This window comes from Salvelinus namaycush, chromosome 28, assembly GCF_016432855.1.
Source record: "Salvelinus namaycush isolate Seneca chromosome 28, SaNama_1.0, whole genome shotgun sequence".
Classification (NCBI taxonomy): Eukaryota; Metazoa; Chordata; class Actinopteri; order Salmoniformes; family Salmonidae; genus Salvelinus; species Salvelinus namaycush.
Genome location: NC_052334.1, coordinates 28,729,732 through 28,801,820, shown reverse-complemented (window position 1 = coordinate 28,801,820; position 72,089 = coordinate 28,729,732). Strand labels below are relative to the sequence as shown.

General features: G+C 43.1%; 1 protein-coding gene across 1 annotated transcript; it reads left to right on the top strand.

Annotated features, from left to right (window-relative positions):
• The first annotated feature begins 48,341 nt into the window (after positions 1-48,341).
• Positions 48,342-70,929, top strand: plcb2 (phospholipase C, beta 2). The gene is made up of 32 exons (XM_038967334.1): positions 48,342-48,425; positions 48,724-48,801; positions 49,990-50,058; positions 51,209-51,349; positions 51,878-51,957; positions 52,042-52,095; positions 52,353-52,428; positions 52,580-52,680; positions 52,878-53,044; positions 53,252-53,398; positions 53,693-53,850; positions 54,618-54,700; positions 54,905-54,989; positions 57,407-57,608; positions 57,732-57,838; positions 57,924-58,020; positions 58,232-58,316; positions 58,438-58,562; positions 58,891-59,042; positions 59,704-59,868; positions 59,961-60,060; positions 60,344-60,448; positions 60,653-60,714; positions 60,910-60,954; positions 61,089-61,629; positions 62,968-63,151; positions 64,148-64,289; positions 65,488-65,552; positions 67,015-67,074; positions 68,352-68,417; positions 69,707-69,785; positions 70,759-70,929. Exons 1-32 carry the CDS (start codon positions 48,342-48,344, stop codon positions 70,927-70,929), a joined length of 3,876 nt encoding a protein of 1,291 aa, XP_038823262.1.
• Positions 70,930-72,089: the final 1,160 nt, after the last annotated feature.

Here is a 72,089-nt window from a genome sequence, read left to right as displayed (position 1 = left end):
ACTCTGTGCATTTGTTAGATGTCTTGGCTGTCCGCCCAACTTGGTTCATTGTAATCAAGGCATGATCGCGGACTCTGCCGCTTCGGCTGCTGCTTCGCGTTTGGACCCAGCCCAGGTTTCAATGCTGACATGGAGAGACCTGTGAGTGCATTCTCTCTCTCTCTCTCCTTACTCTCCTTACTCTCGTTGTATCCTGCTACAGGCTAGTCTCTACTTCCTCCCTGCTCTCTCCAGCTAGAGGTTGTAGCTGTAAGGAAATGCAGTGCTTCAGTCAGATGTGCTGTCTCTATTCTCCACCCTGGTCCTCCAGTAGATGCTGGGGTCGCTGGATGGGTAGGGATTAAGGCGAAAAGCTCTGCCAGCTTCAGTTCCGCAGGCCTCCCTGCCTGGGCATGGGTGCCATCAGCTGGCAGTCCCACAGCCTGTGTGTGTGTGTTTACATGTGTGGGGCTGAGCCAGCTACCGTATGCTAAGGACCCGTCCCCTTCACAGGCGATCACAGTGACAGGGACTCCGAGAGAGAGAAGAGGTACCTCAAACCCTGAAGGGTAAATCCACGTCCCACTCACGTTTTCAACGTGTGGTGTCTCTCTCGCTCACTTTGATACTTTAGCTGGCTATTCTCATGAGCCGCCATTTGCCTGCGTGAGAGCTGGTGGTGTTCTTTTCCCTCGCTGTTCTATTCCTGGTGTGTGATCATGGCCTGTTGTGTTTGGATACCCTGACAACTAGAAGCTCTAAAGCAGTTGGCACTTCCCACCGCCTCTCTGTGAGTCCCAACTTCTATCTCACTGTTTTCAAAAGCTTTAGATTGGATTTTATGCTATCTTGTCCCGTTAAGCTGCAGTATGTCATTTTTTTGGGGGCGGCCTGACCAAATTCACATCACAATTTGATTTATAGATATATCATTCTCATTGAAAGAAAGTCTAAGAAGCGGTAGATCTGTTCTATGTGTGCTATTTCTATGCTTTCCATTCTTAAGTTTCGTTTTTGCATCTTTTACTTTCGGTTTTGTACACCAGCTGAAAATACAATGTATTTGGTTATGGAAAATATTTTTCACAGAGGTTTAGATGGTGCAATGATTCTCTACACAATGACTGCTTGTTTTGTCACATTTAGGTAAACTATTAGACTTTTAGCAACCAGGAAGTGGCAGAGCGATTTCTGCATATTGCACCTTTTTAAAGCTATTTTGCTAATGTTCCTATTGGGCTGTCTGTGAATCATTGCTATTGGCTATGCTGCACTGGAAGCAAACTGATTTAAAAATTGTCAGTATGTCCATAAAAAAAATGCCATGGCTGATGAATGTGCCATATTCAACCTGCATTTTTTTAGGTTCATGATTAATGTGAATGTTGGTCATTTTTAACATGGAGCTTCAAATAATACGATATTCTTTTCTTCAGTCAATTTTAAAAACAGGACGTCTGACCAACGCCCCTCCTCCAAAATCTACCATCTGCGCCAGGAGTCTGGCAGCCATTATTTGCGGCCAGGCCAGTGACAGTGCAATGGCAGTGGAACGACATGGAATGATCCTGTACAAATGCTGTGTTGTGTAGGCTACGCTGTGACTCATTGTTCTGCACTGAGCGGAATGTCACATTGAGCAGCCAGGATTCTCTTTTGTCGTCACTGTGGCGACGGCGGGTGACTGGCAGGCAGCTTTGCAGTGAATGCCACCTCCTGCCTTTCTCTGTCTGACAGTCAGGCTGTCTGCAAGGTATGCAGTAGCCCCTTTTTATAGGGGGAATTGTACAGCACAGGGTTTAAAGATGTAAATGTTTGTTATGGTTTCGGGTTAGGATTGTTGTCATACTGCCTCTGATGTCAAGTAAGTGTATGAATAGATTTGAGAAGGCCTGGGTCTAGTTTTGTTATGGCCACTTCACTTGTTGGTTGTATTATTTTTTTAGACTCACCATTAGCATTATTTGCCCAGATGACAGGGAAATGACAAAGTGGAATTCCATTTATTTCATGCTGGCAAGTTGAATTGTAAGCATCCTTAATTGACAGCACACATGGTGCTTGTTTGAGTGTGTGCATGTGCCTTTGTGTATGTATTGTTGGAGCTCAAGGTTTAGTCACCTCATGAGTGCTCGGCTTATATGAAAGGATCTAGTGAACTTTGGGAGTTGCATCTCACAGTGCTGAGTACAGAGCCAATGCGATCTGATATTTTCCTCTGAGAACTGTGAAGGGCTGTTGAGTGGTGTGGGCGTTCACTACGCCTGGAGAGGAAACAAGTGTTATTCAATGCTACATCACTAGCTCTGCTCAGGGCATCCATTTGCCTTTGAAAACGTGTTCCAAAGTCTAAGTTTTACTCATCATACACAGGTGTCCGTACAGCGCAGACACCGCTGGAGTTACATCTAAAGGACCCACATGGAATCACCATGCTGCAATCTTAACAGATAAAATAATCATAAGATGAGATCAACTCTGCTGTTTTGTACAGTTGGCCGGAAGCACGTCTGCTCTCTGTTTGCGGCTCCCAAATGGGATCTTTCATTGAGCGTAGTGATCGTAGGCTACTTCTCTTTCCATCGTATCATATAGTCAGATAGTCTTTAATGTATAGTAAAACAGAAGGAGTCCTGCGTTACTTTACATGTACTCTGCTCCCTCTGGCCTGTCATACATGTGCCCTTTAGCCCACGCTGCAGCCATTTAAAGTAACGCCATTAGAGACTGCTACAAGAATTCTTATGATCAGAAGGGGAAGAACCAAAGTTTAATCAGATTGTATTTTAGATTAGATTCCCCATCACTGGGTTTTGTGCCCTGGATACATAAAAAAAATGTGTTTGTCAACACACCAGCTGTTAGGCCTAGCTGCCTTCTGTAATGCAGGGGTCTCCAACATATTGCGAGCTTATTTTTTTTAGCTCTAAAATAGGCACATTCTTGTCTTCTCCTCTACCATGTAACTCTTCACGGGGTCTTTTTCTATTGTAAGAGATGTGTTTATTGGTAATGGTTAATGAACAGCAATGGGCATGACAGGCCCCATAATATTATATTTAGTATTTTCCAGAAATCTGTTTTCTCTGTTTTTCTTTTTCCTGAGTTGGGAGTTTTTTACTCTCAATATTACAATTATTCATAGAGAAACAACTAAAATTATGTTCTGAGTCCATATCAATGGACAAATCTTGATTTATGAGTCTAATTCCCCTATTTGCGCACCTAGTAAGAGAGGAATGTGTCGGTTTAGCAATGTTTCTGCAGTAAGGCTTACTGCTGCAAAACAATGTCCAAATTAATCATGAAATAGTTCTGTCTGGGAAGCCAACTTTGCAGTTTACATTTAATTGACAAGGTTTTTGGGGAAAAACAGTCTACCCACAAGATGCCGGGTATCATTAACATCGCTAATTGGCTACATACTGACTGATGATAGACAACTGTACGCACCAAACAGAGGGGCAATATTGCTGGAAATGAATTGGCAGATATTGTGTTACGTTGGACTTTTTAAGCCAATAGTGGCTAACCAGGGGTGGGATAATGTCAATATGGCTTTGATTGGATAGTAGCTGGGTGCTTTATGTCTATGGACAGTTTGCGATGGAACACATAGAAAAATGCATGTACTTTCAGAATTGATTGTTGAGCTACTCCTAGGTGGGCTGCGAGCTACTGGTAGTTTGCGATCTACCTGTTGGACACACCTGCTGTAATGCCTATTGCTCAATAAATTCCAGTGTCACAGTGGTATGACGTATGAAATGCCTTCGGGCTTTAAAAGCAGTGTAACACACCCTGTTACAGTCCCATAAGAAGTCATCGAGGCTTTAACCATATGCCTCTTGTCACGTGAGGAGGCATGCTGCTCTGTGCTCTAGTGCTAACATGCGCATGCATTTTTGTCTGTACTACTGTTGCTGTGTTGACCGCAACAGGCACAGTGGTGTAGAACGACTGGAATAAGATTTGATACTCGTGATCCTTCTGTTAATCATGGCCAGTCGTCAGTCATCAGTACTTGCTACATATTGTTCAAATCAAATTGTATTAGTCACATGCGCCGAATACAACCTTACAGTGAAACGCTTACTTACGAGCCCAAACCAACAATGCAGTTTAAAAAAAATAAGAAATAAAAGTAACAAGTAATTAAAGAACAGCAGTAAAATAACAATGTACTGGTACAATGATCTGGGGCACCGGTTAGTTGAGGTAATACATATAGGTAGAGTTATTAAAGTTACTATGCATAGATGATAAGAACAGAGAGTAGCAGCGGTGTAAAAGAGGGGGGGCAGGCAATGCAAATATTCTGGGTAGCCATTTGATTAGGTGTTCAGGAGTCTTATGGCTTGGGGGTAGAAGCTGTTTTAGAAGCCTCTTGGACCTAGACTTGGCGCTCCAGTACCGCTTTCCATGTGGTAGCAGAGAACAGTTTAACTTGTTGGCCTGCTTTTGTTGCGAGTTCATCATTCTGAATGCCCATCATGCATAGCATGTCCAGGATAGTTTACTGTAGGAACTGTAGCCACTGACAAGTAGCACAAGATTCTACAGTTCTGATTAGCTGAGTGTTGTGCGTCTCTCTCCTCTCCAGACCTCCAGTGACGTCATGCTGAAGAAGGAGCAGAAGGACGTGGAGCTGGATAAAAAGATTGAGGCTCTCCGCAGGAAGAATGAAGCCCTCATGAAGAGGTACCAGGTGAGTTTGGTATTCTACTGTTCTTACTCTGAAAACAGAAGGACACCATTTTTAAAACTAGGAGGGATTGAGCTTGACAAAGACCTGGCGTCTTTCTGGAATGGTTTAATCATCATCATATCCCTAACAAAATGGCAAGTGGCATTGGAAACCTTAGATAATGTAAGTCTCTCTAACAACTAGCCTTGTATGGAGTGAAGACTGCATTTGAACAAATCTTTTAGGTCTTTTACAGGGTTCGCTGAGGACTAATATCAGGATCATTTGGTTGTTCTAGGTTTCATGTTCTGTTTCATTCCATGTAGGAGGTAGAGGAGGACAAAAAGAGAGCGGAGGAGGAAGGAATGGCACTGCAGAGCCCCAAGGGCAACGCAGGGGACTTAACCATCACCATCAACAAGTCTACCACCGTGAGTGGCCCTATCCCCCTACAGAGATGTACACAGAGATGCTTTTACATGTCAGAACAGTTCTGAAATATGAATATTCTTACCAATAGAATTACCTGTCCATCTTGATGTAAGACCCACCTTATCCATAAATATACACTGAGTGTACAAAACGCAATGATCTTCCCATGACATGGACTGACCAGGTGAATCCAGGTGAAAGGTATGATCCCTTATTGATGTCACTTGTTAAATCCACTTGAATCAGTGTAGATGATGAGGAGGAGACAGGTTTAATAAGGATTTTGAGACATGGATTGTGTATGTGTGCCATTCAGTGGATGAATGGGTAAGACAAAATATTTAAGTGCCTTTGAACGGGGTATGGTAGTAGATACCAGGCGCACGGGTTTGAGTGTGTCAAGAACGGCAACGCATGTATCAAGATTGGTCCACCGCTTAAAGACCATCCAGCCAACATGACAAAACTGTGGGAAGCATTGGCGTAAACAAAGACCAGAATCCCTGTGGAATGCTTTCGACACCTTGTAGAGTCCGATGAATTGAGGCTGTTCTGAAGGCAAAAGGGGGTGCAACTCAATAAGAGGAAGGTGTTCCTAATGTTTAGTACACTCGGTGTATGTTATCAGCAAGAGAGACGTATTATAGCAATTCAGTGATTTACACTGTCATGTTCACTTTGCTATTGAGCAGGAGCCTCGTGTTGTGATGACCAAACCAGGCACGTGTGGTTCTCCCACCCCAAAGGGGGTCCAGGACCTTGGGGAGAGGGAGGCGGAGGGGAACCTGCTGGGCTCAGGACGGGGCAGGAGGAAGCAGCTACTGGTCACCATGGCTGGCAACACAAAGGTAAACAACACAAAGGTAAACAACATGACAGGTGTCTATGAGAGACGGTAGGGGAATTATTAAGTTGTGTGGTCAAATATTGCCATTGAACGATATGAATGATGTTTAGGACCAGGAGTTTTTCCTGATCAAGTCATTTGGTCAGGAGAAACTCCTAACCCCATGTAAATGATCCATATTGATGTGAAGGATGATCCCTGTTTGTTTGATCCCAGGGTAAGAGGGTGGTGAGTGAGAGGCTGGAGAGAAGGCCAGGTCCAGGTCCCGCCAGTCTGCTGAATGTGAAGAGCCCTACAGAGGATGGCTTGCACCAGCACCTTGTGGAATCAGCAGGCAGAGGAAAACACCAGCACACTAACACAGCAAAGAAGGACACAGGACCACAGGTCAGTAGTGCATACACATGTTGGGCCGAATCCTAACTTGAGACATTGTAGTATAAGCGTAGTGCTGCTCCACACACTAAACAGAGAGTCCTGGAGGAAACCAGCCTGCTTTTTATTAGAAAATATAGCGGTGACTATGCACTTTTTACACTATTAAGACTTTGGCTAGTTTTTATATTGCCTCCACGTCCTCCCCTGCTCTGTACCTTGTTGTTAATTAAGCCACCCTCCCCTCTCTCGTGTCTGTTCTCTCATACAATGCTGTCTTGTTTTACAGTTGTCAGACATGTCAGCAGGCCCCTCCCCTCCTGTGAAGAAGCACAAAGGCTGTTGGACAGGGGGAGGGCCCCAGGGGTGGTGATTGATTAGGGGGTGGGACTGGGAACTGTTCTGTCACACTGGTCTGGCCTGGAGCTAGTCAGGCCTGCTGGGGTGTAGCTAGTAAATCAAATCAAATTGTATTTGTCACATGCGCCGAATACAACAGGTGTAGTCCTTACAGTGAAACGCTTACTTACAAGTCCTTAACCAACAATGCAGTTTTAAGAAAAAATATAAATAAAAGTAACAAGTAATTAAAGAGCAGCAGTAAAATAACAATAGCGAGACTATATACAGGGGGTACCGGTACGGGGGCACCGGTTAGTCGAGGTAACTGAGGTAATATGTACATGTAGGTAGAGTTATTAAAGTGACTATACATAGATAATAACAGAGAGTAGCAGCATTGTAATAGAGGGGGGGGGGCAATGCAAATAGCCTGGGTAGCCATTTGATTAGATGTTCAGGAGTCTTATGGCTTGGGGGTAGAAGCTGTTTAGAAGCCTCTTGGACCTAGACTTGGTGCTCCGGTACCGCTTGCTGTGCGGTAGCAGAGAGAACAGTCTATGACCAGGGTGGCTGGAGTAGCTAATATAGTCACGTCTGAGAGCCCTCAGTTCACATACAGGTGTTAAAACATGTAAATATCCCATTCGATGGTATATGGCGTCTTTTTTTCACAGAGGTCTGATCTGGAGGGCCGTAGCAGAGACCCTCAAGCTGCCCAGGTGGGATGTAGCTGCTGTATTCAGACAGAGCTGAGAGCGCTCAGCAGACATACAGCTTGTTAGTCCCTCTGTCTCTACAGTGGCCTGGCTGTTATGGTCATAATGAGACTGTAGGGAGAAGTATTTATCTAGCTGATCCAGGGCTTTCATTACGCTCACTCACACTGGACTGGCCGTTGGGAATGACTGCAGTGAATAACTTGGAAAATAGATCAGAAATGGTTTGCGTGTGTATTTCCTCCAAGGTCTTTTAATGTTTTTCTTTATTTTATTTAGCTTTTAGGAGCCATTGTTTAATTATAGCTTGCTTATTTTAAGGAAAATGTTAGGATAATTACGATGCTCCTTGTTGAGTCACTGTATTTCAAATCCCTAACATCCTGCCTTGTATTGCTACCTTTAGCTTTATTACTTAATGAGTTATGAGGCCGTGATATGGGTGTTTATAAATACTTATAGATGTAGGAGTTTTAATTTACTGCCTGATGCAGGTTGTTTCATACAAGATGTGTGGACACTCACACACACACAGTACTGCCGGCTGCTGCCATACGGTTTCTGATTTAGAGCCCTTGGGCACACAGAGTCTCTGGAACAGCTGCTAGTGCTCTGGCTGTGGTCTGGCACTCACATCAACACACACGCACATTGGCCCAATCAACGCGCTGATGCACATCACAGACAGTTGATCCTCCAACACTAAAATGTGAAACTCAGTCAGGCTCTGTGAACAGAGATCAGTGCTGCAGGAGGAGAGGATAGATGCACAACGTTGTAGCGTGGTGTGGGACAGGACAGACAGAGGCTCTAGAATGATCTAGAACCATACCCTGTGTTTACAGGCTCCTGCTGCTGCTGCTACAGCCAGGTCCAGCAATTTAACGTGACACATTTACAGGGTGAACAGGATGTTCCCTGGCTGTGTTTCTGGCCTGTATCTATCTGGTCAGACGCTCCTAGTCATGTCATGCTCACTGAATTATAGTTTGAACTATGGCCAGTGTTTGAGCCACCTCAGCTGTGGAAGACTAGGCCTTTCTCCCAGGTCCACTTCTGTTTGGACCCTACTTATATAATGTTGTTCACCTCTTGTTCTGCAGAGCCTCCCCCCCCCCCCCCCCCTATGCTCTCCTCAGACAGCCAACACTCTTACTGCAGCAGCATAGCCCCTACTGATCCACAGCTGACTCTATGGTCCACTGTGCCCTGCCCAGTCTTCCTCTGGTCTTCTGTGTGTGTCCAGACCAGATAGTCTCTCCATTGTGGAGGGTGGGGTAGCTACTGTACCCGAGAGACAGAACAGGAGGAGGGATGGGAGTGTCCCTGAGACAGGATGAGAAAGGGGGAGGATGGGAAGACAGGAAGCATTCCTGGTGGAGGGTGAGGAGGACTGAGACTGGGAGTCTCTGGAAAGGATGACGGCTGGAGTATCAGTAGGAAAATATGAGGGTGATAGGTAGTGCCTCACGGTACTATCACTACAGGCCCTGGGGATAGGGAGGGGTAAGGGGGGGAGAAGAGAACCTGGCGTGCAGACATGCTGCTTCCAGTCTCTTTCTCCCCTGAGCCACGGAGAGTCTGCTCTCCTCCTCCAAATTGTTTCCTCATTCCCACCATCATGAAAGAATGATTTAATCCAATTAACATTTGGCTGCTTTTTGTTCTGAATGGGCTCATTATGCCGCTGACAGGACCGAGTGGGCAGCATGCCAAGGAAGGGTGAAGGAGATGAAAGAGTGTGAGAGAGGGATGACGAGTGTGAGATGGGGAGGAAAGAGAGAGAGTTGTAAGAGAGTGAGAGCGAGGGATCCTTTGTGTGTGTGCGCACAGGGGAACAAAATCCCAGGCTCCGTGGTGTGACTCTGAAGGTATTCTAAATCACTCCTCAGACAGTCTCCCTGACTCCTTCCAGAATTCCCAGTACCTCTATCACACAGTGTCTCTCACTGTTCTGGAGATGTTTGCTAGTAGAACCAGCAGTCTCGGGCACGGTTCTCCAACTGGCAGTGTTTTTTATTGTTGGATGTAAATCTGTAAAAACACCAGAAAATCAGCTCTAAGTGATTGTAATCTTGGAAATCTGTTCCAAAGTATTCCCACGCATAAAAGATAGATATGTGATTGTATACAAATGTAAGCAAGGTTTGAAATGATTATGTTTTAGTCAGCTATTATATCTGTTTGGGCTTCTTGCGGTCAATTTGCAGTCTACAAATTATTTGTAATTATGTTACGGCTCCCTGACTTTCCGCTCAAGAAAAAATTGGCCCGAGGCTGAATTTAGTTGATGATCCCTGGTCTAGGGCCTTATTCAGTCGTGGAAGGTTGGCAATAGAAACGTTGTAGGGAATGGATACTGGGAAGAAAATGGTGCTGTGTTAAGACTATAAATAGCATATATGAAAAGTCATAGAAAAAAGATTGGGTAAGATAGGTTTGAGGTGTATGTACTGCTGTTGCTGTACTCCTGTTGCTGCTCAGGAGGGATCTGACTATTCATAGGGTATTGGCTGTGAAAAATACTTTGATACTGTGTGTCCACTTGGGGGCAGTGTAGCTCTCTGAAAGTCTGCATGAATTGTTGTCCTGCTGAGGACAGGAATACATCATTTGTTGTCATTTGATAACTTTCTTTCTTTCGCTCTTTCTCGTTCTCTTTTTCTTTCTCTCTCAGGATGAAGGGGGGCAGGGAAAGTGTGTGACAGAGGAGCGTCACTGGCTGTCAGAGTGTGAGCCTTACTACCAGGTAAGAGACCAGACCCCTTCCTATTGGCCCTCGGGGGGCCAATTCCTCTGTGACCACACTCCCTGTCTTCTGAGGTGACGATAGACTGCCTCTTTTCCAAAACACAAGTACCCTCCACCCCCCCCACTCCCTCTGGTAAGCTGTCCCCATGTGCCTTCTGTGTGTTAGTGTTGCCAGTGAAATATAGGGCATAAACACTCTGATGCAGGCAGAGAGAGAGGGAGGTAGGCAAGGAGGGAGGGCACAGAGCTGCCAGAGCAGGAGGGAAGGAGCCACATGACAAGTGATGCTGTTCATGTCCACTCTGTTATACTACCTTGGTGTGTTCTCAGCCTGATTGTGGAGAATGCAATGAGTTAGTCAACCTCTTCCATCTGGACTGGTTTTTGGAAGCCAGTGTTGCATAAGAAGAACATGATCAGAGACCCACCCCAGTAAAGCTTTGTTAGCGGCTTTGTTTTGTTAAAGCCTAGATATGACGTTTTTCTGATAGGGCCCTAAAAAATGTAGGGCCTGATTCAATTCAGTTTTTCCCTAAATTCATTTTTTCCAGGTTTCTATTTTTCCCAGTTTAAAAAAATGGATGTTGTAAGTCCACAACAATGCTTAAACCACATCAGGAGAACACTTTGAGGGTTGGGAAAAATATAAGAAATTTAGATTTTTGGTGTAGGTACCCTTTAGTGCAAGTGTGCACCAGCAAGACTGTTGTTTGGTTAGTGATGTTTCTGTAACCCTCATGATTGCAGAATTTGCTAAACAAATGGCCACTGGATTGATGCAAATAATCATGATATCATTCTGCTAGGTAGGCATGGGTTACTTTGTAGTTAACATTTAATTGAGAAGGTTTTTGGGAAAGCCTTTCCATCTACCAGACGAAGGTTATCATTAGCATCATCGGATAAAGGCGCACACACAGAGTGGCAGTCCTGTGCCGTTTCAGAAAATTGCAGGAAAATACGAATCGCTGATGCCTTTAGTTCATGTCTTATGAATAACTTTGGCAAATTAATGAATTTTCTAATATGTTCAATGCATTTAGTTGATTTCCTACTAAGTTCAATCATTTTTTTAAATATTGTTGAATTCTGTTTTAATGTCTGGATTCCGTTATTCCGTCCTCGTTCTCTGCAAGCGGATTTCATAGGGCCCTATTCTGATATTTGGGAAGTATCCAACACCGCTTCAAAGTAAGTATGGTCATAGAGTTCAGGACAAGACAGCCCAGAGTTGTAGTCAATGGACACCAAATGGAGGAAAACAGATTAAATTTATTGTACTTGTCCAATAAGAAACGTATGTTTTTCATTTTCTGTTGCAAAACGTTTTCCTACATTTTGCTACGATGCCCTAATGAATATGACCCAGGTCCTTTCTGTTGGCCAGTGTGCGGCTCCTCCAATGACTGTATATGAATGGAGAAAGACGTCGATGACGTCACACCATGCATTCCTAAGAATCATTGGCGCATTTGAAGCTCAGGAAGTTGGTTTTAGCTTGGTAAGATGGCCTCTCATGGGAGAGATTTATGTAGACTTAACCAGAGATACAGTGTATAATGTGAGTCATTGTACTGAAGGCAGATGGTCTGCTAATAAAGCAGACTGATAAGCAGAATCGCTGTATTCCCGCATGGACAGATTTTGATGGGAGCGTACCCTCTCGCTTCGCCTCTTCCTCTCTGACTGCTCAGTGCTGCCCCCTCTCATTGAGTATCTCGTTGAAGGCCGACTGGGGTACTGCAGGATGTCATTAGCAACTGAATTATCCATAATTTATTCGTGATTTTTAAATAAGTGGTTCAGGGACATAAATCTGGTGTAATAGAAGCAATTATTGGTACCATGATTGTCTTTTGATTTTTAAAATGTTATTTACACGAAGATTGACATTTTCCCATTCACAATAAAGAGGGATCCTGTTTTCTGAAAACAATGACTGCAGTACCGCGGTTGGCCTTGACCTTTGTGGCTTCAATGAGAGGGGCGGTCATTCTCCCCTGGGCTCCTCCCTGGCCCCTGTAACCCTGGGAGAGAGCGCCTGCAGAGGCAGGAAATTGAAAGTGCTAATTAGTGGTGTGGCTGGTGGAGCCAGCGGGGGCCGGCCTGTTAGAACATGTGAGACGTGCTGTCCCCTGTGGACCCCGTGTCCTCCAGGACTGGTGGAGAAAAGACAGAGAGGAGAGGATGATCACGGATGCCACGTTCCCGATACCACCTGCAGGAGAGCCACATGTTTATCTGTCTCTGATTGGTCCATACCTTTGAGGAAAACATCACCTCTGTCTGCCCCTAGTTTATCCCTCTGTGCCCTGTCACTGCCTCCCTCCCTGTCTCGCTCTCCCTCCCTGTCTCTGTCTGTCTCCTGGTTTGGTCGTAAAAACCCTCCACAGACCACACATTGGTTTGTACAGTGGTAGCTATGTTATTGTGTCTCTACACCGATCATCATGATGTCCTCTGGCCTGCACACACTCTTAGCAATGACAACTTCCAGCCTTGTTCTTCCCCCTTCTTTTGCCAAGCATCTAACCTCCCTTAAGGCAGAGTTCATTGATATTTGAGATGCATCTTTGGGGCCATGTGGATGTTGTGAAGGGCATTTCTCAGAGCTTAATGTAATTCATTACTTTCCACTTCTGGAGCTCATAGTAGTGGTGTGGGTAAAATCACTGGGGAAGCCAAGCCAAAAACAACTATGTATTCCAACCTATGTGTTGTGATAATTGCGTTGTTTGCTCTATAACCTGTTAGTTCATATACCTCGCCACCGTGATCTATAGGCCTAAGGCTGAGACGAAAATAAGAAAACAGTGGGAGAATAAATTCAACCACCTTTGTTTCAACACAAAACCGGAGCGCAACATCAGTCCGGTGAAGTCCACAAAGCATATTGCATGTAACAAACAGTCAAGCAAGTTAATATTTTCAGACCATTAAACAACTATTGATTTGGAACCACGGAGAGTTACTGCAAGTCGCAAAGAAAACAGGAGCTGCCTCCAATGTTCCAGCACCACCAACTTCAACATGATTGAATCACCTCTGCTTAGTCTACTACAGTGACAACTAAAAGATACCAAAAACGATTTAGTCCAGTCAACGTAAGCTAAATATGATGTGGATGTCCATACTTTTGTGAGTGCGTGTGTTCGTGCAAGTAGAAAAAACATGTTGACTCACCCTCACCCTAGAGAAATGCCATCCTCCTTTCTTTCATGTTGATGAAAGTCAATCACTCTGTCATATAGTACACACTTTCATTTTTTGTTGTCCTAGGCTACCTAGTTAAAATGCTTGCTCGCTAGCCTAATTTCCTTTCATGGGCAACGTTAGCTAGTTAACATTAGCCTTCTACATCTAGCTACATATTGAACTTCCATCCTCTCAGGCCAAGAGTATGTATGAATGAATTAATGGTTGGATCAGAATCGCCGTTATAATCATTGGCCAGTACGCAGAATTAAGTAAAGTCCAAATCCCTATCTCCACCCATGGCTAATTTAGGAAAGGGACAATTTTAGCTAGCTAGCCACCGGAGGACAACACAATGGGATGTACAACGAGTTTCTGTCAATGCTGTACTGTGTGCTCTCAATGCGATGTGGTTGGAGTGAAGCCAAATCCAAACGTGCTTCCCTTGAATGTTTTTTTTTTGGTGCGCCAGGACCATTCACAGTTGAGCTCACTCAGTTTAGCTCAACACTGATTGGCTATTTTATTTTTTATCAAGGGAGGCCAAATGCTCACTGGCTTTCCTTGCATTAAATGCTAGCGGCGGCAACAATGTCATACTCTTTTTGAGCAGACAACATCAGATAGATGGCCTACACATACAGAGACAGAGGGCTGCTGTTTCGCTCGCTCGGATGCTTTCTCCAGTGAGATACATTCAGCCTCTTGCGAATGGAAGGAATATTATGAAACGCAGAGAGAAGGAAGATATAAAATATATGTTTCTTATTTTCTGGGGAAGCCTGGCCTCCCTTGGCAACTATGAATACTGCATATTAGTAGCAGTCCAGTGGTTTGGTCATCCATGGAAACATTATCACTATCATCCACTACAGAATTCCATAACCAACACTGGGCAGAGAGGATGAATCTCAATGGGAATGATAATGAGTGAAACAAGATAATAACTTGGATGAAAGCCTGCAGACAGTGTAGTTATCTGGGACACCAGGTGACTAGTCCCAGTGATGCGATAAAAGCCCATCCAGTCTACAGACATGTTCATGTAAGAACCAGGAGCACTTGTTCAGTTCTACCCCAGACCCCTGTTGTTCCTCTGATCTTCTGGACTGCACAGAGGCTTCACCAACCCAAGGCCAGCTGATTGTTGGCTGTTATTTTGACCTTTTATTGCTATTGTCTCCCATAGTTTGTTGAAAGCTACCTCTCACACCCAAAATACAGCTTTGATATCTGACTATGGTAAGCCTTTCACAGTTTTCACCACTGGCACTAAACTATGACTGGTACTTGTGTTCTCCTTGCAGAAGTCTGAGGGGCCAGGCTTGGCAGGCGACACAGACCTCACCATCCCCACGTCCAAAGAGGTGCAGCAGGAGTACCTGCACTGGAAGAAGGAGCGTGAGCAGATCGACCGGGAGCGCGTGGCCCGCCACAGAAATGCCAATGGCCAGTGGAGGCGGGCATGGGACATGGACAAAACAGAGAATATGTAAGCCCACTCCTCCCATTCCTGGCTGCTTTGCACTTCGCTTTAGTTTGCATTGTCAATAATTTCAGTTTCTGCATGTTTGGCTGTTCCATTTGCTTGATGCATGTTTAAGTGCTCATTTTTCATTTGATTATAAAGTCATGTTACAATTAAAAATGAGTGTACTCTTCTGTATGTGCTCGTCTTCTGGTCTTTTTGTTTTCACATATCAACTTCAGCGTGCAGCTAACTACCACACATGTCATGTCTTACCATGCAATATAGACCATGCTTTTGTCATTGTAACTAAACTAACACATTAACTCACTCACTCATCAAGCAGATCACCTGCTCTGTTACCTCGTTGTTCAATAGAGGAAGTAGCCCGGTCGCTCTCTTTTCTCTACTTTTTGTCTACTTCTATACATAGCCATTGACTGTTTTCTAAGGAAGCGCAGAATGATGTCTGTGGAGAAGACAGTGGTAAAAACAGGGAGAGCAATACTGTGATGTTTTTATTCTCATGGTTATGGTCCTTTATCAAATTACTGGTAATGAACTAATAGGCTTGTTCCTGTTCTGACTCTCTAAGGTACTTTCAGTATGTTGAATTAGGCTGATGGAAGATGTCAATTGTTTGTAGGTATTAACACAACCCACATTTTGTGTCCTGGGGCCCCAGCCTCCAACCCAAAATAATTATATATTTTTGGTTGGGGAGGGGGGCCCCCCCAGACAGCATATGAACATGTCATAAGGTATGGCAAAATGTTTATAATTGCAGGAAATTTGCTTTAAAACTGCCATTTCCTCTCAGCCTCATGGCAGAATGTGTAGAATAGCAGTGAATTGGCTTTTAAACTGCAACATTTTCTCTCAGCCTCTTGGAAACATTTTTAGAATACTGAACAGCATGAGATTACTATAAAACTAATCCTGGAGGTCGGTGCCCTGTGGCCCCAGATGTGGTGGTCCGGCCCTGCCCGTGCCTCATCCCATGATACTGATTTCACACTGTCACAAGACTTAATCCAAACAAGTCACAAGACCGTAATAACAATTCACAGCAAATTGGAGACTGGCATATAATGCTATTAGAGGGATGACCTGGCAAAAATTTGTTTGTTTTCTGAGGTAACATCTTTATTGGATCACCTTAGTTTGTGAGCCATTCTTAGAAAAAGGCTTTGTTAGACCTTGAAGGGGGAAAGATGCCCTCTTAAAATATTTATCATGGAGTACTCAAACTACCTTCTCCTTAGTACTCTAACCTCCATCTCCCTTGGTTAGCTATTTTAGACATTGGGCGCTTCCACTAGAAGAAGTTGACCTGTGGTTTGTGATAAGCTGAAAGGCAACGTGATGGAACTAGGGAGAAGTAGAGTTGACCTTACTGACTCAACTTTGGTACACATCTTGATAAACCTAGGCCAGTTTAGGCTTACTAGGGAGTTTGTCCACCCTTTGCTGCAATAACAGCTTCCACTCTTCTGGGAAGACTTTCCACTAGATATTGGAACATTGCTGCGGGGACTTGCTTCCATTCAGCCACAAGCGCATTAGTGAGGTCGGGTACTGGGCGATTAGGCCTGGCTCGCAGTCAGTGTTCCAATTCATCCCAAAGGTGTTCGATGGGGTTGAGGTCAGGGCTCTGTGCAGACTGGTCAAGTTCTTCCACACCGATCTCTATAAACCATTTCTGTATGGTCCTCGCTTTGTGCATGCGGACATTTTCATGCTGAAACAGGAAAGGGCCTTCCCCAAACTGTTGCCACAAAGTTGGAAGCACAGAATCATCTAGAATGTCATTGTATGCTGTAGCATTAAGATTTCCCTTCACTGGAACTAAGGGGCCTAGCCCGAACCATTATTCCTCCTCCACCAAACGTTACAATTGGCACTATGCATTCGGGCAGGTAGCGTTCTCCTGGCATCCGCCAAACCCAGATTTGTCTGTCGGACTGCCAGATGGTGAAGTGTGATTCATCACTCCAGAGAACGAGTTTCCACTGCTCCAGAGTCCAATGGCGGTGAGCTTTACACCACTCCAGCCGACGCTTAGCACTGCGTATGGTGATCATAGGCTTGTGTGCTGCTGCTTGGCCATGGAAACCCATTTCATGAAGCTCCCAACGAAGTTCTTGTGCTGACGTTGCTTCCAGAGGCAGTTTGGAACTCGGTGGTGAGTGTTGCAACTGAGGACAGATGTTTTTTTACGAGCTTCAGCACTCGGCATCCCGTTCTGTGAGCTTGTGTGGCCTATCACTTTGCCGCTGAGCCTTTGTTGTTCCTAGACATTTCCACTTCACAATAACAGCACTTACAGTTGACCAGGGCAGCTCTAGCAGGGCGGAAATTTGACAAACTGACTTGTTGGAAAGGTGGCATCCTTTGAGGGTGCCACGTTGAAAGTCACTGAGCTCTTCAGTAAGGCCATTCTACTGCCAATGTTTGTCTATGGAGATTGCATGGCTGTGTGCTCAATTTTATACACCTGTCAGCAACGTGTAGCTGAAATAGCCGAATCGACTAATTTCAAGGCGTGTCCACATACTTTTGTATATAGTGTTTAACCTACATTATTTGATTTTGAAACCCACTATTTGGCTATGTATTGAGGCACTATCCTTTCAGACAGTGTCATCCTTACTACCAGGAAAAGAAAAATGAACACCCGCTTCTTTTTCTGTTGTTAGGTTTCTAACACAGCTGATGTGCTGTGAGTGGCCCAGTGGCTGGATAAATAAAAGTACTGTTTAGAAGAAAGAAGCATCTAACTTTAAAGAGAGGAGAGAACAGGAGACTATTTTTAGCTGGGGTTGGGATGCCTTTCCTTTTTTGGCATGGTTTAAAAAAGGCCCCAGAGACTAAATAGAGCAAGAAAAGTATTTTTTTGATTCAGCAGCTTAGATGTTCTCAATGAATGAGGAGTGTAGAAGCATGACTTCAAGATACCATACTCATCTTTGTACAATGTGTCATTCTATCTTTGAGCTCAGAACATAATGATACAGGGAAATGAATATGGCTGTAAATTGTTAGGTTAGTGGAACAATACAGATATTTAAGAATGTCCAAATGCATGGGATCCTTCATGAACCCTGGCATGAAAGAGTTTGCCTGTTTACTTTTTAACACCAAAACCATGGCTTCATTATCTGGTAGTTATTCTGTTGATGGAACATCCTGGCTGTGTATTTGGTTTTAGTTCTTTCACTGTAAACGAAATGTCTCTATTTAGGTTTTCAGATAAATCTGAGGAGAGAGTACAGGGGCCTCCAGATAGAGGTGAGAAATTCACTCTGTAATAAATTGGAAACATTCTTGTCAACTCAAACACTGAGGAATAGTCAGACCATAATCAAGTGATACCCAATAATTGTTGAACTTGTTTCATTTCAAGGAGGAAGAAATGCAAGGAGAGGTTACCCCAAATCAAATGCTGAGTCACGGGGTGAGTTGGAATGCTGTAAACTGTGCACCAGCAGCTGAATCAGTTCAACATCAGTGTTGAAGTTCTAAGTACATGCTACTTACTGATAGAGGAACCATTCTGATGTTTCTCTTGTTTGTATTGACAGTTCAGCAACCACGGGGAAGAGACAAGGGGGTTAAAAAAGTGCCAGCGGTCAGCAGTAAAGCCAAGGGCAAGGATCGGCTGACTGGGAGGGCCAGGAGGTGAGTAGCAGCAGATTTTAAATTGTAGTAGCAGCCCGTGTTGAGAGAAGGAAACCACACACATACAGTAGCATGGCTGTATGCAAAACACACTGGGACTTACTCTAAAGCTGCACATTTGTCAAATGATAAAAAAACATTCACTTTTTCACACTTATTTTAAAAAGCCAACTGTTCCAGCGTTTTATACTGTAGCCATTCGTGAGGCTAGAATGCTTTTAGTCTGTTAGCAGTGCTTGAGAGGCAGGTGTTGGTGGCTGTGCAGTTCTCTGAGATTGAGCTAGCCATGGGAAAGAGCAGTCAGGTCTGTCCAGACAGTGGTCCCTGGCCTCAGTGGCCTGTTATTAGGCTTTGCTGCTGGTGCAAATGGGAAAAGAGCAGCGCGTGAAGAGAACTGCTGAGACCAGCCTAGAGCATCTCTCAGGATGTGCAGAGACGATGATTAAACACACACGTGTGTAAGAGGACCTATCATCCTTCTCCATTTTCTTCTCGTCTCACTCACACGCTATATTTTTCTCTCTCTATTTGTGATACCATACAGAACAGAAATAGTGTTTTTTCTGTGTATTTTTCTAAGCGCAAAAGCACTCTTTGTTACCTGGATACTGAAGTACATAGACCACTCATTCTGAATGCTTCTAATCATAAACCTTTTAACATTTCAGATGGGATGCCAGCGAGGATGGGGATGATTTGCAGGTGGGGTTTAAACTGAATGCTTTGCTTTGATAATGTACACTGAACAAAATATAAACGCAACAAATACTGTAAAGTGTTGGTCCCATGTTTCATGAGCGGAAATAAAAAAATCACAGAAATGTTCGATATGCACAAAAAGCTTATTTCTCTTAAATTTTGTGCACAAATTTGTTTCCATCCCTGTTGGTGAGCATTTTTCCTTTGCCAAGATAATCGCTCCACCTGACAGGTGTGGCATATCAAGAAGCTGATTAACACAACATGATCATTACACAGGTGCACCTTGTGCTGGGGTCAATAAAAGGCCACTTTAAAAGTGCAGTTTTGCCAGAGAATTTAATGTTAATTTCTCTACCATAAGCTGCCTCCGACGTTGTTTTAGAGAATTTAGCAGTTCGTCCAACTGGCCTCACAACCGTAGACCACGTGTGCTGAGGAGTATTTCTGTCTGTAATAAAGCCATTTTGTAGCTCAGTAAAATCTTTAAAATTGTTGTATGTTGCGTTTTATATTTTTGTTCTGTATAGCTCTGTGCTTTGATGAAAGATGGCTGTGCTTGGGCTCATATTACCAATGGAATTTGTTTTTGGTTCTTTAGGCCTCCGAGACAAGTTTGGAGGAATTCTTAGAAGAGTTTGATGCTTTGGGTGGGCCTGACGTAGACGACTCCACTGCAGAAACTCCAGAGGTCAAAGATGTTTACCTCAAAATTGAGTCTTTCCTGACCCCGGATGTGGTGAAGACCGAGGAGGTGAGTGGACCCGTCAGTCCTGCCCTGGACCAAGCCGACTGGTTTCAAGCCCCAGCCGACACCTCAGAGGAGGGTACACCCAGACAGGAGAAGGCTAAGGAATCGTCCCCTCGAGCTGCAGAGAAGAAGGTCCGCTTCTCGGTGGAGCTCAAGGGGCCCTGGCCCTACGAGCAGCCCAGTACAGGAGCCCAGAACTCTGCCCGCTCAGAAACCAAGGGAGCCAGCACTTTAAAAGTGTCCTCCCCCAGCAAAAACAGCTATGAGGTGGAGAAGCCGAAGCAGGCCCCCGAGGGCCCTCCGAAGGACGCTGGTAATGCCCTGGAGCAGGGTAATAAACCTGCTAAAGCTCTCCAGGCACAAAGCTCATCGGATGGGCAGACACCGGGGCAGGAGGGCTCTGAGCTTGCCGATTCCTCCAAAACAGAGTGTGCTGAAAGCGGCCATGACAGTGTGCCCACCCCTGTTTTTCCCACTTCACACAGCAATGTCAAAGACGCTGCCCCTCCACAGGAGAATGCTGTCCAGCCTTTAGAACATGCTAAGAGCAATAGCAACAGAAATACAGGTAGGCAATTGTTTTGTTCATGGATGCTCCCTGTCAAATAGGTACAGTGAATAGTTATCACTATGATGTAACGTTAAAAAAAATGGGTTCCCTTCACAGAGGAACTGATTGACTCTAGTCTGTCTATTCTGAGGCTGTAGTCAGGAGAGACTCACCCAACCCACACCACCAGCACTGACAAGGTCAGTACAGACTGAGAGGATGAAACTGTAATGGATGGATGGATGGATGGATGGATGGATGGATGGATGGATGGATGGATGGATGGATGGATGGATGGATGGATGGATGACTCATGTGCATTGTAGTCTGGACTGAGAGATGGAGCGAATGAGACAAAGAAACTGGATGGATAGAGAGATAAGTGTGTATGATTCATCAGGGCTGCAAAATGTGGATATTTGATTGCTGCATGAGTGTTCACTATGTTCTTCTGTAGTGTTCAAGTGGATTTAAAATAGCTGAGAGACCATGCATATTCAGATTCCAGCTCTTCACCACTGTAGCATGGTGCATTACCAACCACTTGTGCAAAAATAAGTACTGTATGCCTACCATTGAGTAAAAACAATAATGTACTTACTTACACTTATTTAAAAATGCACATTGTTTAACCCCTTTTTCATTGTTTTGTTTCATAGGCAAGAGAAAATGGGAAGATTGTTTGAAGGACTTTCAACGTTTATATGAATTAGTCAATATGTAAAACCAAAACATGCTTAAGTAGAGAATTTACCATAAGCCTTTTCAGTTTAAAGTGGAACTCACAGCACTTTAACTACTTTGCAGATATGAAACAGACAATCATAATATCAGTCAAAAATATCACATTCCCAGTTCATGCTACAAAACCAACTTTATAAGAGGTTTTAAAAATAGGTTCTATTTGACAAAAAATTCCATGACGTAGAGTAAGGCATTGTTGGCAGAATAGATGGATGCAGTTCAATGCATGATTAATATAATTCACCAATACATTTCATGGTAGTCCAAAAAATATCGCTATCAGCTTGTAAATCACAGCTGGCCTGGTACATTGTTTGCTGCCTCCATTCGGGATGCACTGTTTCAGTTTCAATGACGCAATATTTTGTCCAAAATATTGACAAATATAATTTAGGCTCGGAATGTCAATACAATAGTGATGGACATTCAGAGTATTTTCTGTGAGTTGGCTAATTTGGCTCCGTTCACTTAAAAGAGCTGGCTCTTTGTTCCAAATGCTTAAAAATGGACTTTGACCCATGATTTTTAGAACCACCTAGTGTAACAGTATAACTTTAAACCGTCCCCTCGCCCCGACACGGGCGCGAACCAGGGACCCTCTGCACACATCAACAACGGTCGCCCACGAAGCATCGTTACCCATCGCTCCACAAAGGCCACGGCCCTTGCAGAGCAAGGGGCAACACTACTTCTAGGTTTCAGAGCAAGTGACGTAACTGATTGAAATGCTACTAGCGCGTACCCGCTAACTAGCTAGCCATTTCACATCCGTTACACTCACCCCCCTTTCAACCTCCTCCTTTTCCGCAGCAACCAGTGATCCGGGTCAACAGCATCAATGTAACAGTATAACTTTAAACCGTCCCCTCGCCCCGACCAGGGCGCGAACCAGGGACCCTCTGCACACATCAACAACGGTCGCCCACGAAGCATCGTTACCCATCGCTCCACAAAGGCCACGGCCCTTGCAGAGCAAGGGGCAACACTACTTCTAGGTTTCAGAGCAAGTGACGTAACTGATTGAAATGCTACTAGCGCGTACCCGCTAACTAGCTAGCCATTTCACATCCGTTACACTAGAACCAATCTCCAATGTTAAGCCCAAAAAGTAGGCTACCATTTATATCAGATCGGGAAATTCGGATTCAAATATATTTTTACCTGGCCAAATTTATTCGATTATTATTAGTTTAAGCACTGCAAAAATGAGTGTGGACCCGAATGTATGCATAGTATTTGTATAGTAGCAGTATGCAAATCAGGAAGCCAAATGAACGTCTCTTTCAACAATGCAATTCGGTTCCCGATGTTCACCAAAAAGTTATGTTCAAGCTAACGACCCATCACTACAATCAAACTAGCAAGGGCAATGATCACAAGTCAGCCATAACGTGGCTAATAGGCTAGCGTATCTATTTATGTAGCTATTTATTTAGCAAGCTAAAAACACTGAGCCAAATGAGCTAGCTGCTGGGAGGATGTCATGTCATTGGATGAGTGGGTGAGTGACCGACTTTTTCCACTCATATCGTTTTTCGGTGGCAACAGCTAGAGATGAATTTGGTTAGCTAGCAAGAGATGTGAATCGCTTGGCTAGCTAGCTAGCTATGCTGAACTTGAACGACCGTTACACACAGTTTGCATGCAGATCTCTTAGTTGTCAATCAAATGTATTTGGCATCAATCAAATGGGCGGGCAGGCAGTTCCCATTCAGTTGTCAAAACGTAGGTTGGGACAAGCATGCATTGGCAGGCAAGCTGCAGAATGGTTAGCAGGCTACTTATTCTCAATCGTTTCAGTGCAATTTTGAGGGCCAACTACAAGCTGAAAAAGTTTGAGAGGGTTTATCTATTCTTGCCTCGTTAGATTTTAAATCATCTAGCTCTGGCTAACATTAGTTGTTGATTTTAGGGAGGGATAATCTGCCTGTTATTGATTGTTTGTTCAATTGGACGGTAAAGTTCCCAAATGTAAGAGGAGTCCCGTGGTGTTTACATATTTGCAGAAATCCATTTTCAGGTGTATTTTTTGGCTAATGGTTTAAAGTCACGCTGTTGCTACTGCCTGTAAACACACAGTCCAGTTCAAAGTGAAAGATGGCAGGCCCATGTGGCAAATGGCTTATTTGCATATAGACCTACTGTGTAGAGTCCGGTCTGTGTAGAATCCGGTTCTGGACAGGACTGACACGTTTTTAATTAGGTTTTATTTACTGCGGTGTCTATTAATTGTCCAAATGCAGGGCCGCTTTCCCCACTACATATTACTATAGAATTTTCACAAATGCCTTACTCTACATAATTTCCAAACATTCTATGAAAGTAGGAAATAAAACATTTTAGTGCTCGCTTGTCAGAAAATGCTGTCAGTTCCACTTTAATAGCACATTTGCTTCCAATAGCTCTTTGAAGATGTCCTGTGCCTAGTTGGTCAAGGTGAGACTAGCATCCACAATGTTCTTTCATTTGAAACGATGCTAGTTGCTCACAGTGGGAAAAGGAAACGATAAATGTTCAAATTTTGTCTGCTTGAAAATACTTACAAGCACTTTATTCTTTGAGGTATGAGTATTGACATGTCATACATTATGTAAGTGTGCTATTTGAATGGCAAACTTATGTTGAATGGCTGTCTTTGTTTACATTTGAAGTATTATTTCAAAATACCAGTCCTAATGCTTGTATTAGTTCAGTTCCTATGGATGACTAACCTGTTCACTCAGGTTCTATTTATCTAATATTAGGTTTTGGTTGAAGATCTGATAACATTCAGTATCAAAAATATACAATTATATTATACAATACATTAAAAAGGGGGCAAATACTTTTCATGGCACTGTATGTAACTTTTCTTATTATCAATTAACTAGAAAGCTCCGACCATTGCACTTATCTGTTGATATGATAGCTCATTCATTCATACAGTAGTTTACGGCTTGGTTTGGTGAAACCAGTTACATGAAGTAAAAGTCAATTCAAGTGCATTATTTAAGTGTGGGATTACTATGTAATATAAAGTTCAGTATATATTTTCTGCTATTTTCAAATACAAATCGTATTGGCAAAAAAAGTAAATATAGCTAAAATGCTAGAAGGTTCCTCCTTCAATGATGGTTGTTAATTGTTGCATTGTTTTTCTTCAAAGAAGATGTAGGAACTACTTCACGTTTAGTTTTGAGTGATGTGCTATTAACAAATGGTCAATGTTGATGTATTTCTCTCAATTGGATTGTCAAGTACTATTTTCTGGAGTGTAAACTCTTACTTGTTGACATTAGCAGATGGATTGCTTTATTTAAAGTAGGGAAAAGGTCATTATTAATTTCTCTGTTTTATCATACTTTGATAGACTGACAACAAAATATGACGGCGCGCCTTACCATGTAATAAATAGTAAGTGTATTAATGAAACACTTTCATTAATTTTGTTTTATCATACTTCTTTATGCAATTCAGTGTACAGCACATGTTGGAGAACATGGTATTAAAAGCACATTGCCATAGCCAAGTGACAATTTACAGGAGCAAATTGAGGTTCTTTCGATTGTTATTAAAAGGAGCTGTGGAGGTGAAAAATAAAGAGTGAAATTGAGAGTGAGCAGAATTGAAGTTATTTGTTGGGAGAAAACAGAAGTAAACAAATTGATCCCGGGAGAGGGAGAAAGGGAGGGAGTTGTACATAGGGAGGTTTTTTGTGCGAAGTAGTGGAATTGACTTCAACCATGTGACTGTAGTGCAAAACGTACTTCTCCTGTTCAGTGCCTGTTCGATTTTAGATAAGGGTTACAGTTTGTTTGTTTGTTTGGTAAGTGTATTTATTGCTTGATATTTACGCCATCACCAAGCCTTGCCTAATGACACTTGAACATTTTAGAAATGATTGTCTGCCATATTACTGCTCCTTTCAACATTAATGTGTATCACTGTGAGCCCTGTGCTCCATGGACTCACACAGGATGTTTGAATAATTAAAAAAAAAAGTGTGTCCATCGAGCTTTTTTACAGTCAAATTTCTTCTTTGTTTGTATTAACTTGAGTGCAAATTCCATGATTGTAAAACAGTTGTAAGTTAGCATACAACACAATAAAAAAGTACCCCCGGTTTCAGATTCTGTCTTTCTCTTTCTGTCATGCTTTACACAGAGGTGCACAACTGACTGCAGAAAAATATTATCTCTTGTCCCCTAACCCAGACCTATAGAAACATCATGAAAATGGCGTGAATGTGAAAAGTATTTTTCCTATGTAATATACACACTGAGTATACAACACATTAAGAAAACCTTCTCTTTCCATGACATAGCTTTCACCTGGTCAGTCTATGATACCTTATTGATGTCACTTGTTAAATCCACTTCAATCATTGTAGATGAAAGGGAGCAGACAGGTTAAAGAACGATTTTTAAGCCTTGGGACAATTGAGACGTTGATGGTGTATGTGTGCCATTGAGGGTGAATGGGCAAGAACATATTTAAGTGCCTTTGAACAGGGGGTATGGTAGTCGGTGCCAGGCGCATTTGTTTGTGTCAAGAACTGCAACGCTGCTGGGTTTTTCACACTCAACAGTTTCCCGTGTGTCTCAAGAATGGTCCACCACCCAAAGGACATCCAGCCATCTTGACACAACTGTGGGAAGTATTGGAGTCAACATGGGCCAGCATCCCTGTGGAATGCTTTCTGAGGGGTGCAACTCAACATTAGGAAGGTGTTCCTAATGTTTGGTATACTCAGTGTACACTACAATATGTCATGTTTTATATACACATCTAATTCACTTCACATACTCATTTTGAGCACTGATAAGCAACACAAGTACATTTCCCAAGAGAGGTTTCTGATGATTCACATACATGCATGGGAAAGTTGGCTGCTAATATGTATCTAATAGCTTATGTAAAATACATCACCACCACTGATAGCATGCCAACTTTAGAAAAATATGATTCTGTGTCCCATAAGAGATTGAATAATGTAATATGACAAGATAGCAGCACATGAATACCCTTGATTTGGTTACATTTGACTGAACTTACAGTAAAAAACAAATGGTGTTTCAGAGTGGGAGACTGACAGTATGGTGTTGCCTGTGTTAAGCTGCCTCCATGTGGGAGTCATTTTTGATTAATTTCAAATGAGCTCTCCATGGGACTGTTGTGTTGGAGACCATTCCCTCCATCTCCTCTGGTGAGAATCCTCCAAGGTGTTACTCTTTTAATTACCTTTTCCACAGGCGTTCTCTAGGGCCACCTTCTACCATTAAGCCCCTGGGTCCTGTGACCTCGGCATAGTGCTTTGTTGCTCCTTGTTTTTCAGTTGAGTCTGCATCAGCCCTTTCATGTTTCATTGCCTGTTGTTTTCTTCCAGGTAATAGGCTATACTCTGTCCCTTTTTAAAACACATCTGATTCTCATTTCATGGCCATGGGGGCAGTCTCTAGGCTTTCATTACATTACTTACATTTTGTTTATCTCACTGAACCACCAGATGTAACTATTAATCTGCAGTTTGATTACATTTAGTGTGGTCTCCCTCCCCAGTCCTCCCAGTGGCGACTAATAGATGTTGAGGGGTGTGATGCAACTCAATGCTTTAACAGTGGGAGTACAGGTAGCTCTGGAAATGGAAGAGGGCTGTGGGATTATGTCACCAGTATTCATACACAGTGGGATAAGATTTGAAATGCAGAAGGTATTCTGTCATAAAGGAGGTGACAGCAGCTCAGCTGTAAGTCTAAAGCACTGTAACGTTTGGTAGCAGAAAGTCTCTGAGCGGCAAGCCAAGCCTGTCACCAAGGGCATTCACATGTTTCAGTCCTGACTCCTCCATTCTCACCCGGGGCTGGTACTGAAGCCTCACAAGGTGTCTCCTTCAGACATGCTCTGTCAAAGCCAATTTCTTATCGGAACCAGGCTCAGAGACGCTTGCAGCTCTCAGTGTCGGGGTGAGGAAAGTAAGCTCCTAATGCTACGCTCTTTCTCTCAAGTGCGTGAGAGTGACTCTGAGGCGCCATGACATTTTACATATATGGCTGCGTTTAGACAGGTGGTCTTTGGCAGGTCTCTTCCCCAACTGAGCGTGTGCGTCATCCCTCTGCCTTTATATGGCCCAGGCTGTACCAACCAACCACGCCTCAGCAGCTGGAGTTATCTGAGCGTGTTCTGCTCTTCTTTTCCTCACGCCCCGCTAACAAGGCTGTCAATGTACAGCTTGCCTTATTGATTTGAGCCATGGCGTCATATCTCCACTGTTAGTGTCATAAAACAGCTCCAGCAGACAGCCTGGCAGACCACTGTATGGATTGTTACTGTGATGTGTTGTATGAAATAGATCTATCGCTCTCTCACTGAAGTCGTACCGATTCCACAGGTTAAAGAGGTCAGTCAATCTGAAGGTCCAGGCAGCCCCCAGTAGCCTTCTATATAACAGAAAATGGTGGGTGTCAGTAACAAACATTTTTTTTCCCTGTTCACTGTTGTTCTGAACAGAATATGGATGAGCCAAGATGAATCTTTCCTGTTGGGAACCGTAGCTAAACTGGCTGGAGACCAGCATTTCTGTTGTTCCCTATAATGCATTTTGTTTTGAAAAAGCAGCATAGGGTCTTGGCAGGTGTCGTTTGAGATGTTCAATAGACAGCCTGGTTCTGCAAAGCATAGGGAGAGAAAACAGCATTTAGGTCACCATCTGCTTATTGCATTATGTCATGATTCTGCACCTGTGCCCCATGTTGTCATGGTGAACTCATGCACACCTTCATAGTAAAATGGCCCTGAACTTGAACTTACATTTACACAGTAGCTATTTGTCTCAGGGTCAAATAAATCCCAGCATGGTTTGGGACACTGTATAAACCTCTTGCACTGCACCATATGTTATCTTACGGTAGAGTGACTGCTACACCATGGGTCTATCTATAGTTTGAGCAATAATGTACGGGCCTATAATTCTTCCCTGACGTTAATTGAAGAGCCTATTATGATCTTGCTTTATATTGCTCTCCTGTGTTGCAAACCCTCATGAATTATTCACAAGTATTGTGATAGTGTCTTGTTCAGACAATGAGGTTCTAAAATGCCTTTGTTTTAAAGGTTTCTCCTGGGTGGCATTTTGGCACATTGAAATAATGCTTGGTGTCACTGCAGTACATGCTGAGACTGATGAACAGAAGAAGTTCTGCGAGATCCAAAGTTAGGCTGTGCTATTGCTCTGATAACAAACACTGTCATCAGTATCAACAGTAATTAATCCTCTATAGCTGGCATTAAGCTGTGTAGTCTAATGACCAATGGTAACTCTCAACACCCCGGGACCCAAGATGTTGCCTGCTCAGCATTGCATTGCCCCGGTAGTGGTAGCTGTGCTTGAGCTCAATATACTGTAACATCTAATCGTGCTGCAGCTGTGAGATTGAGAAAAACTTTATTTTTTTAAAACACATACCTTAAAAAAGAGGACAACAGGACAGCTTTTATATTCTGCTAGATTCTCTGACTCAGGTGTGTTATATTTCGAGAGGTGTGGTGATGACTAGGGCCAGGTCACATGGTCAGGAAAAACAGAGCAGTGATGAAAGAGCAGCAACCAAAGAATTTGCAATTTAATAGGATCTCTGTTGCAGCAACCGCCATCTCCTACGGAGTACTCCATCCTGTAAACATTCTCCCGGGTGACTGGGAGGTCAAAAGGTAACTAGTCCCTCCCCGTCCTTGTCACAGACATGTTGCAGGGCCTATAGGGAAACTACTGTAGTGATATCCAGTGTGTTCTGTGCACAATTCTGTTCAAAGTACCCTGATACTGCCTGCTCTTTTACAATAGGTGTCGTCATGACAGGGTTGCAGTGCAGCACTACTCAACTGAGGCTTACATTTCACTGTGATGCTTGCCACCAGCAACAAAACCTCTCTACCACTCAGTGAAAAAAAGAAGCCTTTCAAAGAGCGTTATCTGGAAATAGTACCGACCAGTATTGTGTAATGCATTCCTTCTTCCTTTCTGCACCGTAACTACCGAGCGCTCAATCGATACACCTCCCTCACATGCTGTTCAATGTGTTCAGTTCAAGTAGATGCATACATACAGGCTTGTTGTTTTCCCCTCTCCAGAGTTCACCAGAAGTGAGTCAGAAGCAGGAATGAGAGAGAGAGAGATCTGACTATAAGATGTGGCAGACTTTTTTTTTTTTTTACCTCTGTTCACAAACTGTGGCTTGCCTGCTGTAAAACTCAGATTTAATGAAGTGCTAGGCTCACATGAAGACATTGACAGTAAACTGACTGTGCTTTGAGCTGTCGGACTAATAATTGGCCGGAATATTACTGGTTCTTTGTTCAACTGGGTAGCTGATAAAGAGTGAACTATGTCAACAATAATCCCTTTGACTGGATAGAGATATAATATACCTGATAATCTGATATGTATCATATTTTACCAGAGGATAATTAGACTAGGCGGTTTGAAAACAGCTTCTATCAAACTCCAAAACATCAACACTTAACATTTTTTTCCATGTACGATTTCAGATCACTCAAAATAAAATAATGTTTAATATTAAAGGGGTTATTATTAAGTTGCTTTGCATCTGCTTTGCATGTAAAAACAAAATCTAATCGAAGAAACATTTTATAGGACGTTTATTTTCCTTGTGATTTAGACCTAAGTGACATAGTCTTAATAAAAAGTATCTAATTAGACTAGAAGTTAGATCAAGGCCAAAGGATGTACACTATCTGCCCTATATACATGACCAAATACACAATACATTTACATGGTTATATGCACATATACCTGAGCTTAACTCAATAATACAGGTTCCTATATACCAGGAATCCAGATGTATCCATGAAATGAAATATAGAGGACACAATGCTTTGTAAATGCATTCCTGTTGTTCAATAGCTCGGCCAATCAATGGCAATAATAAATGGCTATGCTATTGAATAAAATTGGAGGCCCATAGTTTATGCGTAATTTACATATCCTGCAAACCACGGGCGTATCTCCTGTACCAGTTAAAGCTAGAATCCTTAAGTGCTAAATTGTTTGACTTATTAAGGATATATACCCATTGATTCTCGAAGAATTGAACTTCTAAATGCCTCAGGAGCTTAGTTCAACTGTCGTACCCCATCAGAACCCAACATATAAGCTTGTTTTACCCCAATGTTTGTAAACAATGTAAATAGTAACAAACACTGTATAGCCTCAAAACATGGTTAAACTAGATTTTTTATATAATGAATGGCCAGTCCCTGCACCCATACCTCTGTCTATAACTTTGAGAGTGGTTACATTTCTCCAGGCCCATCCCTTAGCGTTTTACCAAAACAGAGGTGGGATGCCGCTTTGTTATTGTTTCAATTAAGGATTCTAGCTTTAAATACAGGTGTATGTCATGTCCTTGTCCATAATATGGATATAAATAAATGACCTTGGTGGAGATGTCCAAAGGAAAGATGACGTAGGCCTACATCAATTAATGCATAGCCTAAAGTAGCCTAACAGAAAACGCATAGTGTTTTAGGGAAAAACAATATTCCTTTGAAGCAGTTTGTCTATAATTGTCAGTCATACTCATTCAGATTATTGGTATATAACATATCAATAAAATACGTGCATGAAGCCTGTGCAATTCTCGCAGCATCCTCTGTTCTTCGACATCTGTTCCACGAAGACGCCTGTCTGTAGGCTATTATATCCGACCGCAGCATAAGTCTGTCAAACACTGGTTAGATCCCTGTTTAAAGGCCTGGCCAGTCTCATTTGTGCAATCACTGTTGGCTCGTGGCGGAGGTGCGCAGCTGAGCCTTTGAGGTTTAAGGAGCAGCATCTGCAGCTGCTTGATCCGCACTGCCAGTAGCTGGTCGGTCCGCATCCTTCTCCCCTCTCTCATCATGCATGGTTTTGTGTGCTCCAGTGCGCAACGGACCCCGATTGTCCCCAGTGAGCTGAGACGCTTGACTGTCTCTCCCCACAGTGTTCGGTCTATCCGCAGTTTGTGCGGCTGTGTGGCTTTGAGTAGACTCGTAGAGCCGTTTCGGTTGCGAGTGAGCACTTTCTGATAAAACACCGTCGGAGATGATGGCCGGGCTCTTGCTTCTGCCCTCCCAGTTAAATGCCTTGGTCTGAGGCTTTGCGCTTAACCTGGTGTCATTGACAGATAAAAGCACTGTCTGTGTAGAGTTAGTGTCTAAGACGTTGATGCTTGTGGAGCTGTTTGTTGAGATGTTAGCGGAGGCTGTGACCTCCTCCGGCACCACCGGCTTTCCCGCTGGAGAGGATGCGCTCGTTGGCTTCCATATCAAGCTGTAGTAAATGGCTAGAATGATGGCTGCTAAGGACACAGACAATACATATGCGAAGACAGTGGCTAGTCTCACCCACTTTTTGTTCGTCTTCGCAGCCATCTTAGCCTTTTTGTCCCCCGTATAGGTGGCAGGTTTGCCCCTCTCCATGTTGGGCATAAAGTCCCGCTCTCTCATATTGCCCCGATTTTTCCCTCGATGCTCTACCACCCCGTCCGTCTTGAAGGTTTCTTGTTATCCACAATACAAGAGAACACAGGAACCTATCCGGTCGAGAGAAGACGTAGAGCCACAGCCTTACTGTGGACCGTCCGCGCTCTTTGACTGTCTATTTTACTTCTAAATATATTTTGGGTTCATTCATTTCATCCTAGAAGGCACTGCGGTTTGTCTCAGAAACCCAGTGCAGCATTGCGTTTCATCATGGACATCACGGATGAGGCAAGCAGCTCAGGGGCTCTTGTGATTTTCAGCATCCGCCAGCAGAATCCCAGACAACCAATGTTTATTCCAACAATATTTCCTAAGGAATCAGCAATATAGCGAATCAGCAGTAAAGGATTCGATGTAATTTATTAAAACGATTAAGTGAGACCATACGGTAGGCCTACACAACTGTCTGTACGGTTGCCTACAACAAACGAAGTGAATGGCTCAGCTAAAAATACTTAAGGGTGTGGGGGGGTGGTGGGGGGTGAAGGTTCTTAAAGAGCCAGCAGCTATGCAGCGGGCTGGATTAACTAATGAAACGTCACCAAACGCGCAGCTCATCCCAAAACTACTTGAGTAAATACATATATTTATGCGCATGGTGTAACTGTCCAGAGCGAGTAGCCTATGTTTACATATTGACATCAACGTGAAACTGGTGACTAGGAATTTATAGTTTGTGATGATCTAGAGACCACTACTGAAGGCTGAAATTGACACATTTAGCAGTCCCAACGCTTGCTGCCATGGCGCGCATGATTTCAACCCATTATGATTTCAGCACCTTGGACAGTGGCCAGTAGCTGATAATTACGCGATAGTCCTACAAGTGCATATGGCAACAATTGGTCCTAAATTGGCAGAGCAGTCGGACATTGCGTGAAAAATATTTCATATAGCATATGTGAATTAAATACAAACCTTTTATTTAAACATAATTGATTTACGGATTGAGTCAATAGCTTGAAAGGTCAGCTGTTTAAACAAATATGTTAGCGTCTGCGAATCATGGCAGCTCATGGGATCATCTGGGATTATTTGACTCATACCTACTGTATATGTTCTTAGATTAACAAACAGGTTCACATATCTTCTGAGTGCCATTTCTAAATAATGTCTTAAGAGTAAGAATGTAGGTTCATCTCAGACCTCTGGGAGCCCATCAAATCATTGCGTGCGCGTGTTCATATGGGATAGCCAGTGGTATTCAAACTTTTTCAGCGAGGACCCCATTTTGTCCTCCAGAATTTCTGGCGACCCCATTTTTTCACCAATAATTTCTTGCTGACCCCACCCTTCCCCAAATCTAATGACACAACCATAAAATCGTAAAATTTTGATTTTTACATGAACAAATAACCAAAATGAAAAGAAACCAATATATACATTTACTCAATACATTTTTATTTGTCAAATTATCTTTATCAAAAACGTTGTATATTGTCCCATACAATAATCTGTACTGGTAATTTAATAATTATTTGTATTGCTATTTTTTGGGGGCTACCCCACTGCAGTTCCCCCGCAACCCCACTATGGGTCGCGACCCTGACTGTGAATACCACTGCTCTTCTAGGCTCTAGTTCATCTGTGCCCAGCGTATGGTCAGGTAACACATTACACACGTTCTCACCCAGCTAGCACAGTGGATCTGGGCCGATTCCGGCTGAGATTCGGGGCACTCGGCTGAGAGTCAGACTTGACCGACGTCATGTGGCCCGAGTCTGGGCCGCCTTCGGCAGTATTACTTATGGCTAGGATGCGGGTATTGAGCTCGGGCCGATTCCGGTGTGAGTTATCTGGCCCAAATGTATTACATGGGGCTCGGGGCAACTCTCTGGCAGAAGATTACACAGGCTGCTTTATATAAATAACATTTCATAATTTATTTTTCCATATTTTCTCATTGTTTCTGTGATCAAAAAATACAATTAACATTTCAATGACATTCTGTTTAAGTTGAGTCCTGTTTAAGTTGTATTTTAGTATTTTGATACTTTGTGCAAGGCAATTGATAAGCATTAAAGACTTTGTGAATGGAGCCTCCCGAGTGGCGCAGCGGGCCAGGCGAATGCACGCTGACACGGTCACCAGGTGTACAGTGTTTCCTCCGACATAACATTTTTTTTTGGTGGATGCGTATAATTTGTATGCATAAAATGTATTATAGTAATATTTAAAATGACTAAACCGGGTAATTGTGTATACATTTATTTACATTTGCATCAGGCCGATTCTGGGAAGTCATTCATTTTGATTCCGGGCCGAGTCCGAAACCCGATTCTGTCCCGATTCAATCAGTTCCAGCCCCCCGGAAGAGGGCCGCTTCTGGGCCGATTCCTCATTGCTAGCTGGGCAGGTGACTGGGGGCTTGACTGACTTATTTTCCTGCTAGATTTAGATGAGGAGTGAGAAATATGAGTGATCAAAAACAGTTTTTCCGTTTAATCCTGTCCCATCCATTGGTAGGCTACATTACATTTCTATTTTGAATTTATTATGGATCCCCATTAGCAGCTACTCTTTCTGTGGTCTGGCAAAATTAAGGCAGACATTACAATACATTCATAACAGATTTCACAACACACTAAGTGTATGCCCTCAGGCCCCTACTCCACTACCACATATCTGCAACACAAAATCCATGTGTACGTGTGTATAGTGTGTATGTTATCATGTGTGTATCCACCTGCGCTTATGTTTGTGTTGCTTCACAGTCCTCGCTGTTCCATAAGGTGTATTTTTATCCGTTTTTTTTATTTGATTCTACTGCTTGCATCAGTTAGTCATTTGGTATTTGGTATTTTATTAGGATCCCCACTAGCTGTTGCAAAAAGCAGCAGCTACTCTTCCTGGGGTCCACACAAAACATGAAACATGACATAATACAGAACATTAATAGACAAAAACAGCTCAAGGACAGAACTACATACATTTTTTAAAAGGCACACGTAGCCTACATATCAATGCATACACACAAACTATCTAGGTCAAATAGGGGAGAGGCGTTGTGCCGTGAGGTGTTGCTTTATCTGTTTTGTGAAACCAGGTTTGCTGTTTATTTGAGCAATATGAGATGGAAGGAAGTTCCATGTAATAAGGGCTCTATATAATACTGTATGCTTTCTTGAATTTGTTCTGGATTTGGGGACTGTGAAAAGACCCCTGGTGGGATGTCTGGTGGGGTATGTGTGTGTGTCAGAGCTGTGTGTAAGTTGACTATGCAAACATTTTGGGATTTCCAACACATTAATGTTTCTTATAAAAAGAAGTGATGCAGTCAGTCTCTCCTCAACTCTTAGCCAAAATGTGCCACTCTGTTCTGGGTCAGCTGCATCTTAACTAGGTCTTTCCTTGCAGCACTGGACCACACGACTGGACAATAATAAATATTAGACTAAACTTGAGCCTGCAGAACTTGCTTTCTGGAGTGTGGTGTCAAAAAAAGCAGAGCATCTCTTTATTACAGACAGACCTCTCCCCATCTTTACTACCATTGAATCTATATGTTTTGGCCATTACAGTTTATAATCTAAGGTAATTCAGCTGAGGTCTAGAACTTAAGGAATGATTTGTACCAAATACAATGTTCTGGACCTGTTTATTACTGGCCACCCATTCCAAAACAGACTGCAACTCTTTGCTAAGGATTTCAGTGACATCATTAGCTGTGGATGTTGATGCGTATATGATTTAATTATTAGCATACATGGTGTTAGGAATTTTGTTAATAAATAGTTAAAACAAATTCTAGCTTTAGATAAAACTATAACAAATTGAACTCTGCATGCCTGGTGAAAAGAGATTTGTGTTGTGGGTCATAAAATAAGCAGAAAGGGTCGTTAAACTATGGTTGAACTGACCCAACTTAGCCCTGAGGTGTTTAGATAAACTTTTTAGGTCTTCCATTATCTTGAGTTGTCTGCTAAAGTGGTAATAAATTATAGTGAGCCTTCAGGATAAATGATTATATGGTGTGTCATATGAGTGCCCTGTGAAGTTGGAATTAACTTTTGAACCTGTTTTCTATTTGTCAGGACAATGAGACTTAATTCTGTAACCTATGACGTCATATCTTGTATATAAACCTGTGTTTATGATCAAATGGCAGCGTGCTCCGAGAATAAACACTATTATCTACTTTTAATAAGACTGTATCCTGTCTATTTTATGTTAATAAGTATCTTACAAATTCTTATAAATAGACAGATTGAATTGAATTAATGAGTACATTAGAGGAATTATTTAATTCCACTAACAATTGGTCCTTCGAGCCGGATTTCCAAACTTTGCCTCTGTCATCCGAAGATATTAGCCGAAAACCGTGCACGGGCGGGTCTAGACCCGTTATTTAAAGTCCTGGCCTCTGAATTGAGGTTAAAAAACAGGCCGGTATATATATATCTGAGGTCGACAGAGACGGTGACGGAATCAAACCGGCATTGCTTTTCCCAGTCTGCAAGACGAAGGTAAATAGTCTTTATTCTCGAATGTGGGGGGTATGATGTAAGTTATCTTTGATTTTAAATTCTAAACGTGTTTAGCATTTATCAATAATAGTAACTTCGGATATTCCAAACATATTGTGGGTTACTTGTATGACCGAAATACAAGGAAGGGAGTTATAGGTCCGAAAAGACCTATGGTGGGTGCATTACCGTAAAAAAAATATTGGCCTTAAATGATCCTGGCCTTGCAAGCCGTAAGGATTATTTAGGTGAGAAGGTGAGAAGGCAGGGTAATCCTAGGCGAACGGAATAACTGATCCTATTCAATACTGAAAGGGAATATCCAAAAGGGTGGGAGGGAAACTTAATATAGCGAAGTGAGATTGGATAAATACAACCAGAGTTTGACCAGGGAAGTAAGTCCCCTGGCTAATAACTGATAGTTTAAAGTGAGATCTAATGTCTGATCAATAACAACGCTATAGATAAAGTTTCCAGGGAAGAGAATCATATAAATTCATACACATAGATTATAACTAGGTAACGGTAAAACGCACATAACATAGAAATATATTCACCTAGATCGTGAGAGCGGTAGGAAGTGGTAACACACACATAGAGAAATAAATAAATAAATAGAAAGACATAGATAGGTGATAATACCATAACTACTAGTAAAGGCAAGGATTTAACAAACATGGGTAGTAAATCCTCCAAGGAGGTCCCGGTATTAACGGGAGACCAGCGTTTAATGGAAGAGCAAAGAGAAGAGGAAGTTATAAAGTTTGGTTTTTAAGCTTACGATAGGGGTAAGGAAAAAAATGGAAATGAGAGGGGTTATATATATTTTTGCCCATTGGGAAAAAGGAATAGAATATGTAAAGTTGACAGTGATTTAGGTGTGAGTAAGGAAGAGAGTTAGTTGCTGTGTAGGCTACTAATTTTCAGAGTAAGTTGTTAGAGGTTCGTTATGGAATAACGTAAAACTGCATCATTACGTTTGATAAACAATAACGTTATTTAAATTGGTTTGACCGTTGTTCAGGTACACTCTTTTCTGTACTTCTGGCAGTACAATTTTGATTGAGAGATGTTGTAAGTTCTGATTCAACAGATGTGATAAATTAGGTTTGGTTTATCGAACCCGTACTACTGTTGCTGCAGACAGCCAACAATTATTTACAATTCATTGAAAGTCGTTGCGGCTTGGGTCTGGGTTGAGCGCCTGTTGATGACATCACTCACAAGGCACTTTTGTCGCTACGGCAATGATGTTGTGACTGGGGTGTGGCAGAGAAAAGTGTTTGTGTCATTTAGAAGGAAAATGCGTCCATTATTGTTTTGAGTCACTTTTCAGAAGTTGATAAACATTTCCAGATATGTTTTTAATAGTAGCTGTAAATCGTCAGGGTAGTTAGGAAAGATGCTAAAAACTAGCAACAGATTCGCTAGGTGGGCATCATTGATTTATGGTGTTTATTGGACTATATTCACCTGTGTGAAGGGAGATCTGAATGTCTGAATCGTAAAACATAGTGATAATGGATTCTGATGGTTATTGATTATAAACATTGTATTCTGGTGTGTTTAAGTAGGATTCCTTCTTCCGGGACGGATGGAAGTTATCTAAAATATGTAAGTTGAAGGAGCCATGGGAAAATACGTTTACATTTTTATTAAATACCTGGGATTAAATTACTGATTTCTTACACTGAGAAATGTACGACATTTGCGACAGAGGAAAAAAGTAATACGGTTAGATAATAAATATCAGGTTAATTGCATCTAAGGCTAGCATGTCACTTAAGTAGGCATATACATGGACGTTGTTTAAAACTTATGATTAATGATTTGAGGTAAATTGGAAATTATCATTAGGTTTGGTTAATAATTCACTTTTGAGTTTCTGAATCGATGTAGCACAGTGAATGCTAGTTAGGCGCTTTGTGTTTTTCCTGGGAGAGTGCGAGTTTTATTGTCTTCTTGAATGTTTAAAGGGACTATTATCTTGGGGAGAGATTGAGTTTGAGATTGAGGAGTGAGATTGAGGCCATAAACGACCAAATTGGAAAGGGCCTGAAAGGTTTTTGTTTTTTTCATTAAGGTTTGCAAATATACACACATAAAACATTTGTTAGGACTATTTGTTTTAGTGCAAAGGTATTTTAAAGGGGCATGCTCACATATGGAGTTTTATGAGTTTTTATCTTCTGAGTTTTAATTACACAAGTGAATTTTTTGATTTTAAGGATAAAGGGTTCTTTGAAATGTCTAGGAACATGACTATACAGGGGTGGTATAACCTTTGACCTTTATCATGGCTGTCTCTTGAAGTCTGATCAGCTTCAGGGGAGGGCCATGAAGATAATGCATTTGTGGTCATTTGGGATACTAGTTTTGAGGTAAATTTATTGACTATTATTGATTTGGTATTACAACAGGAAAAATCCCCTTTGTCATCAATAATAAATGAGGGAAGATATGATACATTGAGGTTTGGACAGGAGATATTTTAAGCCGATAGGGCAGGAAAATACATAAGCATTAAAATTATTTATGAGAAAAAAATACGTTTTAGTTCTTAGGAGTGGTAATTTACTGTGGATAAGGTATCCACACTGTAAAACATATATTAATTATTTATGAGACTGAGTTTAAGGTTAACCAATGTTATTGTTAAATAAATTACAGTGGACTCCTGGGGGAGAGAGCTTATTAGTAAAGAAAGGATTTGATATGGTTACCATTTGTTTTGGCCATTAGAAGATTTTTATTTAAATAGTATTAAAATTGACAGGGGTATATGGCATATGTGATGATTTAGGATTATTGATAGGTTGATTAAGGTTATGTAAGGACTTTAGAGATTGACACTATAAGACATGTTGTTTTTTTAAATCCATGATTTTAGACAAAGCCAAAACAGTGAGACACTTAGTTAATATTTGGATGGAACACATAGTTGTTATTGACTATTATGAGAAAAAGGCAGACAGAGGGGTCTGCCACGCACTGTTGAGATCTTGAAGGTTTGAGAGCAGAGTGGAGAGGGGGGACCAGGACATGAGCAAGGTAGGCTGTGAAATAAGATAGGTGAGAAGAGGGATACGGTTTAAATCAATAAATATATATATATTTAAGAACATATATAAGCAGCACAGATACCTTTTAAAGTAGATAAGTCACTTGACAGAGAATTGGAAAAGGATAGATATGAATGGACGCCCAAGGGAGAATTGGACATGCGGCGAATGAAAGGGGCGTTCCTACATGATAATGTCAGACATAAGGATAATTTACACTAATTTTACCTAAGTCATTGGCAGAGCCAGGTAACAAAGGGGGGATGGGTAAGTTGTGGTCTAGGATAGGATGTGGCCTATTGGATGATAAACTAATAAATAAAAAAATCTAGCTAAATAAGCAGATATAGAAATAGAAAGAAGTATTGTTAATTACATGAAAAGGTTGTTTGTTTAACCAAACCTGTATGTCCAAGATTTTATGCACTACAGGTGAATTACAGGTGAAGTCACTCAATCCAGTCCCTGAGGCCTGTTGGGGGGACCATACCAAGGACTCCTGGTAACAGCTAGCTGAAAGAGTTACCCGGATTCATATCACACTGCGGGAGGGTAAGACACATTGACACTGTCGAACAAGCACAGTGTCCGAGAGGAGAACTGGAATTAACAGAATTCCGGGGGCCATCTCTCGGATGAAGATTTCCTTTTCCCGTCATTCCATTCCTGTGTTTGTTCATAGAAGTGAAAGTGTGTCTGGCTTCTTGCTGATGATGTTTTCTCTGGGAGAGGGTGGGGCTTTATAGGTGGGCGGTCCATCCTGAGCTGTTTGGTTGTGGGAGCCATATTCCTGATACACCATGAACCCCAAGAAGGCCAGAGGGTAATATTGACACATAGTTAGAGAGGATTTTGTATTAACCAAGCATAAGAGATCACTTGATCTGGATAAACAGGAAGTGAGAGTGGGATTGGGAAGGAAGTCTCAGTGGAGTTCTATGTAGACCAAATGGGGCCTCTGACTCCTTGGCAGTTTAGGACTAAGAGCAGCCATTGTGGAAGACATTTATGCAAGTCCCTGTGTAGCTCATGGAAACAGGTTATAGCTCACATCATGAGGGCTACATAAATCTACATACCCAGTATGGAAGATGGAGAGTAGTCTATTTGTCAGGACAATGAGACTTAATTCTGTAACCTATGACGTCATATCTTGTATATAAACCTGTGTTTATGATCAAATGGCAGCGTGCTCCGAGAATAAACACTATTATCTACTTTTAATAAGATGTATCCTGTCTATTTTATGTTAATAAGTATCTTACAAATTCTTATAAATAGACAGATTGAATTTAATTAATGAGTACATTAGAGGAATTATTTAATTCCACTAACAATGGACACACATACTTTGTTTAATGCCAGTGGCAGGTCATTGGTAAAAATAGAAAAGAGTAGAGGGCCTAGAGAGCTGCCCTGCGGTACTCTACACTTTACATGTTTGACATTAGAGAAGCTTCCATTAAAGAAAACCCTTTGAGTTATATTGGTTTTATTTGATTGCTAGCTCTGAAAAGCTATAACACATATGTTTTTTCAACAACAGGTTATGGTCAGTCATGGCTCTACGTAGTACTGTGCGCCTCCCATATTCTGTTCTGGACTTGGGGACTGTTAAGAGACCTCTGATGGCATGTCTTGTGGGGTATGCATGAGTGTCTGAGCTGTGTGCTAGTCATTTAAACAGACAGCTCGGTGCTTTCAACATGTCGTTACCTCTCACAAATAAGTAGTGATGAAGTCAATCTCTCCTCAACTTTGAGCCAGGAGAGATTGACATGCATATGATTAATGTTTACTCTCTGTGTGCATCCAAGGGCCAGCCGTGCTGCCCTCTTCTGAGCAAATTGCAATTTTCCTAAGTCCCTCTGTGGCACCTGACCACACGACTGAACAGTAGTCCAGGTGCAACAAAACTATAGGCTGTAGGACCTGCCTTGTTGATAGTGCTGTTAAGAAGGTAAAGCAGCGCTTCATTATGGACAGACTTCTCCCCATCTTAGCTACTGTTGTATCAATATGTTTTGACCATGACAGTTTACAATCCAGGGTTACTCCAAGCAGTTTAGTCACCTCAACTTGCTCAATTTCCACATTATTTATTACAACATTTAGTTGAGGTTTAGAGTTTAGTGAATGATTTGTCCCAATCTGTCACGTTCCTGACCTATTGTTCCTTTTTCTTTTATTTATTTAGTTGGTCAGGGCGTGAGTTGGGGTGGGTTGTCTTTGTGTGTTTTGTCTAGTTTAGGGTGTGTGTATTGTTTAAGGGGTTTTTAGTATGTATGGGGTTGTGTTCAGTGTAGGTGTTTAGGAAAGTCTATGGTTGCCTGATTTGGTTCTCAATCAGAGACAGCTGTTTATTGTTGTCTCTGATTGGGAGCCATATTTAAGGCAGCCATAGGCTTTAGGTGTTTGTGTGTAATTGTCTATGTTCTATGTTGCATGTGTGCACTTAGTTCAGGTTTAGCTTCACGATCGTTTGTTTTGTTCATTTTGTAAGTGTTTGTTTTTTCCTTCATTAAAAGAAGATGTATTTTTCACGCTCTGCGCCTTGGTCCTCTCTCTCTTATCAAGACGATCGAGACAGAATTACCCACCAGAATCGGACCAAGCGGCGTGTCAAGCGGCAACAGGACCCACCTACACAGGATTTATGGACATGGGAAGACGTCTTGGACGGCAAGGGTTGTTACACATGGGAGGAGATCCTGGCTGGAAAGGATCGCCTCCCATGGGAACAGCTGGAGGCAGCGAGGAGAGCGGAGGCAACCGGAGAGAGGAACCGGGGGTATGAAGGTACGCGGCTAGCACGGAAGCCCGAAAGTAAACCCCAAAAATTTCTTGGGGGGGGGGGGCAAAAAGGGAGAGTGGCGAAGTCAGGTAGGAGACCTGCGCCTACTCCCTGTACTTACCGTGGAGAGCGAGAGTACGGGCAGACACCGTGTTACGCAGTAGAGCGCATGGTGTCTCCTGTACGTGTTCATAGCCCGGTGCGGGTTATTCCACCTCCCCGCACTGGTAGGGCTAGATTGAGCATTGAGCCAAGTGCCATGAAGCCGGCTCTACATATCTGGCCACCAGTGCGTCTCCTCGGGCCGGCTTACATGGCACCAGCCTTACGCATGGTGTCCCCGGTTCGCCTACATAGCCCGGTGCGGGTTATTCCACCTCCCCGCACTGGTCGGGCGACGGGGAGCATACAACCAGGTAAGGTTGGGCAGGCTCAGTGCTCAAGGGAGCCAGTACGCCTGCGCGGTCCGGTATTTCCGGCGCCACCTCCCCGCTCCAGCCCAGTACCACCAATGCCTACACCACGCACCAGGCTTCCAGTGCGTATCCAGAGCCCTGTTCCTCCTCCACGCACTCTTCCTGTGGTGCGTGTCTCCAGTCCAGTGCCTCCAGTTCCGGCACCACGCATCAAGCCTCCTGTGTGTCTCCAGAGTCCTGTATGCACTGTTCCTTCTCCCCGTACTCGCCCTGATGTGCGTGCCCTCAGCCCGGTACCACCAGTGCCGGTACCACGCACCAGGCCTATAGTACGCCTTGAGAGTCCAGTGTGCCCTGTTGTTGTTCCCCGCACTAGCCTGATGGTGCGTGTCCGTAGCCCGGTACCTCCAGTTCCGGCACCACGCACCAGGCCTACAGTGCGTCTCAGCCGGCCAGAGTCTGCCGTCTGCCCAGCGGCGCCTGAACTGCCCGTCTGCCCAACGGCGCCTGAACTGCCCGTCTGCCCAACGGCGCCTGAACTGCCCGTCTGCCCAGCGGCGTCTGAACTGTCCGTCTGCCAAGCGCCGCATGAACTGCCCGTCTGTACTGAGCCCTCAAAGCCGCCCGTCTGCCATGAGCCTGCAAAGCCGCCCGTCTGCCATGAGCCTTCAGAGCCGTCCGCCAGACAGGAGCCGCTAGAGCCTTCCGCCAGACAGGAGCCGCTAGAGCCTTCCGCCAGACAGGAGCCGCTAGAGCCTTCCGCCAGACAGGAGCAGCCAGAGCCTTCCGCCAGACAGGAGCAGCCAGAGCCTTCCGCCAGACAGGATCAGCCAGAGCCTTCCGCCAGACAGGATCAGCCAGAGCCGTCCGCCAGCCATGAGCAGCCAGATCCGTCCGCCAGCCATGAGCAGCCAGATCCGTCCGCCAGCCATGAGCAGCCAGATCCGTCAGCCAGCCATGAGCAGCCAGATCCGTCAGCCAGCCATGAGCAGCCAGATCCGTCAGCCAGCCATGAGCAGCCAGATCCGTCAGCCAGCCATGAGCAGCCAGATCCGTCAGCCAGCCATGAGCAGCCAGATCCGTCAGCCAGCCATGAGCAGCCAGATCCGTCAGCCAGCCATGAGCAGCCAGATCCGTCAGCCAGCCATGAGCCGTCCAGCCAGGATCCGCCAGAGCCGTCCAGCCAGGATCCGCCAGAGCCGTCCAGCCAGGATCCGCCAGAGCCGTCCAGCCAGGATCCGCCAGAGCCGTTCCGCCAGAGCCGTCCAGCCAGGATCCGCCAGAGCCGTCCAGCCAGGATCCGCCAGAGCCGTCTAGCCAGGATCTGCCAGAGCCAGCCAGCCAGGATCCGCCAGAGCCAGCCAGCCAGGATCCGCCATCCAGTCCGGTGCTGTCCCTCAGTCCGGAGCTGCCCCTCAGTCCGGAGCTGCCCCTCAGTCCGGAGCTGCCCCTCAGTCCGGTGCTGCCCCTCAGTCCGGTGCTGCCCCTCAGTCCGGTGCTGCCCCTTAGTCCGGTGCTGCCCCTTAGTCCGGTGCTGCCCCTTAGTCCGGTGCTGCCCCTTAGTCCGGTGTTGCCCCTTAATCCAGTGGGGTTAATTTGGAGGGTGGCCATTTGGAGGAGGCTACGAAAGCGGGTAGTGACTATGGTGGGGTGGGGACCACGACCAGCGCCAGAGCCGCCACCGTGGACAGACGCCCACCCAGACCCTCCCCTAGACTTTATGCTGGTGCGCCCGGAGTTCGCACCTTAAGGGGGGGGTTATGTCACGTTCCTGACCTATTGTTCCTTTTTCTTTTATTTATTTAGTTGGTCAGGGTGTGAGCTGGGGTGGGTTGTCTTTGTGTGTTTTGTCTAGTTTAGGGTGTGTGTATTGTTTAAGGGGTTTTTAGTATGTATGGGGTTGTGTTCAGTGTAGGTGTTTAGGAAAGTCTATGGTTTCCTGATTTGGTTCTCAATCAGAGACAGCTGTTTATTGTTGTCTCTGATTGGGAGCCATATTTAAGGCAGCCATAGGCTTTAGGTGTTTGTGGGTAATTGTCTATGTTCTATGTTGCATGTGTGCACTTAGTTCAGGTTTAGCTTCACGATCGTTTGTTTTGTTCATTTTGTAAGTGTTTGTTTTTTCCTTCATTAAAAGAAGATGTATTTTTCACGCGCTGCGCCTTGGTCCTCTCTCTCTTATCAAGACGATCGTGACACAATCACAATGCTTTTAGTTTTTTTTGGTAATATTTAGGACTGACTTATTCCTCGACACCCATTCTGAAACTAACGGCAGCTCTTTGTTTCAGTCGCTGTAGTAGCTGATGTGTATAGGGGCGGCCTGTAACCTAGTGGGCAGCAGGTAGCTTAGTGGTTAGAGCGTTGGACCAGTAACCGAAAGGTTGCTAGATCGAATCCCCGAGCTGACAAGGTAAAAATCTGTTGTTCTGCCCCTGAACAAGGCAGTTAATCCACTGTAAATAAGAATTTGTTCTTATCTGACTTGCCTAGTTAAATAAAGGTTTAAAAAAAATAAACAAATAGTGTAGAGTCATCCGCATGCATAGACACACTAACTTTACTCAAAGCCAGTGGCATGTCGTTAGTAAAGATGGAAAAAAGTAAGGAACAGCTGCCCTGGGGAATTCCTGATTCTACCTGGATTATGTTGGAGAGGCTTCCATTAAAGAACACCCTCTGTGTTCTGTTAGACAGGTAACTCTTTATCTGTAATATAGCAGGAGGTGTAAAGCCGTAACACACACCACGTTTTTCCAGCAGCAGACTATGATCGATAATGTCAAAAGCACCACTTAAGTCTAAAAAAACAGCCTCCACAACCTTTTTATCATCAATTTCTCTCAGTCAATCCTCAGTCATTTGTGTAAGTGCTGTGCTTGTTGAATGTCCATCCCTATAAGCGTGCTGAAAGTCTGTTGTCAATTTGTTTACTGTAAAATAGCATTGTATCTGGTCAAATACATTTATTCCCAAAACTTTACTAAAGGTTGGTAACAGGCTGATTGGTCGGTTATTTGAGCCAGTAAAGAGGGCTTTAATATTCCTAGATAGTGGAATGACACTTGATTCCCTCCAGGCCTGAGGGCACACACTTTCTAGTAGGCTTACATTTAAGATATGGCAAATAGGAGTGGCAATATCGTCTGCTATTATCCTCGGTAATTTTCCATCCAAATTGTCAGACCCCTGTGGCTTGTCATTGTTGATAGACAACAATACTTTTTTCACCTCTACCACACTCACTTTATGGAATTCAAAAGTACAATTCTTGTCTTTCAAAATTTGGTCAGATATACTTGGATGTGTAGTGTCAGCATTTGTTGCTGGCATGTTATGCCTAAGATTGCTAATTTGCCAATGAAAAAATCATTAAAGTAGTTGGCAATATCAGTGGGTTTTGTAATGAATGAGCCATCTGATTCAATGAATGATGGAGCAGAGTTGGCCTTTTTCCCAAAATGTAATTTAAGGTGCTTCAAAGCTTTTTACTATCATTCTTTATTTCATTTATCTTTGTTTCATAGTATTGTTTCTTCTTCTTTTTATTCAGTTTAGTCACATAATTTCTCAATTTGCAGTATGTTTGCCAATCGGTTGTGCAGCCAGACTTATTTGCCATTCCCTTTGCCTCATCCCTCTCAACCATACCATTTTTCAATCCCTCATCAATCCACAGGGATTTAACAGTTTTCAGTAATTTTCTTAATGGGTGCATGCTTGTTAGTAACTGGCATAACTAATTTCATAAATGTGTCAAGTGCAGTGTCTGGTTGCGCCTCATTACACACCACAGATATTCGTTACATCTTCAACATAGGAATCAGTACAAAACGTTTTGTATGACCTCTTAAACACATATTAGGCCCAGCCTTTGGAACTGTGGTTTTCCTAGATATGGCTACTATATTGTGATCACTACATCTGATGGATCTGGATACTGCTTTAAAGCACATTTCTGCAGCATTAGTAAAGATGTGATCAATACATGTTGATGATTTCATTCCTGTGCTGTTTGTAAATACCCTGGTAGGTTGACTGATAACCTGAATCAGGTTGCAGGCACTGGTTACAGTTTGAATCTTTTTCTTGAGATGGCAGCTTGATGAAAGCCAGTCAATATTTAAATCACCCAGAAAATATACCTCTCTGTTGATATCACATATGTTATCAAGCATTTCACACATGTAGCATGTAGTCTGTAGCAGCTTCCCACAAGAACGGGTGTTTAGGTGAGGCAGATGAACCTGTAGCCATATTACTTCAACGGTATTTAACATGAGATTCTCTGTAATCTTTACAGGAATGTGGTTCTGAATATAAACAGCAACACCTCCACCACTAGCATTTGTGTATTTTCTGTCAATGTTATAACCTTGTATTTCTACCACTGTATCATCAAATGTATTGTCTAAGTGAGTTTCAGAGATAGTCAGAATATGAATGTCCTTTGTTACTGGCAAGTTTTAATTGCATGAACCTTCTTTGTGAAGCTACATATGTTAACGTAGGCTATTTTGAGCACTTTTCTGGGATGCTTGCTTGATTTCATTGCTTTACTGGGAAGCTTAGCAGAAGTAGATATTCTCATGTCTTTTATGCTAGTGCAGGGTGAGCTGCATCCAGTGGTCTTCCTACTAGAGCACACCTCCTCAGTGCTCACAGCATAAATCTGGTTCATAGGCACATGATTGCTGCATACAATAGCTGTAGGATCAGCAGAGGCATTCAGGGCAGTTAGAGGGACATACATTAGATTAATTACATGGCGTCTACCAATGCCCCTGCTATAATGTACATTTGCCAAAGCATTATGATGACTCAGCGACACAATGATAGAGGGTAACTGAGCTGGGCTTGGGTCATGAATCACATACAGGTACTTTTGACTTAGAAACTCTACAGTGTAAATGCTGGATACTGTATGTTGTACATACTGTATGCTTTTATTGCTGCCTTGGAAATATTGCCATACATCAAGTTTCCCCTTGAAAAGTGTGAATGATGTGGTATTTGATCTAATATAATGTTCTATTTGATCTAATGTAAGTAAGAAATTATTACTAGGCCTACCACAAACACTCCTGTCCTTATGTAACTTGGGTCCTCCTATCCCTATGCAATTTTCCTAAAGTATTGCTCTCAAGTGAATATTTGCATATCATACAAATTACAGGGAACAGTCAGAAGCAATGAATCAGCATTAATCAGTGCCCTCTCTGCCACCTCTGGCCATCTAACATGATACAGTACATTTCATTTCTCTACACCACATTATTAAAAGCAAATTAAAATCAATATACCATTAGATCAGTAATCCATCACAGATAGAACAAGCATCCTGGCAATTGTCTCTCAATATTGTACAGTATGCAGTCTACATTTGGGAACTGATTGTTATGTCCAGTAGCATGCTGTGATTGGGTTGTAAAATATGTGTCTGGAGAAGAGGAAAACATTAACAGACTAAATTAAAGCTCAGGTCCATGGAAGTTCAGTCATTATTTGCCAGTGGCAAGGGGTGATCAAAATAAATTAGATTTGTAAACAGAATACTAATTCATATCATCATCAAACATTTTGTGCATTCAGTGTCACACTATTTAAGTTAGATTTTCTGACAACCCTTTCACCAAGTCAAATAATGTCATTTTTATTGCTGGGCTCATTTGCAATGCATATTTGTTGGGGTGCCTCCTCCCTTGTCATCCCTACCTGTGTCTGACTGTGGCTACAGTACATCTCTCCAAGGGCACAGTGAGAGTACAGGTAGGGTTGATCAGTCACTGTTCAGCTCCATGGTGTAGAGGGGTCGGTCACCTCCACCAGTCACACAACAGGAGAGGAAACAATAGAGGGACCAACACAATGGACAAGAGACGATATACTCTGGAGCCACCAGAGGTCAAACTCTACTTGGTCAAAGGAGACAGGTTTACCAAATGGTCAGAGGTGAGTTGGCTACTCTTGAAAGTGCAGTAAATTCCTGGAGATAATCTTCTATTGAAAACAAGTTAATTAGTTCACTTTGAATGAGAATCATAGAAAGATCTCTCCAAAATACATTACATTTACAAAGACTCCATTGATGTAAAACATCCATTACAATTTACAGTGTTGCCTCTATAAATAATACAAGTTGGTTGTTCTCAAGACCCTGAGCTATAGCTCTGTCACAAAACTAGCTGGGCCAAGTATAAGTTCTGTGATAAGGTTTGCAATAACTCAAAATGTATTTCTCCTCAATCAGGAGTCAACCAAGACTGTGCCTGTCACCATGAAGATGGACCCTAAGGGCTACTACCTCTACTGGACTAACCAAAGCAAGGTAAGGTAACACAAGTGACATTGCACAATGAGATAATTACTGCCAAATAATTGGGTTATAGTGAGTAAATATTGCCACCTTATATAATCTGCCTGGTTGCTTAGTTGAGCAGTTTAGATCCTTATGTGTTAAATCCAGACCATATGAAATGTGTTCTGGCTGCCTCAGGCTCCACAGCTCTAGAATGGGGTCCGTCAGGCTGTGGGATGACTTAGAGCCTCAACCGCTGTAACCACAATGTACTGTATGTTAACAGTGAATTAGATTTAGCTGAGGAATGGTTTAGAGCGTTGCATTGCGCCTCACAGTCCCAGCAGCCTTGTGGATTGTATTGATTGAAGCTGATGTGGGTTTTACCAGCCTGCTGCGCTGCAAAGATGAATTCAGAACAATGTTCATTGGGCTTCTCTTCTCTCTTTCTCTTTACTATAGCGCTCTCTCTCTCTTTTGCTCTGTCTTTCTTTCCCTCTCTCTCTCCTCTCTCTCGGCACCTTCTGGTCTGCAGTACATTCTGATACCCAATGAGGCTTAAATACACACGTGTGCTTACAGTGTGGGAGCTTCCATACAGAGTATTCATGCAAGTAATAGAAAAGCATATTACAGTTTAATATGGGTGAAGCCTATCTCTTGATGCAATCATAAAATAATAATTGTTTTATCATAGTCAGAAAGATATAATTTGTTTTCTCAGTATGCAGTGGGTTCTACTTTACACCGAGTGTACAAAAAATTAAGAACAGCTGCTCTTTTAATGACAGACTGACCAGGTGAATCCAGGTGAAAGCTATGATTCCTTATTGATGTCACTTGTTAAATCCACTTAGTGTAGATGTAGTGGAGGATTTTTAAGCTTTGAGAGAATTGAGACATGGAGTGTGTATGTGTGCCATTCAGAGGGTGAATGGGCGAGACAAAAGATTTAAGAGCCTTTGAACGGGGTATGGTAGTAGGTGCGAGGTGCACCGGTTTGTGTCAAGAACTGCAACGCTGCTGGGTTTTTAACGCTCAGCAGTGTTAAAAACAAACAGTTTCCTGTGTGTATCAAGAATGGTCCACCACCTAAAGGACATCCAACCAACTTGACACAACTGTGGGAAGCATTGGAGTCAACATTCCCCGACAAATTGAGGCTAGTCTGAGGGAACCCACTCAGTGGGTTTTAATTTTATAATTCCCCATTCCTAGGAGACAGAGTTCCTGGATGTTGCAAACATCAGAGATACCAGATCAGGAAAATATGCAAAACTTCCTAAAGTAAGTACCATTATGTAAGAGCTATAATGATTTCACTGCTGCATGATCCACTCAATACAACCATTCTCTATCTGTTTGTCTGTAAAAACCTCTGCATGCATTTGGAAGTGTGTTGTATAATTGAGGGGGAATTTGCATTGCAAAATCAGCAATAAACACAATGCCAGTGCACACACACACCCAGACACACACACACCCAGACACACACACACACCCAGACACACACACACACACAGTGTTAGTGATGTGATTGCAGCCAATGCGAGAGCCCAGCTGTGTGATTTCTGTGCTGCAGATCAAGCTGTAGAGAGATGATTGAGTTTGACAGTTTGAATTTCTCCCACTGCTTTCTCCCACACTGAGCTGTCTCCATAGAGAGTTTCAGTATGCAGCCATTACTCCCTACTACTGGGGGGGATCACAGCTATTCCCTGGGGGATAAACAACATCATCCCTATAGCTGGTGTGCCATCTATCCCACATAGCTGGTGTGCCATCATCCCACACTGAGCTGTCTCCACAGAGAATTTCAGTATGCAGCCATTACTCCCTACTACTGGGGGAGATCACAGCTATTCCCTGGGGGATAAACAACATCATCCCCATAGCTGGTGTGCCATCTATCCCACATAGCTGGTGTGCCATCATCCCACACTGAGCTGTCTCCACAGAGAATTTCAGTATGCAGCCATTACTCCCTACTACTGGGGGAGGTCACAGCTATTCCCTGGGGGATAAACATCATCCCCATAGCTGGTGTGCCATCTATCGATGCAGTCTGTCTTATGTGTTGCCGTCAAGGAGAGCAGTTGCTCTTCTATAAGCCATGGATACTGTATCAAAACAAAGTAGCATGTAGCATCATTGATCTGTTTGTACTGTAGTAGTTGAGGACATAGTAACTCCCCAGTTCCTCTGCTGAGCTGCTGCTCTCATGTTTCTCAGCTCTGGTCTGGAGTTTGCATGCACTGATTTGCCTGGTCAGGCTTGAGCTCCCAGGCGTCCTGTGTATGGAAAACAGACACCAGGCTGCAGCAGCCTCATTTCCCTCTCTCCAAACAGACATTGCGATAACATAGGTACATAGGAACAATTACTTGTGGTCACTGGAATTTAGGTTTTACAAATGTCTGTCCGTTCTCATCAACAGCACCCTAAAGTCAGGAATGTGTTCAACCTGGATTTTCCAAACAGCGACCATCTAGTCAAAACCCTGACTGTTGTCACAGGCCCTGACATGGTGAATTTGACTTACCACAACTTCTTTGCTTACAAGGAGAAAGTGACACAGGTAATACACACTAATAATCCTTACATGGTTCCATCTTCTTTACAGCAACATGACATAACCAGAGCTTATACTGCCCGTACTGCATGTAACATAACTTCAAATGATTAAGTGTCAATAATATATATATATATATATATTAAACATAATGAGATAGGTAAATTTACTCTCGATGTTTACATACCTATCAGCATCACCTTACCACCAACATTTGTTTAAGTGATATTCGTTGCCTGATTCCATACTGGCTCTGCAGCTCTATCCTCAGGTCAACCACTAACATATAAGCCTTCATTTCCACCACAAAGCAGCCTCTGTCCTTGCCCTCTTTTTGAGTTTACGACTACAATATCCGGTTTTAATAAACTCTAATGAAAATAACAATTGATAGACAGTCAACATTAAGTGACTCTCTCTTCCTGAAGCACAGATCAGTTCCATGCCCCCTAGTGGTCACAAATAAAACAATATTATCAGGACAAGTAGTAAATCCAGACAGCTATTTCATGCAGCTATGGTGTGATGTTGTAGAACTGGGCTGCTGATATCCTGTCCATTGCTTACAACCCATCGAGGAACAACGCATGCAGACAAGTCTTCATGGAGAAAATGTGAGTGGATATGGTCCGGTCTCGCTATGTTGTTAGCCTGTGAATTAGATGCCTTTTTTTTGTTGATAAACCTCTCCATTCTAGGTATGTCCGCATCTCCCTTCAGACCAATAAGGATGGCAAGATCCCTGTCAAAAAGTGAGTAACAGACAATGTCATGTAGAATTGGTTTTACACTTACACTCTTAGAAAATAAGGTGCTATTCTTTGGCTGTCCCCATAGGAGGGTTCTACATGTAGGGTTCTACCTGGAACCAAAAAGTGTTCTCCTATGGGGACAGCTGAAGAACCCTTTTGGAACCCTTTTTTTCTACCAGTGTACAACAGTTGAACAGATTCAGTCAATTTAAACTACATTCAAGCCTCTCATTAGTTGTCTTTATTTCCATCCTCAGTATTTACAAGATGTTTCCAGCTGATAAGAAGAGGGTGGAGGGAGCTCTAGCTTCAGCACACCTCCCCAAAGGAAAGGTCAGAGAGAAACCCCTGTGTTTTTCAACAGTCACAATTCTGGGGTCTGCACCCATGTAGTCCAAGTACTTATCGTAGTCCTTTTTAAAGGTGTATAATGAATTATTTTCAGTAGTGTCATAATGTGACAGGCTGTTGTGTGTTCTCTCAGGGTGACACTATGAAGCCGGACGTCTTCACTGAAGCTGCTTTCAAGCTCTTCCTGATGAGTCTTTGTCCCCGGCCTGAGATCTATGAGATCTTCACATCCTAGTAAGTAACATTCATACCTACCAATTGGAGAATACAGGCATGAGGTGATGCCAGGTGTAATTGTCATCATGTTCTCCTCAATGGTTGGTCGGTCGAGTGTCCAGCTCATGCATTAGTTCCCTGGCTCAGGGTTTGTCTGGGCCCTGGCTGATGTAAGATGCTGTTGATGTGATTATCACGGCTGATTGTCCCTCCAGCTCTGCCAAGGCTAAGCCCTACATGACCAAGGAGAGCCTGGCCAAGTTCATCAACGAAAAGCAGCGTGACTCCCGCCTCAATGAGGAGCTATTCCCCCGGTTCAGACCTGACCAGGTGAAGGCCCTTATCGAGAAGTATGAGCCCTGCTCCTCCAACTCCAACAGAGGTAAGAGACACATAGATACAGTTTGATTACTAAAGGTCAGGACAGAAGAACTAACATAGAAGCCTAAATCATCACATTACTACTGTATTAGCCAATCTTCATCATTGATTACACTGTATTCCCAATCGTTACTGTATTCTAAATCCAGTGTTTTATAGAAGAGAGATGTGTAACACTGTTATAATATACAGGTATCTTATTCTACAGGTCAGATTTCTCCGGAAGGTCTGCTGTTCTACTTGATGGGGCCTGAGACATCTGTGGTCATACTGGACAAGCTGGCCAAGTGTCAGGACATGAGCCAACCGTTGCCCCACTACCTCATCAAGTCCTCCCATAACACATACCTGACGGGTGAGATGAGAACAGTCTTTAAACTCTCACACATTTCAACAAAGCTATGGTACACAAGGTTGTATCAAAGGCTACTCAGAGCAATGCAAATGGAAATGCCTATTTTTCTTATCAGAAAATGTGAGCCCAGAGCTAGTAGTAGAAGCAATAGAAAGACAATGGCTGGTTATTTCTGGTTTCTGGTTATTTCATTAATTGAAATGACTGGAAATCTTATAGACTGTGGTTTTAATGCGTTTTTGAGTGTCTCTAAAGTGTAAAATGACCCCCAAAAATGTTGTGATTCCTCCACAGCTGGTCAGTTTTCCGGCGTGTCGTCTCCAGAGATGTACCGCCAGTGTCTGCTGGCCGGCTGCCGCTGCCTGGAGCTGGATTGCTGGAAGGGAAAACCACCGGATGAGGAGCCTATCATCACCCACGGCTTCACCATGACAACTGAGATTCTGTTCAAGGTCAGGTGTCAGTCAGCCCTCATCTCTCAGTGCTGGACAGTGCAATAGTGCTGTAAACCAAATATTCATACATTTTCAAAGGAATATACAACCTCTTTTTGGGGGATTCTAGCCTTAGCCTCAACTCAATGCTAGAGAACAGTCCTACTGATCCAATATGGTGCGTGCCAACCAAAGACAAAGCATCTAACTAAATGTACACCATTGACCCATTGTGACCACTGTTGCAGTCCCCATTAACACAGCCCTGATTCATTAAGACTCACAGACAACAGAGATAGTGTCACTAATGCCGGGCCCTGACTGTTACTGTTACGCAACGGTAGTCCAGACCAAAGTACCTACAGTAACAGTGCCCCAGGAAGCGGCCCCTGCTTTACGTCTCACAGTGACAGCTTCCTTTGTGGCTCTGCCAGCAGGTGTCAATAGAGACACAGCGCAGAGTGTCATGTTGGGCCTGGGCACTGGAGCCCGCGTGCAGCACGGCAGCCTTAGCACACCACACCATACGTCCCCTGGGCCCCTCACTCAACACTGCCATTTAAGGGCATCCAGAGCTCCGCTCTAACTGGCACACAGACCAAACCAAACGCCTCAGCATTGTTTACTGTCAAACACGGATTTCCTCCAGCCTTGATGATGTTTGGCCTGCCTCCAGCTCGTTTAGCTGGGTCTGATAGAGTTGTGTTGATACTGCCAGTCATGCTGTGTGTCTACATAGTATGTCCCAGAGTCCAGATTGGTCTGTCTGTTTGTCTGTGTGACAGGATGTGATTGAGGCCATCGCGGAAAGCGCCTTCAAGACGTCACAGTACCCCGTCATCCTCTCCTTTGAGAACCATGTGGACTCGTAAGACAATGCATTTCACTCCTCTTTTCAAATTAAAAACATGCAAGTTTAGCGTTCGCCATACCAAAAAAGCAGTGCCCCTACCATCACAAACATTTATTTGGGTTCTTAATATCATGTGACTATTTATATCATATGATTGAGCCTGTAACCTGCATGTAGACAATAATTGATTATCATTGAAGTTGTATTATGTTTTTCCAGGGTGAAGCAGCAGGAGAAAATGGCTAACTACTGTAAGACCATATTTGGAGATATGCTGCTAACGGATCCTCTGGACAAGTACCCTGTGAGTGGGACTGTCTATTAGGAACTGACAAGTCCATTTGTCTCAGTCATATCCATTCATAGACAAGCCATATTACTTTTCATCTGTTAAACATAGTGTCCCTAAGTTTCCATGGTGTCACTATAGCCTGGCGTTCGATCCGGGAGCCCTATAGGACAGCGCACAATTGGCCCAGCGCTGTTCCGGGTAAGGGAGTTTGGCCGGTGGGGCTTTCCTTGGCTCATCGTGCTCTAGCGACTACTTTTGACAGGACTGGGCGCCTGCAAGCTGACTCCAGTCGTCAATCGAGCAGTGTTTCCTCCGACACGTTGGTGCGTATGACATCCGGGTTAAGTGAGCAGTGTTTCCTCCGACACGTTAGTGCGTATGACATCCGGGTTAAACGAGCAGTGTTTCCTCCGACACGTTAGTGCGTATGACATCCGGGTTAAACGAGCAGTGTGATAAGAAGTAGGCAGCCAGGCGGGCCATGTTTCAGAGGATGCATGACTCGAACTCTTGCAGAGAAGAGCCAAGAGACCTAACGCGAGGAGAAAATGGTGTAAAAAATACACTTGTGGCCATACCACGCTGAGCATGCCTTTTCAGGGTCGGGCCTGCTTAGTACTGGGACGGGAGACCGCTTGGGAAAACCAGGTGCCATAAGCGAAAATATATATGCTGTATATATATATATATATATATAGTACCAGTAAAAAGTTTGGACTCATTCAAGGGTTTTTCTTTATTTTTACTATTTTCTACATTGTAGAATAATAGTGAAGACATAAATAACACATATGGAATCATGTAGTAAGAAAGAAAGTGTTAAACAAATCTAAATATATTTTATAATTGAGATTCTTCAAAGTAGCCGCCCTTTGCCTTTATGATAGCTTTGCACACTATTGGCATTCTCTCAACCAGCTTCACCTGGAATGCTTTTCTAACAGTCTTGTTGGAGTTCCCACATATGCTGAGCACTTGTTGGCTGCTTTTCCTTCACTCTGCGGTCCAACTCATCCCAAACCATCTCAATTGGGTTGAGGTCAGGTGATTGTGGAGGCCAGGTCATCTGATGCAGCAGTCCATCACTCTCCTTCTTGGTCAATTAGCCTTTACACAGCCTGGAGGTGTGTTGGGTCATTGTCCTGTTGAAAAACAAAGGATAGCCCCACTATGGGCAAACCAGATGGGATGGCGTATCGCTTCAGAATGCTGTGGTAGCCATGCTGGTTAAGTGTGCCTTGAATTCTAAATAAATCACTGACAGTGTCACCAGCAAAGCACCATCACACCTCCTCCATGCTTCACGGTGGGAAGCACACATGCAGAGATCATCCGTTCACCTACACTCACAAAGACAAAGTGGTTGAAACCAAAGTCTCTTCTTATTGGTGTCCTTTAGTAGTGGCTTCTTTGCAATTTGACCATGAAGGCCTGATTCACGCAGTCTCCTGTGAACAGTTGATGTTGAGAAGTGTCTGTTACTTGAACTTTGTGAAGCATTTATTTGGGCTTCAATTTCTGAGGCTGGTAACTCTAATGAACTTATCCTCTGCAGCAGAGGTAACTCTGGGTCATCCTTTCCTGTGGAGGTCCTCATGAGAGCCAGTTTCATCATAGCGCTTGATGGTTTTTGTGACTGCACTTGAAGAAACATTCAAAGTTCTTGACATTTTCTGTATTGACTGACCTTCATGTCTTAAAGTAATGATGGACTGTTGTTTCTCTTTGATTATTTGAGCTGTTCTTGCCATAATATGGACTTGGTCTTTTACCAAATAGGGCTATCTTATGTATACCACACCTTCCTTGTCACAACACAGCTGATTAGCTCAAAGGCATTAAGAAGGAAAGAAATTCCACAAATTGACTTTTAACAAGGCACATCTGTTATTTGAAATGCATTCCAGGTGACAAATTCTTGAAGCTGGTTGAGAGAATGCCAAGAGTGTGCAAACCTGTCATCAAGGCAATGGTTGGCTACTTTGAAGAATCTCAAATATAAAATATATTTTGATTTGTTTAATACTTTTTTGGTTACTACTTGATTACATGTTTATTATTTCATAGTTTTGATGTTTTCACTATTATTCTACAATATAGAAAATAGTACAAACAAAGAAAAACCATTGAATGAGTAGGTGTGTCCAAACTTTTAACTGGTACTGTATATATACGGTCTATGTCCTCAGTTTAATGAATTTAAAGACCGAACCTTCACCCTCACCACCTTTTCCTGTTTCACATGACTACTACAGTTGACTCTTATGAGCCTCTGTAGCCTTCTACACTGATTTATGTGTTAAGCTAACCAATATTTACCTTCCCTGAACAGAGCACAAGTATGTGTGTTGCCACCTGAGTGTGTGTGCCTGCGTGCCTGGCCTCCTTCCCTGAAGTGTGTTTTCTCCCATGTGTGTGTGACTGAGCAGATGAAGCCAGGTCTGCAGATCCCCAGCCCAGCAGAGCTCATGGGGAAGATCCTGATCAAGAACAAGAAGGGCAGCCATGGGAAGCCCAGCCAGGCCTGCCCCAAGAAGACAGAAGGATCAGAGCAGCCCATAGTCACAGCTAGCGCTGGCCAGGAGCCCAACCAGACAGGCCCTACTAACCCTGAGGACCAGTGTGTGACTGGTTTGTAGTACAGGACACAAACCAAATGACATTGTATGGTGGTTGTACTGTATTAATCCTCCAGATAATGTTGCAGCCACATTGTTGTAGTAAGTATTGAGGCTGTATGTGTCTTATGTCCAGAAGGGGAGGTGACCATGACCGGGGAGGAGGTGACCATGACTGATGACCATGAAGAACAGCAGGAGGATGAAGACCAGGATGAGGAGAAGATGAAGAACTCGGACGAGGTATGGCAAGATGGTGTTTCTAAGCCTCTTTCTATGTCAGTAGATGTTTCAGACAGGAGCCAACTTCCTGTTTATCCTCCTATAGGGTACAGCGGGACAGGAAGTGACAGCGTATGAGGAGATGTCTGCTATTGTCAACTACATCCAGCCCACCAAATTCATCTCTTTTGATAACTCCCGAAGTAAGTTGTGATTTGTTGATGCTAAGTTGCGGCAGGGGTTAGATGAGGGTAACTTGTCCCTCTACAAAAATAAGAAGAAGCAGTTTTAAAATAATAACGTTATATGATATAAAACTTTACACAAAGTAAATGTTATATTACTGTTTATCTAGTTGTTGTTGCTGATGGAAACTAATATTCTGTTTGATCACTCTCATTCTCCTGTGGACAGAGAAAAACAAGAGCTACCTCATCTCATCTTTTGTGGAGACCAAAGGGGAAAGCATGATCTCCAAGACTGCAGTGGAGTTTGTGGAGTATCCTTTGACAACTGTTTCTTTAGCCCTGATTGAATTACTCTCAGATTCTAATACTAATAAATCATCAGCATTTTCTGTCACATTTGTGAATGCAAACTTCCTTAGCATGACAACCCAGATACAACAAGAGGCAGATGAGTAGGATTTACCCTAAAGGAACCAGAATGGACTCTTCCAACTACAGTCCTCAGCCCTTCTGGAATGCTGGCTGCCAGATGGTGGCGCTCAACTACCAAACTATGGGTTAAGCTATATCAGCTGTCTGGGATTGGTATTAGTTTATGGCTGGCAAACTGGTGTGACAACTTCTGATTGTTCCCATTATTGTTGTTAGTCATGATAAGGCACACGTGCAGTTTGTTTCCTGAAATTGTACTCTGAGTTGGAGAGTGAGTAGCGTTTCTTATATCCACCACTGGAGGTCAGTGTTGCACTGTTTTGAGTTGCACAATGCTCTACTGCACATGCCATAAAAAGACAGATCCATCTCACATTTGTGTTATAATGCAGTAATGAAGTAACATGTTTTGAAATTGTGAAATGTTCTGAAAATGTCATTTTTCCCCCACAGATTTCCCAATGCAGCACAACATGTCTCTATTTGAATTCAACGGGAGGACAGGCTACCTCCTCAAGCATGACCTCCTCCGCCGTAGTGACAAGAAGTTTGACCCCTATTGTGAAAGGATCGACACCATCGTGGCCAACACACTGACCATCAAGGCATGTTTACGCCAACCTCACAGAGAGAGCAGCAGACCTCAGCACTATTCACTATTCTTGCTTTAGGTTTTGGTTGCAGGCATTTAGACAGTTCATTTAAAAATGATAGGACTAAAATGTGTGAGTTATAATGTAATTATATGACTGTTATGGTCATTATCAAACTTCATTCTGGATCATTATTCATGGTTTAACTTTGGGAGAGCTGCTTCAGCTGGTTGTTTGCAGCTCGGGGCTACTTTCCTCCCACTTGTTTTGATGTCCTTAGGCTCTCGCTCTCTCTCTCTCTCTCTCTCTCTCTGTCTCTCTCTCTCTCTCTCTCTCTCTCTCTCTCTCTCTCTCTCTCTCTCTCTCTCTCTCTCTCTCTCTCTCTCTCTCTGTGTGTCTCAGTGTGTCTCTGTGTCTCTCTCTCTCTCTCTCTCTCTCTCTCTCTCTCTCTCTCTCTCTCTCTCTCTCTCTCTCTCTCTCTCTCTCTCTCTCTCTCTCTCGCTCTGTGTATGTGTGTGTGTTTGTCTTGGCTGAATATTCCTGTCTGTTTTGTGATATGTGTACAGGCCTGCTGTCAGCTGTATTTTCTTCCTTATTTCATCTCGGCCTACATGTGTTTCTAAAGGTTCTAGTATACAGTACACTGTATGTCCAATATCAGAATTCCCTTCAGATCTACTCAGGCCAGTTCCTGTCAGACAAGAGTGTGAAGACAGGCGTAGAGGTGGAGATCATTGGGTTGCCAGGAGACCCCAAGAAGAAGTACCGGACCAGGTGGTCAACCACACCGAACGCCATTAACCCAGTTTGGAATGAAGAGCCCTTTGTTTTTGAGAAGGTATATTCGTTCAATTATAATTTTTTATAAGCAAACAAATTTGCCTTGTCGAATGCATGTCAGCAGGGTCAAGCTTGTTGTTGTGTGGACAGATCCTGCTGCCTGACATGGCCTCTCTCAGGGTCGTGGTTCACGAGGAGGGAGGGAAGTTTCTGGGCCACAGGATCATCCCCATCGAGGCCCTTCAGTCAGGTCTGTTTGATAACATGTTACAATACCTTTCTCCTATGTGTAGTAACACTGTCATTACTCTAGTAAAACCACAGTATGAACATGGTGTTGTTACAGTGTTTAGTGATTACAGATTTACTACACAGATATAAGAGCAATTTCATGTAAATTGTTACCTATTTCTACCTGGGTTTAAAATTTGACATCTGCCCAGAATTCCAGAGCATGAGGCTGATTGAAGTAGACCTTGCGCCAAAAGGCTTCTGCGTTTGTCTGATTGATTCATGGGGTTTGTGCTCTGCAGGCTTCCAGCACATCTGTCTGCGCAGTGAGAGCAACATGCCGCTCACTCTGCCAGCTCTCTTTGTTTACATCGAGGTCAAGGACTACATCCCTGCTGCTTTTGCAGGTACAGTACAGTTACTTTCAGTTCCTATTTCCAGAAAAAGCACCAAATCATTTTAATTTGCATGCTTATGCCTAATTTGGGCAGGTAAGATTTAAGCCTATAGATGGTGTTTTAAGAGTAAATGATTATTTTGCACTGAGAGTGATTATGAAACAGGACTATAACGTGGTGTGATTTCTTCTGTATTGTCTTATTCTGTCCCAGATTTCACAGATGCCTTATTCAACCCAACAAAAAATTCTGAGAAGACAACAAAGACGACAGAGGTAAATCAATTCCAAGACAGAACTCATTGATCCACGTGAAAATGACATGTTTCACTCCCAAGGTCCTCGTCCTTTTACAACAAAACATGTCCATAGTGAGATGCTTACTGAAAATGGCTTAAGTACTGAAAAGGGATTTGTGGTTTTATAAAGTCTTTCTTATGAGATTGATGCTCTTGTGCTCTGTTCCCGCAGTCATCAGCAGACTACATCTCCCCATACGAGATGCCCCTTGTTAACGTAATACCGACTGTTGGAGAGAAGGCTACATATACAGAAAGAGGTAAAAGAGGCTGTTTCCTGTTGGTAGGGCCAAGTTATCTATTCACTAGAATTTGAGTGCAAAGTGTGTGAAAAGTAATGTTGTTTTGTAGTTCACTGAGATCTTTGCCAATGCTGTTTCACTAGAGCCTGAGACTAAAGCTTCCTCTCCGGTGGAGGAAGCTGATACTACCACTGGTACCCCGGATACTCCACCTACTCCTGAAGAGGCCCCTCCAGAGCCTGAACCCAACATGGACTCATCGTCTCCCGCAAACACCATCAGTGTGGAGGCTGAACCTGTTCCAATCATTCAGCCATCTGTTGTTGGCCCCATCCAGAGTGTAGAGCACGTTCCAGAGCCTGAGGGCCTCCCTAACACCCCTGATGTGGACCCAGAGGCTGTCCTAGCCACAGAGTTGACCCCTGACCCTAAGGTTGACTCTACTACCTGTACAGACCCCAACAGTAACGTCGACCCCACCCCAAATGTTGACTCCACTCTTGATGTTAACTCCAATGTCGTCCCTACCCCTGATCCAGATGTTGAGTCCACTCCTGTTGCCGACCCTGCTATAGCTCCTGTCCCTCCACCTGAGCCCAGCTCATCCGATCCTACACCTGAGGACTCCACTCCTCCAGATAACAAAGAAGGTAACACCAGTGACTCTTCTATGTCCAAAATATACTTTAAAAAATTAAATGCATACAGTACCAGTCAAAAGTTTGGACACACCTAAACATTCAAGGGTTTTTCTTTATTTTTACTATTTTCTACATTGTAGAATAATAGTGAAGACATCAAAACTATGAAAGAACACATATGGAATCATGTAGTAAGCAAAAAAGTGTTAAACAAATCAAAATATATTTTAGATTTTAGATTCCGCAAACTAGCCACCCTTTGCCTTGATGACAGCTTTGCACATTCTTGGCATTCTCTCAAACAGCTTCACCTGGAATGCTTTTCCAACAGTCTTGTAGGAGTTCCCACATATGCTGAGCACTTGTTGGCTGCTTTTCCTTCACTCTGTCTAATGTCCATTGCTCGTGTTTCTTGGCCCAAGCAAGTCTCTTCTTCTTATTGTTGTTCTTTAGTAGTGATTTCTTTGCAGCAATTCGACCATGAAGACTTGATTCTCGCAGTCTCCTCTGAACAGTTGATGTTGAGATGTGTCTGTTACTTGAACTCTGTGAAGCATTTATTTGGGCTCCAATTTCTGAGGCTGATAACTCTAATGAACTCATCCTCTGCATAAGAATAAATAAGAATTTGTTCTTAACTGACATGCCTAGTTAAAGGTTAAATAAAAATAAAAAATAAAAGCAGAGGTAACTCTGGGTCTTCCTTTCCTGTGGCGGTCCTCATGAGAGACAGTTTCGTCATAACATTGATGGTTTTTGCGACTGCACTTGAAGAAACTTGAAGAATTCTTGAAATGTTCCACATTGACTGACCTTCATGTCTTAAAGTTATGATGGACTGTCATTTCTCTTTGTTTATTTAAGCTGTTCTTGCCATAATATGGACTTTGTCTTTTGCCAAATAGGGCTATATTCTGTATACCACCCCTACCTTGTTACAACACAACTGATTGGCTCAAACGCATTAAGAAGGAAAGAAATTCCACAAATTTACTTTTAACAAGGCACACCTGTTAATTGAAATGCATTCCAGGTGACTACCTCATGAAGCTGGTTGAGAGAATGCCAAAAGTGTGCAAGCCTGTCATCAAGTCAAAGGGTGGCTACTTTGAAGAATCTCAAATGTAAAATATATTTTTTGGTTACTACATGATTCCATATGTGTTATTTCATAGTTTTGATGTCTTCAGTATTATTCTACAATGTAGAAAATTGTAAAAATAAAGAAAAACCCGGAGTAGGTGAGTCCAAACTTTTGACTGGTACTGTATATCAGAAAAAATAGGAGCAGTGTAAAATCTGACAACCTCCAACCATATTGTCCCCTTTCCTCTTCTCCTTTTTTAGAGCCATCCACAGTTCCATGTGAGGAGCTACTACAGCACAAGAGTTTCCTGAAGGTCACCAAGAGACAGGAGAAAGACATGAAGGAGCTGGAGAAGAAGTTCCAGAAGAAAGGGGAGGAGTTGATCCAGAAATACAGCGACACCTTCAAAGCCCTCAAGAAGAAGAACTCCATGAAGAAGAAAGAGTAATGGAATACAGTCTTTTTATATTTTATTTTAGCCTTGTGTTCATCTTATTCCCATCTCATCCACTAGGTGGTGGCAGACACACCAAATGTAATCAAGTTGTTTTTCTGTTGGCCAGTTTAATTAACAATAATTATATTTAGACCAATAATAATTAGTTTCAGGGAGATTTGGAATATTCTTTATTTATAGTTCTTTTTTGGTAGAGCAATTAATGAAGGGATAATGATATCCTCTATGAAGATATGTTTTTAACTTGCAAAGACATAACAATTTTTTTATTTAACTATGCAAGTCAGTTAAGAACAAATTCTTATTTACAATGACGGCCTACCCCGGACAACGCTGGGCCAATTATGCGCCGCCCTATGGGACTCCCAATCACGGCCGGATGTGATACAGCCTGGATTTGAACCAGGGACTGTAGTGACGCCTCTTACACTGAGATGCAGTGCCTTAGACCACTGCGCCACTCGGCCAGTAACCTTTCTTGGAAAAGCCATGATTATGCACTGTCAAAGTGCCAACCACATTATTGATACCAGGGACAGCAGTGTTTCCTGTCCTCGTATCCTGACCAGTTAAACTTGGGGCCCTGGTCAGGTCACATTATCAGGAAAAAAAACCCTGGCCCTACAATCGTACTTTATTATTTTATTATGAACCTTTATTTTAACTGGGTGTCATATTGAGACCAATCTCTTTTTCGAATGATCCCTGCACAATACAAACACAAACATCAATACAAAACACAATAAAATACTACATTCCAAAGCATGATAATAAAAAACAGCGATTAGCCATACTGCTGCTGGGATGAAGTAACAGACCTCCATGTGAGGCAGTGATGTGCAAAGCCCCCTGGTAGAGCCCCTTGGTAGAGGCCCTGGTAGACCCCTGGGTATTACAGGGGTCAGCAGACAGACTCTCTTGTACCGTCTAGTGTCATGTCATGTCCAGTGCCTGGTCCCTGACGTTTTGACTGTGTCCCCTAGGGGAGGGGGTGAAACGGCAGAGCCCGGCCCCAGGGTGGAGAGGGTGATGGAGCAGAAGGAGAGGCTGCAGGTGGAGCTCAAAGCTCTGTGGGTGGAGCAGTGTGATCAGCTGAAGAAGAGGAAGGAGCAGCATGCCACTGAGGTACAGTTAAGTACAGACCAACTCTACCTGCCAGAGTCGGTTTGATATTAAGGATATTATTGATAGTTATTTGTATAAACATACTGTATACTCTTATTCAAGGATGCCTTTCTTTTTACATTTCATCTACGTACTGGATAAGCAGTTGAGGTAAGATTCTGTTTAATCCCCACCACCATGCACCTAACTAACCTCAGAGTGAATCTCACTTCCTGCCTTCAGATGATGGCTGGGACCAGGCCTGTAGCACAGTATTGATTATCCATCACAGCCAGGTGCTCTGGGGTGCTCTTAGCATAAGCTCTGGATCTGCATCAGATAGAGGTCAATCAGGTTGTGACCTCACCACTCAGGGAATAGACTCCCCTGGCCCGGAAGGCCAATCGAGTGTGTGATAGTAGCAGTCAGAATCACATTCAGCCGGAGTCACAGTCAGAATCACATTCAGCCGGAGTCACAGTCAGAATCACATTCAGCCGGAGTCAGTCAGAATCACATTCAGCCGGAGTCACCGTCAGAATCACATTCAGCCGGAGTCACAGTCAGAATCACATTCAGCCGGAGTCACAGTCAGAATCACATTCAGCCGGAGTCACAGTCAGAATCACATTCAGCCGGAGTCACAGTCAGAATCACATTCAGCCGGAGTCACAGTCAGAATCACATTCAGCCGGAGTCACCGTCAGAATCACATTCAGCCGGAGTCACCGTCAGAATCACATTCAGCCGGTGTCACAGTCAGAATCACATTCAGCCGGAGTCACAGTCAGAATCACATTCAGCCGGTGTCACAGTCAGAATCACATTCAGCCGGAGTCACAGTCAGAATCACATTCAGCCGGAGTCACAGTCAGAATCACATTCAGCCGGAGTCACCGTCAGAATCACATTCAGCCGGAGTCACCGTCAGAATCACATTCAGCCGGAGTCACAGTCAGAATCACATTCAGCCGGAGTCACAGTCAGAATCACATTCAGCCGGTGTCATAGTCAGAATCACATTCATTCAGAATACATGGAAATGCATGGCAAAAGTTGTGTTTCAGTAGTTTATTTCTCTGAAGTTTAACAGCATATACTGCATGCTGTTTATCAGATCTCTAACACATTTCAGGGGTAACTTCCACTAGGTCTGTTTTGCTGTTGGTAGAGCTGCCACTTTGTCACTGACGCATCTTGTTTCCTGTGTGACTGACAGCGATTAGCCAAACTGTTGGAGATGGCCACAGAGAGACACATCAGTGAACTCAACACTCTGGCGAGGTGGGCCAACACACATCACAGTAGCCTTCTGCCTTCCTAAATGCAGGATCTCTAGATATATAGCAAATATAAGGAACTTATACAGCTAACTGGCAAAATAAAGGAAACACTTGAGTAAATTAGGAATACAACGTATATTGAAAGCAGGTGCTGCCACACAGGTGTGGCTTCTGAGTTAATTAAGCAATGAACATCCCATCATGCTTCCGGTCATGTATAACAATGCCCAGTTCCCCATTATTTTGGCCTCCATGGCTAGAAGAGATCTCAGTGACTATGAAAGAGGGGTCTCAAGGAGCATAGGGGGTTTAAAGGGTGTGTGTGTGTGTGTTTCTCAGTCACCAGATCTCAACCCAATTGAACACTTATGGGAGATTCTGGAGACAGTGTTTTCCACCCCCATCAACAAAACACCAAATGATGGAATTTCTTGTGGAAGAATGGTGTCACATCCCTCCAATAGAGTTCCAGACACTTGTAGAATCTATGCCAAGACAAATTGAAGCTGTCCTGTAGGCTCATGGTGGCCCAATGCCCTATTAAGACACTTTATGTTGGTGTTTCCTTTATTTAGGCAGTTACTTGTATGTGCGCCTGTGTGTGTGTGTGTCTGTGTAAAGCATGTGCGTGCATGTGTGTGTTAGACAGGGAAAGTATTTGACCTTTTACAAAGACAATAACTGAAGTAATAAATGATTCAGCCATCCTTGCAGGTTATTCAGGGACCTCGGGGACCAGGTTATTCAGGTACCTCGGGGACCAGGTTATTCAGGGACCTCGGGGACCAGGTTATTCGGGACCAGGTTATTCAGGGACCTCGGGGACCAGGTTATTCAGGGACCTCGGGGACAAGGTTATTCAGGGACCTCAGGCGATTTATGCTGGTCTGAAGTGTGTGTGTGTATGTGTGTATGAGAGAGAGAGAAAGACTGTGCCTATATCTATCTGTGTGTGTGTGTCTGTGCGTATATGTGTGTATGCGAGCGACGGTGTGTGAGTGAGCAAGTGAGTGTGAGTGTGTGTGTGTGTGTGTGTGTGTGTGTGTGTGTGTGTGTGTGTGTGTGTGTGTGTGTGTGTGTGTGTGTGTGTGTGTGTGTGTGTGTGTGTGTGTGTGTGTGTGTGTGTGTGTGTGTGTGTGTGTGAGAGAAAAGAGAGTGTGTGTGAGTGTTATCCAGTTTCCCCAGCTGGCAGATGGTTATCTAATGCCTGCCATTAGCCACCAGGTGATCAAACAGCAGTATGAGGGATAAGAAAGCCTCTGTTTAACTCATCAAACAGACACTGGACTACTTTATTGACCCTTTTTCACTTAGAAAATATGAACTGGAACATGGTCACACAGCCCAGCTGCATAAGACGCTTTTTTGAGTGGGAGTTTTCATGTAATGGGCTGAGTGAGGCTTTCACTTGAATGGCCTTAAAATCACACCCAGTGACGTGCGCTCTCTGTTTCCTCCCCAAGTGAATCGAAGGAGGCAAAGAAGAAAGGGCAGTCAAAGCGCTCAGGTTCAGACAAGGCAAGGTGAGCTGAATGTGTGCTAATGGAATCACATAAAAGGGCGCTAATTTTACTCATTGATTCTGTCATTGTTCGATGTACTGGTACAGTACAAACAGTACAAGGTTCAAGGTTCAAGTGTTAATGTCACATGCACAAGTACAGTAAAATGCCTTTCTTGCAAGCTCCAAACCCAACAATGCAGTAATCCATGTAGCATTAAAAATAACATAAGGTAAAACAAAAACACACAATAATTATAAATAAGAACACAAGAAATTAAGAAGTTATTTACAGGGTCAGTTCCAGTACCATATTTACAATGTGCAGGGATAGGTGGTGCTAGGGTAAGTTATGTATAGGGGTAAGGTGACTAGGCATCAGGATATATGATAAACAGAGTAGCATCAGGGTAAATTATGATTGTATGTGAGTGTGTTTGCATGTGTGTAGAGCACAGGGGGTTGGTAGCACCTTAATTGGGGAGGACGGGCTTGTGGTAGTGGCTGGAGCGGAATCAGTGGAATGGTATCAAATACATCAAACATATGGTTTCCAGGTGTTTGATGCCATTCCATTTACTCTGTTCCAGACATTATTATGAGACTTCCTGTCCTCAGCAGCCCCCTGTGGTATAGAGTCAGTATAAATGTCTGCATGTTATGTGTGTGTTGGAGTGCCATTGTGAGTGAGTGTGTAGAGTCCTATGAGTCAACATAGAGACAGTGCAAAAATGTAAATAAAATACAAGGGTCAACTCAGATAATCCGTGTAGCGATTCTGTAAGCTATTTAGCAGTCTTTTGGATTTGGGATAGAAGCTGATCAGGAGCCTGTTGGTGTCAGACTTGATGCACCGGTACCGCTTGCTGTGCGGAAGCAGAGAGAGCAGTCAATGGCTTGGGTGGCTGGAGTCTAATGATTTTCCGTGCCTTCCTTTCACACTGCCTGGTATAGAGGTCCTGAATGGCAGGGAGCTCAGACCCAGTGATGTACTGGGCGGTCCGCACCATCCTCTGTAGCGCCATGCGATTGAGGGCGGTGCTGTTGCCATACCAAGCAGTGATGCAGCCAGTCAAGATGCTCTCAAGGGTGCAGCTGTTTAACTATTTGTGGATTTGAGGGCCCATGCCAAACCTTTTCATATGCAGAGTATACAGAGCTTTAAATGTAGGTTGGAAAGCAAAATTGCTTCCACGTGGCAGAGTGCTGCTGTGTTCTGAGTTGGAACAACTTTGTCATAGACATAGACTACATAGTTTAATGGTAACATAATATATATATATATTTCTCTATACTTAGGCTGAAAAGGGCAATGAGCGTGGACCTGGCTGAGGAGTCTGCCCAGACTGATACAGTGGCAAGTATATTCCTTTTGAGATAAAATAGAACCGGCTATTATAGATGTCTCAGGTCTATACTTTAATGGCAACACCTGGATGTACACGTGTCTCTGTAATTAATGCAGTACTTTCCACATCCATATAGAGAAATTCACATGGTTTTCATTCTCATTTGTCCATCTACTGTGGTAGACTGGGAGAGTAACTATGGTTACACTGAGCTAAAGAGCTTTTACAGAAGTGTACCGTACACAAAAGTGTCTGATTCATTAACATGACCACCCTCTCTGTTTACACACACTCCCACGTGCATGTGCTCTCTCGCTCTCACACACAAAAAAAGAGCACACACACACATTGAATTGAATTGAGTGAGGAGCAGAGCACTCACTCACCTCAGAGAGAGGACGGAGCACATGTAGAGTGGAGAGATGACTCACTGAGAGAGAGGACGGAGCACATGTAGAGTGGAGAGATGACTCACTGAGAGAGAGGACGGAGCACATGTAGAGTGGAGAGATGACTCACTGAGAGAGAGGACGGAGCACATGTAGAGTGGAGAGATGACTCACTGAGAGAGAGGACGGAGCACATGTAGAGTGGAGAGATGACTCACTGAGAGAGAGGTGGTGTTGTTCTCCTCGGCTGTTTACCGTGTTGGCTCATCAGGAGTCATCCCAACTGTCCACAAGCACATCACTTCTACTCTGCTCCTTTCACACCAGTTCAACCAGGTTGATCTGAACACCTCAACGAAGGAGGGTTTAAAAGCATATTTTTTGTCTCTTTCATGAGTCTCTGAGAGGGGTTATGATGTGATAACAGCGTAAAGAGCACTTGTTGGAATTGGTCCAATCTGTTGTGACCCAACAGTGTTGATCTCCTCTCAGGTTGGATCCTCCTGGGTTCACTGTACAAGATACCTCACACTGTCTCTCTCTCTGTGTCTCTCTCTCCTCATCTCTCTCTCTGTGTGTCTCTCTCTCCTCATCTCTCTCTCTGTGTCTCTCTCTCCTCATCTCTCTCACACTGTCTCTCTCTCTCCTCATCTCTCTCTCCTCATCTCTCTCTCTGTGTCTCTCTCTCTCCTCATCTCTCTCACACTGTCTCTCTCTCCTCATCTCTCTCTCTGTGTCTCTCTCTCTGTGTCTCTCTCTCTCTGTGTCTCTCTCTCCTCATCTCTCTCTCTGTGTCTCTCTCTCTCATACTCTTCCTGTCCTTCAAGCATTTACGCTTTCTCGGTGCACACACACACAGCCATACAAAGCCTCTGCTCTCATTGACATGTGTTGGTACTGTACTCTTCTAGTCCACAGACAGCAGTCCTCAGCAGGATGCTCTCGTGAAGAGACAAACAGCCACACTGGACGAGATCAAAGGCATGGCCAATCAGGTACTGTAAACAAATAAACACACACACACACACCTGACCTGGGTTCAAATACTATTTCAAAGATTTAAATGACTTTCACATATATTTTGAAGTAAGTATTCATATTTTTGTGGTTGAAAATACAAGCACTTGAATATTGGAATGTATTTGGAAATTCACTTTGAAAGCATTGGCATCTTTTTGAAAATACTCAATTACACAGAGTATTTTCAAATACAAACAAATAATCCCATACATTGGAACCTAGGTCCTAGGAGTATTTGAAATAATATATTAAGGAAGTATTTGAAAACATTTTCAAATAGTAGGCTATTTATAGGAAATTATTTGAAAAAACATTCAAATACTTCCAATATAAGTAATTGATTTGGGACACATTATTAGAAAATACAAAAATACACAGAAAGTAAGTATTGAAATAACAAATAATCAAATACACATGTATTTGAACCCAGGTCTGGCACACACACACGCAAATGCACACGCACATACACATACACACCTGTCCACACGTATCCGTATGCATGCATGGGTATAACATGGTGGTTGTCATAAATGTTATTTGAAGAGAATGTACATCCAGGCAAATCAACATCCAATATGTAAATGACATAACACATGTAATGATGCATGATGTATACTGTCTTCAGCATGCACAGAACAGGTCCTATAAGCCTACTGGTAGACTAATCACACATTTGATTAAATCTAACTTGTGTCAGATACAGTATATTTCAGATATTGATGTGTGAACATTGTATGGAATCTTTTCTTTGATGAACGTATAGATTACACAGTAGATTTTCCAGTTGACCATGTGTCCAAAATGAAAGACGTGGATGAATTCACCTTGCCCTTTGGATAACATATACATCTATAAAGGATAATTATACAGTGCAAATAGAGGCATTTTCAACTCTCACCTCTTCCTCTCTCCTGCTCTCTCTGACCTCTCACCCCCACCTATCTGCAGCTCAATCAGGAGGCCCTGGCGGAGTATGAGAAGAAGATTAGGTCACTTCCGGTTGATCTGCGGGAGGCTGTGAACGTGTGTGTGGGGTCCCACTTCCCTGAGCAGATAGACCAGGCTGGGGAGAAGCAGCAAGATGGGGTGGGCTTCTATGGAAATGTCTTCCTGGGGTAGACATGCTCCTGGACCTTTCTCCTTTTCTCTGTATGTGGTCAATATCTGAGAACATCAGGTGTGACATGTTAGAGGTGTTGATACTACAGTATGGGATACAAATTGGATAGGCCTATAACCGAAAGTTATCAATGAGTTGTAATGATAATGAGTTATCAATGAGTCAATAAAGAGATCAGTACACATTTGGGATATTAGGAACACATGCCTCTACCTCTTACTTAAGTCATATTGTCACAGCCTCAAGTGGTTATCTTTCTGGCTTAACCTTTTACTGCAGTGGGCTAAATCAGGATCACAGTGTTTCTTGGTAGTCTTCAACAAATCTACTTTGAAACAAAAGTATGCACCACCTCACACACATGGTTATGGGCTTAAAAAAAAGAAGACACCTGTACCATGTCAGAGATGTATTACATTTTGAGTTTGCATCAGAATATTACACTTTATATACATCACAGAAGACTAAAATATAACAAAACCGTTTGACATAGAAACTGTTTTTTCTGCGTTTACATTTTGTTCATGTTTATTAATTATGAAATTATGAAAAAGATTAATACCATTCCACCCATGAGGCCACTAGAGGGGGATTTGGTCATTTGACTACAGGAAAGAGACAATTAGATTGACGAATTAGGTATAATGTGGCGAGAAGTGGCTTTCTCTCAGTCTACTTGAATTGAGTGGATAAGTCAATCTGTCACAGTTCAATTGGACTGGGCTTTATTAATTTGATACTCCCCCACACATTTCAGAGATTGGCTTTATGTACATGAGAGCACAAAATCTATTTCGTGATTGTAATTTGCTGAGAAACTTTAAATTAAGGAAAGGTAGAAGTTTAAACTGTGATCAGAACAGAGGAGTAGGCCGTGATGCTGGCTTTGTGCCAATTATATTCTGATGAACTTAGGTAGACTTACTCTCACTATGGGAGACTATCTTTACCAGCGTCTGTGTGGTTAGTAGCAGTGATGTTATCTATTTATGTGTTTATTAAATTACAATTTCGTACATAATTATGTCACTGAAGGAACTTTATCTGCATTATGGATTACAGTGCCTTCGGGAAATATTCAGACCCCTTGACTTTTTCCACATTTTGTTAGGTTACAGCCTTTTTCTAAAATTGTTTAAATAGTTTTTGCCCCTCACCA

Excerpts from the sequence above, each read along its gene's own strand:
- plcb2 (XM_038967334.1), top strand. The coding sequence starts at position 48,342 with ATGGACAAGAGACGATATACTCTGGAGCCACCAGAGGTCAAACTCTAC. Across the intron at positions 57,609-57,731 it reads TGAGGACCAGTGTGTGACTG|AAGGGGAGGTGACCATGACC; the intron begins GTTTGTAGTACA and ends TCTTATGTCCAG. Across the intron at positions 65,553-67,014 it reads GAACTCAACACTCTGGCGAG|TGAATCGAAGGAGGCAAAGA; the intron begins GTGGGCCAACAC and ends TTCCTCCCCAAG.